Source organism: Arachis ipaensis, chromosome B2 (genome assembly GCF_059453495.1).
Source record: "Arachis ipaensis isolate K30076 ecotype BB chromosome B2, ASM5945349v1, whole genome shotgun sequence".
Lineage (NCBI taxonomy): Eukaryota > Viridiplantae > Streptophyta > Magnoliopsida > Fabales > Fabaceae > Arachis > Arachis ipaensis.
The window spans coordinates 125,294,923-125,367,011 of record NC_142437.1 but is presented as its reverse complement, the minus strand read 5'-3'; the positions used below and the strand labels follow the sequence as shown (position 1 = coordinate 125,367,011).

Genomic DNA, 72,089 nt, shown 5'->3' with positions numbered 1-72,089 from the left:
AATCCTTATAGCTTATTTTTCTTTAGAGGAAAGTATCGTTTTTGTCTCTAATGTTTATTTGTGTTCCTAACATTTAAATCGTTCTATTTGTATCTCTAACGTTTGTAAAAGTGATTCAATGTTATCATGCCGTCAATTACACATCATGAACGCCTTAGTTTGAGTTTTAAAAATCTCTTCTTAAAGTTATAATACAAATGTCTGGGATAGAATCGATGATCTACTCCGAAAAATAGCTCATCAAATGTTATAACTAATTCCTACAACATTTACATAATTCACTTTTCTAGGGACATAATTGAATCTAAACACAAATAGTAGGTATAATATTAAAATCGACCACATCCAAGTGAAACCTAATTGAGAATGAATACATCCAAGTGAGAATAATTGAAAAATATAATATGATTTGTTAGTATAATTGATACTAGGATAACATTGAATCACTTTTGTTCTTGCTGAGTTTAGCCGGTGTATAGCTCGTCCGTCGATGAATGTCTTCAAGCTTTTCGTCGGGATGAGTTATACGTCGGCAAGGAGAGAACAAGGGGGTGGATACCTGCAAAAGACACTCCGACGCTCAAGTTAGTAAGTGTTTAAGAGGTATAAGAATAATTCTATGAATATAGAATGTAAGATATGAAATAGAAGTCATCATATGTTGTATATTATAATAATTCTATGAATATAGAATATATCTAGAATGTCTCTAAAATATTTTTAGAATGCCTAGTGTATATAGAGATTGGTGCCTTTTATAGGCATAGAGTTGATGAATAGAATTGATGATATGACCGTTGATCATTAAGTAGAATAATGGTCATTAAGTCGGTAATGAAGGTGTCAGTTACAGAATGAATGATAATTAAGGTCGAGTTATAACTCATAATGCACAATAAAGACCGAGTTATAAAGTGACGGATCATAGCCCCCAAGCTTTGTCTGCCGATCATATGATCCAGGCTAAGCTTAGAAAATAAAAAGATTTATAACTCGGTTAAAAGATAAGTGAATAATGATATGGTGAGCCCCCAAGCTTAGTCGGGTTATTATGTCGGCACTTATTCAAAAAAATAATTGAATGATAAGAGTCATTCAATCAAGATAGTTGTGTGGGGCATACTTTTTCGTTTAAGAACAATTTTAGCATTTGATTGTATGTGAACTGAAAAGTTCAGAGATAGATATCCATTGACGGAATCGATTGTATGATTCGAGGATATAATGGTTAATTGTCTTTGGAATTTTTCCGACCCACAACAACTTACTGATAAATTTCTCTCTCAAAGCAATTAGTTATTGAATATTTACAATTTACAATGAAGATCTGACATGAATAAGATAAATTGAGAAAATGAATAGGTATAAAGTCGCAACATATATTGAGTAATATATATTGTAAAAGTAAAATAGTTCAAAGTAAAAAAAAATATACCTTGAAGTTGATCATTGTAGAGAAAAAGACGACATATATGAATGTCATACATGCCAAATATAAATATCTGAATTTTGTTTTGTAAGACATGCTTTAATTTGATAATAAAGCAATAAAATAATTAGTCATTTAATGATATAATAAATTTTGTTTAGCTATGAGATATATTTTTGTGCAAAAATAATAAATTTGCATATTTGTAATTATTTTTTGCTTAACTTTCTGCACTAATCATATAGCTAGCAACATAAAATTTAATAGCATAAAGTGAATAGTATGACAGTTATATACAATTGATATACAATTAATTTTGGATGGAATCCAATTTTAAGATTTAAACTCATCATTACTATGTATAAATGAAATCACTAAGCAATAATAATATAGTACATAATGAAATAAAAACGTAATTGACATGGTTGTTGTATGTCATTATTGTATATGACATATATTGAGGTTTAAATATAACTAATAAATCAATAAATATTAGTTACACAAAATATAAATGCAAAAGTATGTTGAATAAAATATATAATTTTACTTGTGTAAGTAGAGAACTTTAAAAAAGAAAGCAAAATTGATAAGTGAGTTTGTGCTCGATTTGATTGAAATCCGAGTTTGTTCTCGGATTGATTGAAAGTCGAGTTTATTCTCGGATTGGTTAATTGATCGATTATAAGATGTGAAATATTATAATACGTAAAAGTGAAGCAATTTGAAGGTATAAAATATAAACCTTATAAAAAGTTACGATAGATTAAAATTTGATAAGAGGTATTAAATAAAATCTTAAACAAGATTGTTGAGATTGGTTCAAAAATTTGAACGTAAATCAAGTTTTATAAACCTAGGGGAGTAGGAATTATTTTACTCGTCCCCACAGATGGCGCCAATTGTTCTTACTGAGTTTAGCCGGTGTATAGCTCGTCCGTCGATGAATGTCTTCAAGCTTTTCGTCGGGATGAGTTATACGTCGGCAAGGAGAGAACAAGGGGGTGGATACCTGCAAAAGACAATCCGACACTCAAGTTAGTAAGTGTTTAAGAGGTATAAGAATAATTCTATGAATATAGAATGTAAGATATGAAATAGAAGTCATCATATGTTGTATATTATAATAATTCTATAAATATAGAATATATCTAGAATGTCTCTAAAATATTTTTAGAATGCCTAGTGTATATAGAGATTGGTGCCTTTTATAGGCATAGAGTTGATGAATAGAATTGATGATATGACCGTTGATCATTAAGTAGAATAATGGTCATTAAGTCGGTAATGAAGGTGTCAATTACAGAATGAATGATAATTAAGATCGAGTTATAACTCATAATGCACAATAAAGACCGAGTTATAAAGTGACGGATCAACTTTTATAAACGTTAAGGATACAAATAGGACGATTTAAACGTTAGGGACACAAATAGGACTTACCCCAAACGTTGGGGACAAAAACAATACTTTACTCTTTCCTTTATATCAAATTCGATACATAAGAATGTAAAAACATTGAATAAAATTCTGTTATAACTCTAACTAAGTCCAATTAAGTATTTTTAAATTTATACGCGCATATTTTATTATTATTACTTCTTTTTCTTCATCTTCTTCTTTTAAAGTTGTGCACTCAGGTTCTTCTTCTCTTCTTCTAACTTATTTTCCTTTATATTAATTTCAATAGATATAAATGTAAAAATATTGAATAAAACTCTACATCCTGCCATAGCTTCTTTTTCTTCCTTGATGCTGCGTCTTCTTCTTCTTTTTTTTCTTTTTCGTTATCATCATCACTAACAACACTAATATTTTGCTAACATTTTTATTGGTTCTAATTTTTTCTAGTGCCATCATTAAATAATTTTGATTCATTTTTTAGTTTATTTAAGGTTCAATTAGATCTAGAAATGAATTCGATGTGTTTTTGTTGATGATTAAATCTTTGTTATTGCTTGTTCAAATTTGAACTAATTTCAGTTTATTTATGAATTAATTGAGGTTCACTTGATGCCGTTGATAAGTATTGACCAAATTTTTTATTCCTTAAGTAATTTCGGTTCCTTTTTTAGTTTAATTGAGGTTCATTTGGATCAAAAAATGAATTCGATGTGTTTTTGTTGATGATTGAATCTTTTTTACTGCTTGTTAAATCTGAACTAATTTCGATTCATTTGTGTGTTAATTGAGGTTCACTTTATGCTATGGATAAGTATTGACCAAATTTTTTAGCAACGAAGAATAAAATTATTCATTATCACTTTATTCAATTGCATTAGATTCTATTTCATTCCATTCAATTTGTCTTAAAAGTCATCCCAACTTTTGGGACAAATTGTTCATCGACAATACACTTGGACTACAAATGAACCGAAATATTATTATAACAATACCATTGTATAATAAGAAATGAATCGAAAATTATACATCCTATAAACTCAGAAACTCCTGTAATTTCAGTACATTTGATTTCATTGTCATACACAATTCAAAACTCTTCTTCCTCCTCCTTATCATCTTTTGCTTCGTCTTCTTCTCCTTTTTCATCTATTTTTCTTCGTCTTCTTCTTCTTATTTCATTTTTTTAAAATTTTTCTTCATTTATTCTCTTGAGAGAAATAAAACTAACAAAAATAGAAAAAAATATCAAACAAAAAAAAGAATAAATTACTACAATAACATAAAAAAGAAGAGGAGAAGAAAAAATAAAAACAAAATGCAGCAATAACATCACCAATAGAAGAAAGAAGAGGAAGCGCATAAAAAATAAACACAAAGTGAAGTGGGGTTTCGTTTGCGTTAGTGAAGCGCGTGTGTACACGCTACGTATAATAAAAAGAATTTTTATTGAATTTAGGCCAATTTGATTAAACTTAATTGCCAAAAATCTTAGATATATAACTGCTCCCAAAAACATTTTATATTAATCATATAATTAACATATTTTACTGAGTTAAAAATATATATCATTTTTAAGCTAAAGTATTTAGTTATCACTATTCCTAGAATTTATCACTAAGATGCTACTTTTTTTTAAAACATATTATTATCAATGTGTGATCATTTTAATATGGTAAGATTATTGTATATAGTATTACGTGAATACTGAATACACACTCAATAGAGCTACGGTAATTCAATAATGACAAAATGGTAACATATTGATAATAATATGTCTTAAAAAGATTTTTTTTGGCCATGTTTTAAAAGATTCAAAAAGTGGATGAACAAGAAAAGAATAATTTGGGCTAACAGACTAGGCCCAGTATATTAAACCCATATTAGTCCAATCGTTTCAAATACCAAGTTCTTCAATCGTGAGTCATGGCAAAAAATAAAAAAAAAATGGGTATTTGTATACACGTATGTTAATTCCTTGAGAAGATGAAGATAAGTTTAAAAAGTTTACTTTAACATGCTTAATCAAAGTAGTTGAGATCATTATGGGCTATGGTAATGAGCTCAATGATGCTATTCTAAAGCGAGTTTATTAAATTTCATGAGAATAAAGCTACGGTTTGGTTGAAAGCATGATGCACTGGTGAAGCTTTGTTGTACATTATGGTGTTCCCGACACTAGAAAGTGCAAAGTCCAGGTTGTCCAGGGTTGCCTAAGATGCAGAGTCCAAAGTGTCGCATATTATATTGATGCTGTGTGTACGGTGTTAATATATAATAAAGATGTAGAGCTTAATCACATATTACAAATGCATCAAAAGAATCGATAAAGATAATGATGGGATTTTTATTGAATAAAGCCATAATGTTAAAGAAGCTTAAATAGGACACATGTTGTATGCTTGAGCTAGTATTATACATACATATGGATATGGATTCTTCCAAGGCCTTCTTCTCCCACTCCTCCTTCAAAGCATCCATAGCCAAGACACTCTTCTTCCGTGCACTCTTCCTTGCCTCTGCTATCTCCTTGCTTTCCTTGCTCCGATTCCTTCCTACTCTCCACTTCCTCTCAGCCTCACTCGCCCCCGAAACACACCTTCAATGTCTCAACCAAAACACTTCTGGCTCTTACTTGTTCCAGAGCAGGGTCTACAACTCCTTCTGGGACTCCTTCAACTGCATCAACCATGCCAACTTCACTACCTCTGCTGTCAATCACCTATTGCGTAACCACTTCTTGAACCGTAAAGCTACCTCCCTCTGCGTTGGACAACCCTCACCAATGCCTGCTGTCTCTGCAATGCGACAACTTGGCTTCACTAGTGTCACCGCTGTCTCCCTAAGGCACAACACACTCGTCTGTCAGCTTCAGTATCAGGACTCTTCCTTTGACTTCGTCTTCACCAAGGATGTGGACAAGGTTTCAGTGCCTGCATTGCTGCTGCTTGAGGTGGAGCGGGTCCTCAAGCCTGGGGGAATCGGCGCACTGCTTGTACGTCCCAATCATTCTCCTTCTTCTTCCTCAGTTTCATCCATGTTGAGATCTTCAAGTGTTGTGGATGTCACTCTTGTCAAGGGCCTTACCCTTGTGGTTTTCAAGAAAAGAAGCTCTTCTGCATTCTTCGATCACCACCTTCAAGGAGACTGTCCAAGTTTGAACTCCACCAAGCCTCTTATAGAGCTCATGGAGCCTCTTGCTGATGAGGAAACATCTCAAGAGCATGAGAAAAGAATCTCATACTTGCCTAAGTTTGTGAACATGTCTAATAGGAAGAGATTGGTGTACATGGACATTGGAGTTGGTGGGGTGCCTAAGAATGTTACTAATTGGTTCTTTCCATCTTACCCCATTGATTTTAGAGATTTCAATGTCTACTTTGTTCACTACAATACTTCCATCTTGTTGTCTCATGTGAAAAGGCCTGGCATAACCTTCGTTTATCATCCGGGGTTGTCCTCGTCCTCCAAGGGTGAAGAGTTTGACTTCCATGCATGGTTCAAAGAGACAGTGCAGGATGCTGATTTTGTGGTGTTGAAGATGAATGCAGGGAATGTTGAAATGAAGTTTCTAAGGGATATGTTTGAAAGTGGAGCCATATGCTTTGTTAATGAATTGTTTCTCAGCTGCTCAGAAAACAAGGAAGAAAAAGGTTGCATGGATATTTACAAGGAACTCAGAGATAGTGGTGTCTATGTTCATCAATGGTGGGAAGCAGATGAGTTGCATCAAGGGTCTAACAAGGTGGTTGATGTTCGGTAATTATTGAGTTTTCAGATTCTGTGTTCATGGTTTATTTGATTACAGAAAGCACTTTAAGTATTTAGTGTTGCCATTGTGTACTACTTTTGCGATTTTTCTTTCTCTTTCCCCTCCCCTCCCACCCCTCCTTTTGGTGGTGCATTATTGTGTAAATACGAATCTAATGTTATGACTTATGAATATCCACGTTACTTTATAAATGGTTTGTGTAACTTACTTGGGTTTTGATGGCAACTGTAAATTTCCTGGATCATGAAATGCGAATAATTCCTGGTACAAATTAATGAAGGTTACTAATCTATTGAAATGCTTATAAATGTTAGGTATTGATGATACTTGTGTAATTTGTGACGAATCAATTTTGACAATAAAATATCGCTATTTACTTTACTCTTCCACTTTGGATATTGTGGTCATGATGAAGCTATTTACCGACAAGGATGTGATGTAGTCGTAAAAGTAGAGAAAACTTAGATTCGAAACAAAGGCTAACTATATTCGAAAAGGGATTAGTCTCCTGAGAAGCAAAAAATAAATGAAATCATAGATACATACATACATATAACAAAATGATGGCATCCAAAGAAATGAGAAAAGCATTCAATTATATTTTTGAAGGGAAGCCAAAATCAAATAAGCATGGTGGAGGCATTAGCTTACAAACTCAGGTGCAATGCCAGCCGCTTGACCATGTCACAGAATATGTCATAAATAGATTCCTTTTTTAGAATTTTTTTTTACCCCCTTTTTGGGGTGATTATTGGGAAAAACCCAGAAAGTAAGGCAAACTATCAAGTATATATATATATAACACAATTTGGAGTTTGGACTGTACAGGAAGCTTGAGTCAACTATCACTGTCTTCATCTTCTTCACTCCTGAGGTTCGGCTTCTGCCCCAACCTTGATCTCCAGAAGCCTCTCAACTGGTTGTCTGCAGATTGGACACCTATTTGTCTGGAACCTCAAAACCTTCGCACATCCACTACACATGCACTACAACAAGGGAAGATTGACCACAGTTGAAATACTGAGGAAAGACAAAACAACTCTGGGAGAGTATGTTTGCTTAGGGGTGGAAATTTTCATAATGAGCTCCATGAGTATGCAAAACATCAATGAAATATATATCACTTTGTAACTTGATACCCATGATATGATATCAAGGACTTTACACATGGAGCTCATCCATGGAAATTGCGTCCCGTTTTCCCCCAAACCGAGCATACACGTAGAGTTGATGAAATTTGCCAAAAACATCATATATCACTTCACAGTAGCTTGATGCTCATGGAATGATATCCATAACTACCACTGGCATCATTCTAGTAATCAAATGATCAAGAGAAAAATTAATCCAAAAAGGGGAGACAGTGAATACCATGTGACGGCAAGGAAGGACAGTTGTATCCCTGGGCTCTGACAGACAAATAACACATTCTTTTCCTGGGTCATTTCCATCCACTTCACTCTCCACTGAATTTCCAATGCCATATATCTCCTGCAGCTCATACCTCAATCCATTCACCCACAAGATCTGCTTGACAACCTTCACCTGGAATTCCCCTTTCTCCTTCTCAAACACTGCTTTTGTTATCTGCGAGTTTGTAATACCTGTTACTGGAGTTTCATTAGGTCCTTCATTTGGAGTTTCATTAGATCCTTCATTTGGAGTTTCATTTGATCCATGCTTTGGAGTCTCATTTGATCCGTCATTTGGAGTCTCATTTGATCCATCATGATCACCCAACATTGCATCTGCCTTAACTACTAGAGGATAGATATCCATCTCTCCCACTTTCAATAACTCGGATTCCTCAAATTGCAAAAAATCAATACCGGTTCCAGCTGGCTGCCTAAACTTCTGGCCAAGACCTTGCTGGAAATGTACAGTCACAGGTGGAAGAGAATCTTCCTTCATTGGAGTAAGAATGCAGCCTTCACCTTCTTTTGCAAAGAAAAGTATGGTAATGCTGTTTTATACAGACAAAAGGAAACAAAAACTAATAAATAACGATAGCAGAAAATATTCAGATCTATAATCTTGAAAGATCGAAGTTGGTTATATGATTGAAGGCATAGGTAAGTCACCTTTCAATCACATTACATAATATACAGTAAGTATATTTAACAAATGTTGATATTATAAGTGAAAGGGTCAAGCACTGAACAGGAATAACTGAGAAGGATGCAAAAAACAATTATAGGATGAGAACAGCATTCTTGAAAACCTAAAGGAAATTCTCAAACAGATGAAAACTTTATTATATTGCCTAATGCCTAGTCTGGGACCAGATTAAAAAATATATCCAAAAAAAAAAAAAAAAGAAAACAAAGTAAGAGCACACAGGGTAGAATTTATAAGCAATGTTGATTATCAAATGAAGATAATCTTCATGTTCGCAATCTTTAGCAGCAACTCACGTTTTTCCCTAATTGCAAAGGATATTGAACCCTAGCAAGCAGCAACATAAATATTTTAGTAGTTTTAGAAAATATAATTAAAAAATAAGCTATAACCAAACTATTAAGCTGTCTACAATCATCAACTTATCGCACATTCGTGCAGATGCCTACTCATATATATGATCATATCAATATTTACATTTGAAGAATGCTGTTTGGACACACCGTTATAGCTTAGATAGAGCAAAATGTTGTATCGACAATAGCAACCCACATTACTCCACATTGGTAAATTGATGTTCTCAATTCTCATTACAATTCGCAAATCAAGTTAACCATCATTCTAATTCAAGGGGTTGAGCTGATAAGATTAACATCTATCAATTGAAGATAAATAAATTAGTCCATTCAAGCCATTTACCATATTAACACTAACAAGCAAGGTGAGTTGATAAAATCCAGTATAAGCTCAACAATCATGATCTTGCCCTATCTTACAACATCAATGATCATTGTAAACATCATATCATATCACAAACATCACCACGAACAACAACCATCAAACCTTGTCTAACTTAATCAATTCAGCTTCATAAAAATCAAGCAATGCCATAATATCCATTCATAGAACATGACTACATACCAACCATTGACATCTATATTTTTCCCCTAAAACAAACATACCTCCCAGAAACGGTGGCGTCAAATGTGAATGAAACAAGGAACTTCCCAGGGTTCTCTTCATCAGCTTCAATCCTCAAAGTTTCCTTCTTGATGTTCACATCATTTTTTATAGTAACCGCCTTCTGGTGCTCCACATACGGCGTCGGAGGCATAGGCGCTGCCGGCGGAGGATACCGCCCCCACATCGGCTCCACCGCCGCGGGCCGGTGGTGGTGGTCATAAGGTGCCGGCAAAGGCACCGGCGGCGGATAATAACCGGGATAGTTATGATATGGAGTCGCAGCAGCAGGGTACACGAACCGATTGGCTGTGATTTCCGGCTGTGGCGTCACCGGCGGCGGAGGAGGAGGTGGAGGATGGATCCTCCGTCCACTTCCGCCACCGCCACCACCGTGTCTTCTGCGGTTGCTGGCACTACTACTTCCTATGTTACCCATATGATCACTCTCAAAAACCCTTTCCCCGTTTTTCTTCTGATAGAGCTACCAATTGAAACTTCGGAGCTGAATTGGAAGAAAAATGAGGTTGGATTGGAAGAATTGAGGGTTAAGCTTATTGGGTATTTGATTTTGATGTGGAGCTTCAAAGGGTGTTTGCTGTTACTGAGAAAATATATGACATAATTTAAGAGAGAACAAAAAAAAAAAAAAACAGAGTAAAGCTTGTTTTTGGAACCCTTTCCCCTGTTTTTTTTTTTTTTTTCTTAAGTACAGTTAAAAAACTGAACTTTGAGCTGAATGAAGAGTAAATTGGGGGTTGAACAAGAGGGTTAAGGGTTAAGGGTTAAGGAAATTGGGTCATTGAATTAGTTGTGGTAATTGAAAGGGTGTTGTTGATCCATGTGAAAATGTAAGGGATGTTGTGAGAGAGTGGTGGAAAAAAAAGAACAGGGGATGGGAAATGATGGTGAGTGGGTATTTTGCATAGAAATGGAAGAACAGAAAGAAAGAAAGAAATTAGAGATTCGTTGTGGTGGGTGTAATTGGGGTTGCGTAAAGCTCCACTCAGCCAGCTTGAGAAACACCATTGATGGAGCAAATGGATGGGATGAAACAAATAAAGTGACCCACTTTTCCTCTCTTTTTCTTCTTTCCCCTACTTTGGTTTTTGTCATTTTCCAATTTTCCTAATATAATACTCTTATTTAATACCATAAATAATTAAGCATGACATGGCTGTGAGAGTTTCAAGATTTTATAAGATTTGAGAGTTATTTACCTGAACAAGTGCATTTTGGCATTTTCTACACGCCATTCCTCTGTAGCCTATTCCAATTGCGGCCTTAATTTGATGATCATTTTAGTTAACATCTCCAACTTTTTTTTTATCAAAATTATACTTTCAAGTTTTTATTCAATTTGAAATGAGTTGTTCTTTCTTTACATATTCCTATCTATTAATTGTTCAGTGCAATATTATTATTTTGAATGGCTAAAATACAGCTCAAACTGACTTGACTGACCCCAACTAATAACTTAATTTAGCTGGTATTCCCACTTCATTATAGTGTTTTCCTTCTTGTAATGCTTACAAATCTGTCTGCTTACTTATTTTGAGCTTCCTTTTTATCAAGCTAAGTTCATAAATCATAATAGGCTCGCAATCTTAGTAAATTATGTATTGAAGGTTGTTACTAATATGCAGCAACATACATTTGGCATGCTACTATATATAGTTTAACAATTGACCTATTATATTGAACTATTTGATTTTGTTCCTCCCTTGATTTTAAGGTGATTCATTATAGCATAAGATGTGACACTTTGGCGACTTGATCACAATTCACAAAGTAGAAAACAATTATGACAATGAAAATCAGTTTCAACGGCAATGATCCCAAATAGAGGGAATTGTAGCAGTTTCTAAAGGTGGAGAATAACTTCGTCTCCTTACCAATTTTAATAAAGAGTAAATTATTATTTTTGTCTCTAATGTTTCGGGTAAGTCTCAATATTATTTCTAACATTTTAATCGTTCTATTTAAATACCCAACATTTTAAAATTAACCCAATATTATCCTGCCGTTAGGGATCTGTTAACAGAATTAACGGCGGACAAAATTGAGACGATTTTGAAACGTTAGGGACTTAAATAAGATGAAAACGTTGGGGACAAAAATGATATATAGAAAATTTTAATTTTATCTTTCAATAATATCAATTTTTTATTGTATATAGTATTCAATTTTTTTTACCATATCTAAGTAAATTACACTTAATCACGTTATTTTCATTCTAAATAAATTTATTTTTTTATAATTTTAAACTTAAAGTAATGTATTTTTTTTATAAATAAATAAATTTTGCACTTTCATTCTAAATCAATAATGTAATGTGATTAGAATAAAAGTGTAAAATTATAAAAAAAAATTATAAGTAATGTGTGATTAAGTAATGAAAGTAAAATTACATTATTTAGAATGAAAGTGTAAAAGTTATTTATTTATAAAAAATAACATTATTTTAAGTGTAAAATTATAAAAAAAAATAATTTATTTAGAATGAAAGTGTAGAATTATAAAAGAAATTATAAGTAATGTGATTAAGCAATGAAAGTAAAATTACATTATTTAGAATGAAAGTGTAAAAGTTATTTATTTATAAAAAGAGTAAAGTATTGTTTTTGTCCTCAACGTTTGGGGTAATTCCCAAAATTGTCCCTAACGTTTCAATCGTCCTATTTAAGTCCCTAACATTTCAAGATTGACTCAATGTTGTCCTGTCGTTAGGGATCCGTTAACAGAATTGATGGCGGGACAAAATTGAGACGATTTTGAAATGTTAGGGACAAAAACGATACATAAAAATAAATTTTAATTTAATTTTATCTTTCAATAATATTAATTTTTTACTGTACATAGTATTCAATTATTTTTTAATTACATCTAAATAAATTATACTTAATCACATTATTTTTATTTTAAAAAATTTTGATATATTAGAGACAAAAGGTATAATATATATTTTATTGTATATATATTATTTTTTTTCTACAAATTTATATACTAGTCATTTTACAAACATTTCATGATAACTAAAAATTTTTAAGAGTAAAATTATAAAAAAAATTAATTTATTTAAAATAAAAGTAATATGATTAAGTGTAATTTACTTAGATGTGATTAAAAAAATAATTGAATACTATGTATAGTAAAAAATTGATATTATTGAAGGATAAAATTAAAATTTATTTCTATATATCATTTTTGTCCCTAACGTTTTCGTCCTATTTAAGTCTCTAACGTTTTAAAATCGTCTCAATTTTGTCCCGCCGTCAATTCTGTTAACGGATTCCTAACGACAAGACAATATTGAGTCAGTTTTGAAACGATAGGGACTTAAATAGGACGATTGAAACTTTAGGGACAATTTTGGGATTTACCCCAAACGTTGGGGACAAAAACGATATTTTACTCTTTATAAGAAAATTACATTACTTTAAGTGTAAAATTATAAACAAATTAATTTATTTAGAATGAAAGTGTAGAATTATAAAAAAAAAATTATAAATAATGTGATTAAGTAATGAAAGTAAAATTACATTATTTAGAATGAAAGTGTAAAATTTATTTATTTATAAAAAATTACATTACTTTAAGAGTAAAATTATAAAAAAATTTAATTTATTTAGAATAAAAGTAATGTGATCAAATGTAATTTACTTAGATGTGATTAAAAAATAATTGAATATTATGTAGAATAAAAAATTGATATTATTGAATGATAAAATTAAAATTTATTTCTATGTATCGTTTTTGTCCCCAACGTTTTTGTCCTATTTAAGTCCCTAACGTTTCAAAATCGTCTCAATTTTGTTCTGCCGCTAATTCTGTTAACAGATCCCTAATGGCAGAACAACATTGAGTCAATTTTAAAACGTTGGGTACTTAAATAGGAGTATAGGACGATTGAAACATCAGGGACAACTTTAAAACTTGCTCCAAGCGTTAGGGACAAAAATAATACTTTAATCTTCAATAAATTAATGGGTTATGTTAGGTAACCAATGACTTTCTTGAACAACATGAACAACTAACAATCAAATAAAACACACTACACCTCCAAATTACCAACCTAAATCTTAATATTAGAATAATCATCCATACACCTAGTGAAATGAACATCCGATATATCTATTGTTCACATTGTTTAGTATTTTCATTGTTTACCTATACTTTTCCTAAATTAATATAAGGAGCAAACTTCCGTTTATTTTTTTACATATTGATATAATTTTGGTATAATAGTCAATTATTAAATTTTATGATATTTTTTAAAATTATGGAAATAGGACAATACACTTTGTTATATTGACAATACGCTTTTTTTATATTGTATATTTTAATTAAAATATATAATATAAAAAAAACATGTTGCCTATTCCCATAATTTTAAAAAACATCATAAAATCTAATAATTGAGTATTATACTAAAATTTTTTCAATATATAAAAAAAATTAGCAACAAACTTCAGCTACCTCCTATGGATAAATAGGGTGATTTTTTTGGTTATGGAAGCTGTGAATGTGTTGTGCGTAGTTATGGATGTTAGAGATGGTAGATCAATTTGTGGGATAATTTTTGCTCCGATTTGATGTTAAGAAATCGGACCCTCCAATTTCATTGTTAAAAATTTTTTGTACGTTTTGCATGAAGGGAATATCTGAAATTTACATAAAGTTTATCGAATCCTCTAAATTTTGCATAAATAATTTTTTTTTATTTTCCCTCAACAACTCGCATGATCTGTGTTGTAGTGAACAAGTCGGACTATCTGATAAGCCTCGCCTCACTCGCACCGTCCAATTTCTTACTTACTAACACCACATGCGGGTAACGGAGTCCTACCACATTCTAACCTTCATAATAAAATTAAAAAGTGGCTTTTCTTCTCTTTTATATACCTTATTATTGCATCTCTCTCTCTAGGAAAAAGTGGGTGGGGGTTTAGGGTGGTGCCATACACGTGTATTCCACCACTACTGCTAGTCTGCTACTATTGCAATAATATACATATAAAGACAAGCTGGTATGCTGATTGTTGAATAGTTAAGCAGCAAATCATTACATATCCTCCTCTTTTAAGATTGCTTGTTCCTATAATCCTATGATTTCGCTCAAAATATGGCCTTAAATCTTCTAAATATCATTATTAATCCAATAAAGATTCCTCTTATCATAGCCTCATAGTTGGCTGGTTTTATGTTTTTCCACTCTCGTTATTTCTAAATGACCAAAATTGCACTGACCTACTACTGTTTACCAACTATCCACTTATATGCATGGCGAAATCCCGACACAAAAATGCCACAAAATATTTATTATTAGAAAAAAAGATAAATCGATTCCTAACTTTTTTATCCACAAACATTTAAGTTTTTAAAGATTTAAAAATATATTTAAGTCCTTAATCTTTTCAAAATCTGGACATATCGATCCCTAAGTTAAATTTGTCCAATTTTAAAAACTATTTCACTTGTGCATTCGTATCAACCAGATCAGTACAACGGGAGTCACGTTTGATTTTCCGTTGAGTCTGATAAATCCAAATAAATATGAGGGATCGACATATCCAGATTTTAAAAAGGTCAGAGACTTAAATATATTTTCAAATTTTCAAAGATTTTAATGTCTGCAGATCAAAAGGTCAAGGATCTATTTGTTTTTTTCTCTTATTATTATTGTTGTTGTATTGCGGAGTGAATATATAGTTAGTATTATTTGTATTATAAATTATAAACAAAGACATTTTATAGAAAAATGGATTTCAATTTGCAGAATTCCTAAACTTTTCGTTCAATGACTAATATTTTTGTAAAATTAGTAACTAAAAATGGAATCAGGGTACAAGGTACTTTATTATTAATTTATTTTTTTTGCCCGGGTGAGAATGTGTTAGTCATCATGTGTTGTTTTGGAGTAAATTGGAGTCCAATTAAATTAAAACATAAGAAAAAGTGACCTATAAGCCCAAATACCTATATATATATATGTTCTTAAACTTTAAAGAGTAATATAATAAATTGTGATATTTCAAAATATAAACTCATATATATAATATATATAAATGAAATGCTCTTTATTAGTAAGAGAAGATATGTATAAAGCTGAAGATTATTCAAGTGATGAATCCTCACACCTGATCTCATGCAAATATCTCATGAAACAATAACCACGTACCGTAGAGATATATAGATGATTCATGAAACCAAACTAAAATGAAATATTGCAACAAAAATAGCCTCTGATCAGTGCAATATATAGAAGATCAGATCATGCCTTTCAACTTTATTACCATTCCGAAATGTCTAATAATAATTAATAACATCATTATTTTCAATGCAAGGCTATTATTATTGTTGGTGACTCGGTTCTATACTTCTATTTACGACGACTACTTTTGCACACAATAATTAGTCGATTACATTGCTTTGTTACGGGTTCTAGCTACCGTCTATATATAAACAATTATATTAGTTTAATATACTTAATTAGCTTGCATTGTAAAATAATATTTCAATACATCCTTTGCCTTGGAAATTAAATAACCCTAATGCGTATGCAGATCATCCAACCATCGATCACTTCTTATATATATGCTTACAAATTAAAATTCAATTCTAGCAAAATTAGCTAATTCATCAGCTGCCCCTATATTATATATATTTTGCATTTGCATATAGGCACATACAATAATATATATTAATATTATACATTAAAATCTCTGAATGAACCTTGAAGATAATATCAACATAGACCTTACGTCGCATCAATTTCTAAGTCAATACACAACCTATGCACCTGTGGAATGGAGCCTAATAATGATTCCAAACCCGAATTTGTTGTCATCACTAATTGCAGAGAAATGAGAGAATAGTCATCTATCTATCAATTGAGAAATGCTAGGGGCAGTAATTTTGTGATTTGTAGCTATCAAATAGTCATTAATGATGATTTTAATAGTATGAGATGAATGTAAAATTTCATTCAATGACTCATTTTTTTTGTTGGTTACATGCTGGCCAAAATTTAACAAAGTTGTTGGCTCCTTAGGCTTTTCCCTATCAATTTTCTCATTATTTTAATTTCTAATTAATAATCATATCCTACTATGTAAAATCTGAAATTTAGGGTACTTATTAGTAACCTAGCTACATGCAGCAGCCTTGACTAATTAGCTTAATCATAGACTTTACTTAGAAAATGATTATTACCTAATTCCGCTCCTTACATAGCCATTGGTATTTAGAAGCAACACAGAATGAATTTATTTGTCTGTTTTGTTCTGTTTTATTTTTTCATTTTTCATTTAATTTAAATGACAGCTGCAATATATAAAGTATGTTAGTATTATGCAAGTCAAAGGTTTGTCACACGTCATATATCAAATATCATAAATGAAAGGTTGAGGGTTGTACAATAATAGTTGAGCAAATGAGAAGTAACCTGAATATGATTATACTTAATAAAACATAATTTACATTAGGAGAAATGTTAGGATTAATATATTTTATTAATTTTAGTCAATAATTTGAATTAATATTTTATTTTTTATATTATTAAATTTTAAAATTTAGAATTTAATACAAAAATATTTTCATTAATTAAAACTAATAAATTTTATTGGTGATGTAATAGTTACTATTACGTTAATATATCTTTTTATAACCTTAATAATAGGTTTTGTTGATGTAAGGAACAAATTAAGTTGACCTGACTGTAGAATATTGGACAAAATTAAAATTGGGTTTACTCAAATTAAGATATCCTCAGATAGACTCAGTTATAAGGATATATAATGGCCGATTAAAACATATTCAATAGTAGTTAAGCCTGAAAGAAAAATATGTTGAATATCTTCCTAAAAATGTGCACATTCTCCATGTGGAAAAGGACGTAATTGGTACATTCACCTATTCGATAATGCGGCTTAGATTGAACTTATATATATATATATATATATATATATATATAGAATCTGATGAACTCTTTCACACTAAACCACTCTGAATCATTTTTATCAAATTAAATCGTCTATCATGGTTAATGGCTGCTAGTGATAATTTGGAGAGGACACGGATGCCGCGCCGTTGACTTAACAACCTAAATAATTGATGATTGACATACACATCCAGCTTTGATGAATTGCCAAAATAAAAATATATATAGCGTTTAGCGTAGGCACATGAAGAAGACAACATTTTGTTATTTCTAGTTAGGGAAGCTTAATGTCTTGGTTATTTTATTTAAAGAAAATGTTTAATAACATAAAAAAATTAGTTAAAAAAATCAAAATTTATCTTATTTATTAATTAATAAATATTAAATAAAATAAATTTTGATTTTTTTTGTGTCTTTAGTATTATTATTTTTTTTAAATAAAAGTATTTTAATTGATAATTGATGTCCTATATCCTTAAAGGTCAACATAAATTTATAACTTTTGTAATATATAGTAAAAACTCACTTGATTTCATATGTGAAGTTAGTTAATAATTAAAAATTATTGGATAATAATTTAGTTAAATAGGGCAAATTATTTAATAATTTTTAATTATTAATTTTATATAAATACAATTGTATACAAATTTTCATACTAATATATATGGTGAATATTCTAATAAAAATTTTATAATTATTTTTATATAAAGATGTTTTTTTATTATTGAATGGTAAATTGTAAAATTTAATTTTAGCATATTATAAAATTATTATCTTTATCTAAAAGTATTGTTATTCCCTTCAACTCTTTTTTTTTCATAAATTGTGTTTTTAAAATACAGCTAAATAAATATCTTTAAAAAAGATATTTTTAATATATTTATTAGAGTAAGTACCATATATATATATATATATATATATATATATATATATATATATATATATATATTCGGTTATCATTATTATTGTTAATGAAAAATAATATTAAATAATTTATTATTATATAATAATAAATAATGTATAAAAGTTCATTTCTATATGTACAATGATACATGAAAATTCATATGCAATTATTTTTGTATATATAAAAATTAATAGTTAAGTATTATTAATTAGATAATAATTTACTTAAATATATTAAATTATTTACTGTTTCTCAATAATTAATTTCACATCAAAATAATTATATTTGAGTCTTTGTTTACATTAATACACCAGTAAAGATTTAATTTGATTATACTACAAAATTTACATATATTTGTGGGTGTTTTTTAAATAAAATTTTTAAAAACTTTCGTAATATATTTTATCTATCACATTTTAATAAACTTTCACAAAATAACTAACAATAAAATTTCACTATTATCTACACATATTTTATCATTATCATTATTTTTTCTACTACTATTAATATTAATACCATCAACATTATTATTATCTTATTTTATTTTTTATACGATATTCTTTTTTATTTTATTATTGTAATTATTTTGTTTTCTTACAATATCTCTTCCGACAATAATACTCCTCCAGTTAACCACCATCTTTTGAAAGAATTCTTTAAAAATAAATACTTGATTCATATATGGTTTATGGTATTTAAAATTTTCATAAGGTTGTCAAATTTGCGAGCCTAAGTAAATTTGTGGAGTTGACCTAGACTCGACTCGTAGACTCGTACAAATTTACCTGTTATACATTTTTTATAATATATATATATATATACTTGTTGTAACTTGTAATTGTAGTTTTCACGTTGAAATTGTTAGGTTTGAATGTCTATATCTGAGTAAATATATATATATATATATATATATTTACTCAGATATAGACATTCAAACCTAACAATTTCAACGTGAAAACTACAATTACAAGTTACAACAAATATTCTAGAGTCTAGATCACACATTTAAATCCTTCACAAGTATGTATCTAGTTCAACATAAAACACACAGTCACACAATCAAAGCTTCATAAGACACAACCAAAACATAAAAGAAAACAACAAAGTAACAATTAAATGTTCTAATAAAGTCTAAAACTCAAATCCTTCAATATCTTCATCTTTCATGGCATCAACATCATCATCTTCACCATCTTCATCAGAAACATCATTTCTTTCAGGCTCAGGTTTAACACGGCCAACAAAATCATCATCATCATTCACATGTTCATCTTCTTCCTCTATTAAATTTTGTTGTGGATCCCTAAAAATCAACAACCCAGATAACAAATTCAGATTCAGATTATCCACTAACTAAATTCATAACTAACACTAACTAAACTAATACAGTAACACTAACATTTCAGACTTCAGAGTTTCAGTCAGAATCAGATATTCAGACACATTAACAAAAAAACCACTAACTAAGTAAGTATTAAGTAACAGTTTAAACCAGACAACCAGTAAATCACAGTACCACACATTTTAACCATGAAGCATGAAGCATGAAGCAGCATCAATTTACTAACTTATTAAAGCATGAAGTAGCATCAGTTTAATTTTTTTTCGAACATATCAAATCTCATTAACTAATTCTGTGCATGATTTAAACTAAACTAAAAAGATTTTAAAAAGTTAATATCAGAAGTTCAGAACAAAAAATGCAGAATTCATACCAAAATTGTTAATATTTGAATTTGTTTAAAAAACTTACCTTAGAGAACAGGACAGAATTGAAGCAGATCGGCAGTGAAGAATAAGGGCGACAAACAGGGGAGGGGAGGCAAACGCAGTGAAGCAGAACAGGGGCGAGTGCGACAGCCGACAAACGCAGAACAGGGGCGAGTGCGACGGTCGACGAACGTAGAACAGGGGAGGTGAACAGCGTACCGTGAATCGTCGAGTACTCCGACGTGGGTGGTGGGCTGGTGTCGACGAGGAACCTTCACTGCGTGGTGGTGGGCTATGCGACTCTGCGTGGCCTCTGCGTGGGATGAGGGATGAGGGATGAGGCGAGGCGACAAGCGAGGGATGAGGGATCCGTCCGGGCGTCTGGCCTCTGCGTGGCGGCGCAAACAATGGTGCCGGTGGATGGTGGTGATTCAGCGATGTTGGAGAAGAATAAGAGAGTGAGGGCTTGGTGGAGTGTGAGGGTTTCAAATTAGGGTTACTGGGTCTAGGTTAGTGGCTAGTTGTAGGTTTTTTTTTTTGGGTCCAAAACGACGCCGTTTTGGCGAAAATGGGCACCAATTCAAATTCGCTGACTCGCTAGCAAACTCGTGAATTTGAGCGATTCTGTCCGAGTCAACTTGATTCCACTATCTAAACTTGTAAACTTTACGAGTTAACTTGCGAGTTTGACAACCATGATTTCCATAAAATCAATTTTAATTATTATTTGATAAATTTTTAAACTGAAAATTTGCATTATCTTATAATAATCATATTAAGGGACCAAAGTATTATCTTTTTACTCTTAATATATTAATGCTAAAAGAATTAAAAGAAAGAATGTATTAGTATGGAATTAAACTTTTAAAGAAGTTCCTCAAAGTGTAATATAATAGAAAAAATTTAGTAAGAAATTGAAAAGATTATTGTTAGAGAATCAATATAATTTATTATATTTTATTATTAATTAATTATTAATTTTAAAAATGTGAGTTAAAAATATATTGTTGAATTTTAAAACAAAAAAAATAGATTAATAATTAAAAATCATAATAAAAAATAATAAATTTTGCTGATAGTTGAATTTTTTTGAAAATAAATATGTATATAAATTAAATAAAACATTGTATAATCCTACTACTACTGGATCTTTTTATATTGAGAAAAAATCCCATTATGTCCTTATAACGAGGTTATTAATAAAAAAAAATATTTTTTTCGCTCTTGAATTTTATTTTTATGAAAAAAATTTTTTAATTTTTTTTATATTAATAGAATAAATTTATATAATATATTAAATTATTGATTTATTTTTTAAAAATTAATTAGGATTAACAAATTTTTTTTTTAGAAATTTTGTTATTTTTTAGTGAATAATTATTAGTTTTTTAATTGTTTTTTTTTTGTGAAGAATCGAAATGGGTATTTTTTTTTATATTTAGTTTAACACGTCAGAAACTTCCAAATTAAAAGGAAATGGTCACAAGTGTCGAATTGCATGAATAAAGAAAGAAATGGATGAGTGAAGAATGTGTCAGAGGATTTATGAATTGGATGACTGCCTAATTTATTTGGCCGTCTCTTCATTCACTTAAACACCATCCTTCCATCCCATTTAATTTCTTCTTCGTCTCCACACCCAACACCAACAGTAGACATGAAGAACCCTTTTTCTACTCTTTTTGCTTGTTTCTCTGCGTCTTCCAATCAACAAAACAACAACAACGGTATCTATGTATCATAATAATGCGACTTTATATATATAATTTTTTGATGATATGTCAAGTTACTTACAGTAGCTAGAGAGTGCATGCAGAGGGTGAGAATGATGTTATTGATGAGGACGATGATGGAGCCTTTCGTGTCTTCACTTATAACCAACTGAAAACAGCCACTCGCAATTTTCAAACCTCAGACAAGGTTGGAGAAGGAGGCTTTGGTACTGTCTACAAGGTTACATTATATTCTTCAACTAATAATAACTCTGAATGAACAAGAACAATTTTTTTTTTTTTTTTCATTTTAATTAAGCAAAGAGTTGTTTTGACTTTTGACTTTTGACTTTTGAAGGGAAGGCTTGCGGATGGGAGTCTGGTGGCTGTGAAAGTGGTTTCGATTGAGGTGGAATCGATGCGAGGAGAGAGTGAATTCGTGGCGGAATTGGCTTCCCTTGCAAATATCAGGCACCAAAATCTTGTTAGACTGAGAGGGTGTTGCGTGGAAGGAGCTCATAGATATTTGGTGTATGAATACATGGACAACAATAGTCTTTACCACACCTGTTTGCGTTCGGAGGAAGGGAGGATGAGATTCAAGTGGGAAGCAAGGAAGGAAGTTTCCACAGGTGTGGCTCACGGCCTTACCTATCTCCATCAACACCTTAGGCCTCACGTTGTTCATAGAGACATCAAAGCCAGTAACATACTCCTTGATACTCATTTTATGCCTAAGATTTCTGACTTTGGCTTAGCTAAACTTTTAAGAGACGAAACGTCTTATATTAGTACTAAAGTAGCAGGGACATTGTAAGTCACTAGTAACACTAACCATCAACATAACTTTTTCATATCTAACATCCTTTTAACTTCTTTCCTTTTCTTCTTATGCAGGGGTTATCTTGCACCAGAATATGCTAGTTCTGGACGATTCACAAGAAAATCAGATGTTTATAGTTTTGGAGTTTTGCTTTTACAAATTGTTACTGGTCTACCAGTTGTGGATGCCTATCAAGATACTGATCGTTTCATCGTACAGAAGGTATACTCTATTTTACATCATTTAATAATTAAAACTTAATAAGAATGCTATGTCATTCAAATAATAGGGATAAAACAAGCAAGCATCTGATTGAATAAACAAATTAAATTGTGTACATGATGTACACCCACTTTTCAGATTAATATATGATGTCAAATAGGATTAACTTGTTTCACTAGCTGCTCAAAGTGAAAAAGGTGTATATAATTTGTAGGCATGGAAAGCATATGAAGAGAACAACCTAATAAGGATGGTGGATCCTATGCTTAATGTGAACTTTTCGGTGGAAGAGGTGATTAGATTCTTGAAGGTGGGTTTGCTTTGCGTGCAAGAAACAGCAAAGCTGAGGCCAAGAATGTTAGAGGTTGTGGAGATGTTGACCAACAACAATACTGACATGAATGACATTCGCATTTCCAAACCTGGCTTTGTTGCTGATCTTAGGAACATTAGAATCAAGAAACAAGAAGGAGCAATGCACTCATCAAAGGAATCAACAAGTTACAGTGGAGCAACCTTTGCTGCAAGTCCAAGCTCCATTTTGACTACTATGATGAATGTTGGTCGTTAGTTTGGTCACCCCTAACATTCTTTGATCAAGTCTTCTTTGTTCTTCTTTTTTTTTTCTGCGAGTGTTCATTCTCTTTTTAGTCATGTATAGTAAGATTGTTTTACAGGAAATGAGAATTTTTCTTTTTCTTTGTATCCAAAATAATAAGGCTATTCCAATATACACTTTTTGTGTCTTTTGGTTTGATCGTGTAATATAAGTAGTCCATTGGTTTCTTCCAAGTTCTTTGTTCAATTGCTTCCGATTGGTGGACCAAAACAATGTGGCTGTTTGAGCATAGACTTGCTGGCCTTTTTATTTTCCCTCTCTCTCCAATTTGCAATAAAATAACTTTGTATAGTGTGATGATTTTCTAATTAGTAGGATCACATGGATGGCTTTCACATCACACAATTCTACGATGCATTTGATAAAACGGATAGATTTTTACTTGGTTTAGGAAAATCCATGAGACCATGACCTGAGTTAGGATATTAGTTTTGACTATTAAATATTCCATATTCATAGTTTGGTATTATTCAGTTGGTTTCTGAGAGACTACAATACAATTGCCAAGTCTGACCAACCTGGGCATGTGTTCAACGTTTAAGTTAAACCAAGTTTCTGTTCACATGACAAAGTCATTTTAGTCAAGGTCAATACTCAATAGGGTCTATTCATAGTACGCTATTTTCTAATTCCAATTTCAACTTTTTTATTGATAGATGATCTTTTTCTTTTTTAGTTGTTCTTAAAAAAAATCATTTTATTTGATTTGTGGACAAAGAAAAATGAAGTTTTGGTAATGCTCTGCCCAATAGCTAGAAATCAAGAATAAGAAAATCATAGTTTAACAGCCCTGTTACAAAGTACATAACAAAACTAATGGCAGTGCTAGAAGCATAAGAGTAGTGAGAATATCTGAATATGAATAGCTAAATAACCAGAGACTAATGCTTTCATGATAGAACAAAATTGCACATTTATTGAATCACTAAAAGGCTGACCAAAGGAAAAGTTTCACTGATATACATATATGACAGTGTCTTTAGGCTCCTATTACAGGAAAATTTTCCATATCATGATATACATGTAAAACAATTTGGTATGGTGCAATAATGCCATGTTGTTCACTTTGTGAAGATTATGATAAATGAATAAGGGGCAAGCAAAATCTACAGCAAGCTGAAGGCAAGTTTAATTTACAATTGCAGAATTGATATGAGAAATGTTTTTTCTGAAATGAAAAGGATGAGCATGGAGAGCAAGATTGATTACTTTCTATAAAATTAATCCGTCCTTGACGATTTGCTCCAACCAAGATGCTATATCCGGCAGAGGCGGACGGTCTGCCGGATTGTGTCTGACAGAAAGCTCAGCTATATCTGCAAGCCTAAGCAAAGGCTCAACGTTTCTGGGCAGAGGCGTGCAGCGATCGAGTATAGCAGCCGCCTTGCCCTGTTTGATCAAAGGCACTGCCCACTCTATTATGTCCGGAGGATTGAAATCTGGGTCACAAGCTTTCCTGCCACTTAGAATCTCAAGCAACACAATTCCAAAATTATAAACATCAGTTTCCAAGTCCCCACGAAGGTCCTTGTCAGTGGAAGTGATGAGTCCGAAATCCGAAATGCGAGCCCCCCAGTCTGAATCCAAGAGAATGTTTGAGGTGTTGAGATCCCTGTGGGGGATGGGAGGTGAAAGCTCCCTGTGAAGGTACTCGAGGCCCTTGGCAGCCTGCATAGCAATCTTCAACCTGAGGGTCCAATTAAGAGGAGAAAGGCCACCGTGGAGATGATCATAAAGTGTTCCATGAGGCATATACTCGTAAACAAGCAACCTTTCCCCCATCTCCGCGCAATAACCAACCAGGTTAACGATATTACAATGTCTAATCTTACACAAGATTTCAAGCTCCATCTCGAAATCGCGGTTGTTGGTGTGTATGATTGTGGCTGCATTAGCCCTCTTCACAGCAACCACTCTGCCGTCTGCCAAAGCAGCCTTGTAAACAAACCCATAACTCCCCCTTCCAAGCTCATTGAACTCTTTGAATCCATTTGTAGCATCTTTCAGCTCCGAAAGCCGGAAAACCTGAGGCACCCCTGGACACGAAGCAATTGAAGGAGTCGAGTTAAGGCCATTCAAATCGCCATCATCCTCCTGCTCCATCTTCCCCATGCAAGACTTGTTGGATTGCTTCTTTGTCCCCTTCCTCCTCCGCCCTCGCGCCACCAAGCCACAAACCAAAATCAGCAGGACTCCCAAGGCAGAAGATCCAATTATGAGGACCCAGCGAAGCAAATGGTGCAAGTGCAACCCTGAAGTTGGGTGGATCCCACAAACACCCCAGCAAGAGCTATTCTGGCAAAGAGAACAAGGAGTGCACACCCTGTCATTGCTCAAACCACAAGGACTAGACAAGAAGAAACCCCGAGAGCAATTAGAGCCACAAGGTGAACATATCCTCAAATCCTGCCTCACACACAAGCTGCTCAAATCAGGCTCATTGAGAACGCTCACATTGAAAGCAAACTCCCCAACACCGCAAGACCCCTTTTGACAAAGCCCAGGGCTTGAGAGCTCCAAGGGAGAGTCAAAATTGGGTTTTGATGCGTTCACCACCCAACAATCAAGCAAAAGATCATCTTCTCTGATCCCACAAGTTGTGTAATCCGAAGAAGCAATGGCCAAAAAGCCATAACCTTTTGGAACCACGGACGAATCTGAGGCACCCCAACACTCCACAACATGACTGTCTTTTCTGATCCCACAGAAATGCTTCGAACCTGCAGACAGAGAAACTACCTGAACCCGTCCCGCTGATTCAAGATCCCAATATGAACTCGCCTCGCCCCAGCATTTCAACTCGCCAGAAGAGTTTGAAACTCCGCAAATCGCGTTTCTTCCTGAAGCCAAAACAGAGAAGCTATCGGAAACGTTGGAAACTTGGAGACTCTTCGAATTTGGACCCCAGCAGACGAGGCCTCCGTCTCTAACGCTCCCGCAAGCGAAATCCTCGCCGGAAACCACGTCGTTCAGCTCCAGGTTGCTAACGGATTGGTCGTAGAACGCAAGGCTCTGCTTGGCGTAGAACGTGTTGTTCCGCGTCTGAGCGACTTCCCAGCAATCCACGCTGCCGGAAGCTCGATCGGCGAAGTAGGATCCTCTGACGGCGCAGACGTGGGACTTTCCGGCGGCAATGCGGGAGTACGCGGTGTTCCGGTACGCTGGCGGCACCAGAACGGGATCACCTGCAGGTTTTCCGGCGCCCCAGCAAAAAGCCTGTGAGGTATTCGCTAAAATGCCGCAGAAAAAACCTTCGCCCCCGGAAAGCCCTGACATGGCAGGAACGCTGGTGAAATAAGGTAGTGAAGAAGAAGAAGACGATGATGATGAATTGGATTGTGATGGAGCTTGTGAAGTTACGTTGTTTCCGAAGCATAGAATGTTTTGATTGCCGCTAGCGTCGATGGCGCAGAAGAGCTCGTCTTTCCCGAAGGATGCAGAGATTGGTCCCATGGTTCCAAAGGCAGTTGCAGAAATGAAGAATAAGAACAAAAAATGGAGAAAGATTGAAACTTGGAGCATGGTTGAGATGGGGTTTGATTCATGGAAGACACGAACACAAAAAGAGTGTTGTTTCTTCTGTCTCTGATTGTAAAGTGATGATGGTGGTAGTGACAAATGAAGATGAAGCAACGTGGGTTTCAGTTTAATTATTTTTTTCAATTTGCTATTTTTACCGCGAGAGAGAGAGTGTGTGTCCCTATATGGACCGTTACAAGCTGAATGTACCCAACTGGTTTAGTTACTGTCAACTTCCCTTTCTTGCTAATAATTGTGTCTTATTAGCTTTGGTTCCTGTTTTTGTCCACGCTTCAGATTCTGTCTCCCAAGTATTATTATTAGCGCACATAGATCCTCTTTCGAAACAGTAAAAATTGTAAAGTACATGCACGTAACATGATTCCCCATCTTCATGATTTGATGCTCATTAAGGAAAAAGTAACTTACTGCACAAGAAATCAATATCTTTTGTTCCTCAACATTTCAGTTTTTACCATTCACTTAGCTTAGCCACTGTTTTTTTTTTTTTCCATCTAATTGCTAATATTTTATAACATTACAATAACCAAATTACTTGAGTCAGTTAACTAGCTAGTTGAAAATTTTACTTGTTGGTAGATGGCACAAGTTTAGTGAATAGTGAATCAAAGGCTTAAAATATTGTTTTGTGAAGAAGAAGAAGAAAGGAAATGAATGGGTAGGTTGTAGAAAGTGGGCCAAGTATCTAAAAGAGATTTTATCAACAAGCAGAAGATGGGGTCCTTCCTGACCAGTAAACGGCAAACAAAGTAGCCTCTCCTCTGCCCTCTCTATGCTGTCCACTGCACCATGCATCAACTTCCAATTCTGTATTTCATTTTTTTTTTTTAAATATGATATAAGATTCACATGATCTCCAAGTTTAATCTAATTAATAATACTAAAAGAGTTGGTAATGAGATAAATTAAATTACTTATAATGTCATTCAAGTGGGATTATTGGTAGAGACTACTATAAAGTGTGGGTCTTTGCAGCTTTTTAAAAGGATAAAAGGGGATTGCACCTTCTTCATCTTTTGATTCTTTAGTGACTTCTGATGTAAGTGAATTATGTGCCACTTTTTGCTTAATTGTGCACTTCAAATCTTCAATGCCTTTCTCTCTTTCGGCAATGAACCACGTATCAGGAATTACAAGTTGAATTAAGATATTGCATTCATAATATGGTCAAGTAGCATTCATTATTGTATTTAATTATATATATTTTACTGTTTTATAGTACTCATAGTCATAGTACTTTACTTTGTAGTTATAATATAATTACTCATCTATGTCTATATATTATTTAAGTTAGGTTTGACTAATTATTAGGTATAACAATAATAAAGTATTTGCAGAAACTATTAAATAATAACGAGAATTGTATATGTTCAATAAATAAATAAATCAACGACATCTGACAGCTGTAAGAAGTTTTTATATACACTAATAACATATGACATTAATGTAGTAAAGGAGCTACGTATTAATAATTCTAACAAAGAAGGCATAGGAAAATTGAAAGGAGATTCTAGCTTCTTGTTTAATTCACTTCTCTTCTCACCTTCGAAGTTCGGAGCTGCGTGGAAATTGAAAGTTTATATGAAGAGGAGCATCGTGTAGGTTCATTCATTCTTCCATTCGCCAATGAAAAGCCACCACATATATACATAGATGCATATTATTCCGATCCTCGCACCTTCTTTTACTTCAGTTATTTATGTGATTTTGGAAAGTACTTTATTTGTCCTATGAACACTTTCGTGTATTCAGAAACTTCATATACACATACAAGAGAAAGAATACATCACCTTAATTAATTAGGTGTTATATTTTATTTTTTTCAGAGTAATGCTAGAGGACCAGCAACTTTTGTGATTAGTAGCCATCAAATAACCATCAATGATGATTTAATGGTGTGAGATTAGTGTGAGATTTCATCCAATGGTTCACATTTTTCTACTGGTTACATGCTGGCCAAAATTTAATAAAATTGCTGCCCCCTAGACTTTTACATTAATAAATATTCCCATGCAATTTATTATTATCTCATTATTCTTGGAGGGTTCATACTAGCTATTTATTTTTGGAAAATGTTGAATAACCAAAATAAATTAATAAAAAATAGTTAGAACTTGATCTTCACAGCATTATCATTTATTTTTCCTCCTCAAATATTATTGTGTACCTTGTCAATCGATAACCAACAAAATATTATAACTATTTCCACTACAAGTACATCCAATATCATCACATGGCCGGTGCGTTACATAAAATATTTGCAATTTGTCCTTATCAAATATTAAGTAACTGTGTATATATTAATTTTGTTAAATTAATAGAAACGTAGAATTATGCTGATATATAAACTCATATCAAACCAAATCCATGATCATATAGCTTAAGTATGTTGCATTAGTAGATCGAGAAGAAGAAATTAAACAAGAGCGTAGCATAGGGATCTGATTGTGATTGGTGAGGTGTGTGGTGTGTGGGTGATTGGAATGACCTAGAAATTCTAAACAGCTGATTGGATCACGTGGATGCCTAGTCAGATCTGTCTGGCCTTTTCTCTCTTCATTATATATTTATATTTGAGAGTTGGATGGTTGGTTCCTTCCTCGATGGGTGTGGGTGTGGGGTACAGACACCGTTCCCTGAATGCATGTGCAGTGTACCATACATGCACCATGCATGCTCCATTGTTCCATCTTAGTCAAACCCAAATATGAAGGGTCCCCCCCCTGCTCTATGTATGCTTGTCTCTTTTAATTTCTCTATGTACCAATAAAACATACAACAACTTCAATTCCTTCCAAAATTGTATAAAGATCTCCAACACCTCCATACATATAACAACAACAATAATCTACATAGCTAGTGCCTACTTGTAACCTTATTATTATTATTTCACAACTATATACTATATATTGATCTTCATGATCCTGGATCTTATTTATTTACTTAATTTATAAGAGAGTGTCTCAGATTCTCTTTGCCAACATATTTTCACACTCCTTCTTTCATTTGCTTGTCCATTGAGAATGACCATTGCCAATGGACAAAAATGAAATCACCATGCATGCACTAAGCCACCGACCTCTGTGTATGTGACCCATCAATATATATATATATAATATTTCAACTTTGTTACATCTATATTAAAATCAACTACTAAAATCAGATATTAATATAAAATATATGTTAAAATATAAAATATATATTAAAAATGAGTTAAACAACACATATTTATATATATAAATACATAACCAGTGACTGATTTTGGTATACAAATAGATTTTTTATATAATTTATATATATGATACATAGATCATGCTACATATATATATAAGCCACCCCTTAACTACTCTTATCAATATATATATGTTATATCATACGATATAATCTGACTCCAATCAGAAAATGATTCAAACAACAACAACAACAACAACAAAGCCTTGTCCCACTAAGTGGGGTCGGCTACATGAATCAAACGACGCCATTGTGCTCTGTCATGTATCATGTCTACAGAGAGACCGTTTACGTGTAGATCTCGTTTGACCACCTCATGGATGGTCTTCTTAGGTCTTCCTCTGCCTTTCGCCCTTTGTCCATCTTCCATCTCATCCACCCTCCTGACTGGATGTTCTATCGGTCTTCTTCCCACATGTCCAAACCACCTGAGACGCGATTCAACCATCTTTTCCACAATGGGTGCTACTCCAACTCTCTCCCTTATATCTTCATTCCTTATTTTATCTAATCGCGTATGACCACTCATCCATCTCAACATCTTCATCTCTGCCACACTCAACTTATGTTCGTGCTCCCCTTTAGCCGCCCAACACTCCGTACCATACAGCATAGCCGGTCTTATAGCGGTGCGATAGAATTTACCTTTAAGTTTTAAAGGCACTTTTTTGTCGCATATAAAACCAGATGCACTCCGCCATTTTGACCAACCTGCTTGGATCCTATGATTTACATCCTGTTCAATCTCTCCATTATCCTGTATGATGCACCCAAGATACTTAAAACTTTTAACTTTTCGCAGGATGTTTTCTCCAATCTTCACCTCTATATTGGAGTTTTCCCTTCTCAGACTGAACTTACATTCCATATATTCCGTCTTGCTGCGGCTTATGCGCAGACCATACACTTCTAGAGCTTCTCTCCATAACTCCAACTTCTTATTTAGGTCTTCCCTTGACTCTCCCATAAGGACGATATCATCGGCAAAAAGCATGCACCATGGCACAGGCTCTTGGATGTGCTCTGTGAGTACTTCCAAGACTAATGTGAAAAGGTATGGACTTAAGGATGATCCCTGGTGTAATCCTATACCAATAGGGAATTCCTCTGTCACACCACCTTGAGTCTTCACACTAGTTGTGGCCCCCTCATACATGTCTTTAATTGCCCGAATATACGCGATCCTTACTCTCCTCTTTTCTAAAACCTTCCATAAGACCTCCCTTGGTACCCTATCATACGCTTTTTCCAAATCAATAAACACCATGTGTAGATCCCTTTTATTACTACGATACCTCTCCATCATCCTTCTTAATAGGTATATCGCTTCAGTGGTAGATCTGCCTGGCATAAATCCAAATTGGTTCTCTGTTACTTGTGTCTCTTTTCTCAACCTCCGTTCTATCACCCTTTCCCATAACTTCATAGTATGACTCATAAGCTTAATCCCTCTATAGTTTCCGCAACTTTGTATATCCCCCTTATTCTTGTAGATAGGTACCAAGGTGCTCTTTCTCCACTCATCAGGCATCTTCTTTGACCTTAAAATCTCATTAAAAAGCTTGGTTAACCAGTTGATGCCTTTTCCTCCAAGACCCTTCCAAACCTCAATCGGGATATTATCAGGTCCTACTGCCCTGCCATTTTTCATCTGCTTTAGAGCCTCTTTTACCTCGAAGTCTCGAATCCTTCGATAGTAGTTAAAGTTTTGATCTTCTTCCCTTGTGCATAATCGACCAAGGCTCGGAAGAGTCTTCTGTCCCTCATTAAATAACTCGTAGAAGTAGCTTTTCCACCTTTCATTAATCTTCTCCTCTTGAGCCAACACCTCTCCATCCTTATCCTTTATGCACTTAACCTGATCCAAATCTCTCGTTCTTCTTTCCCGACTCTTTGCGATTCTATATATACCTTTTTCTCCTTCTTTCGTGCCCAAAGACTGGTAGAGACCCTCATATGCTCTTGTTCTTGCTTCACTTACAGCCACTTTTGTCTCTTTCTTAGCCGCCTTATATTTTTCCCAGTTATCTGCATTGCGGCATAAAGACCACTCTTTAAAGCATTCCCTCTTTATCTTTATCTTTTCTTGTATACTCGCATTCCACCACCAGGACTCCTTGTCTCTTGGTCCTATTCCTTTAGATTCACCAAAACTTTCTTTTGCTGTTCCTCTAATAACTTCTGCCATCTCCCTCCACATCTCTTCCGCGCTTCCATTCCCATCCCACTTTGCCTCTTCTCCTACCCGTCTTAGGAAGCTTCTTTGTTCCTCCCCTTTCATCCGCCACCACCTCGTTCTTGGGTTCTTCGTATGATGTCTTTTCCTCAACTTTTGCTCAACGCGAAAATCCATGACGAGCACCCTATGTTGTGTTGTCAAACTCTCTCCCGGGATAATTTTACAGTTAATGCAAAATTTCCGGTCGACTCTCCTCAACAAGAAGAAGTCGATTTGAGAGCTTGTCATGCCACTCTTATAGGTTATAAGATGTTCGTCTCTCTTTTTAAAACATGTATTTGCAATGAGAAGATCAAAAGTTGAGGAAAAGTCCAAAATAGTTTTACCCTCGGCATTGATCACCCCGAAACCATGGCCTCCGTGAATACTCCCATATCCAGTCACTTCTCTCCCAACATGGCCATTTAAATCTCCTCCTAAGAAAATCTTATCTCCCAAAGGTATGCCTTGAACCAAACTCTCTAGATCCTCCCAAAACCTTATCTTGTGTTGTTCATCCGAACCCACTTGCGGTGCATAGGCGCTAATCACATGGAAAGCACCTCCCTCCACCACAAGTTTGATAGAGATGATCCGATCTCCCACCCTCTTGACATCCACTACGTCTTTCTTCCACTGCTTATCCACAATTATTCCAACCCCATTCCTATTCTTCACCTTTCCTGTATACCAAAGTTTGAAACCAGAAGTATCCAACTCCCTAGCCTTTGCACCAACCCATTTCGTTTCTTGTAGGCACATAATGTTAATCTTCCTCCTTGTCATGGTGTCCACCATCTCCATGGACTTTCCTGTTAGAGTGCCTATGTTCCATGTCCCAAATCTCAACCTTCTGTCGCTTCGACCTTTACCTTTTCCTTTGTGAACTAGCTTATTTACCCTCGTCCGTTCACGAAAACGCGAGAACCCTTGCTCATTTAACACTACATCCGGGCACCGATGCAGCGGCTCTTGCTTCGACACCGTACTCGAGCCATACGGCGCGTTGCTTCCGGGCAACGACCTAGCTTTAGCGCAATAATGTCTTTGATTCATGTCATGGGGGTTCGGCTATATTTTTATGTTGGTTGCCGAAGACCTAACACAACCCTCCTCCTTTATCCGGGCTTGGGACCGGCTATGTACCGCAAGTGTAACATAGGCGGAGTTCAGAAAATGATTCGTGTTCGCTTAATTATTTTACATTTTTTATTATTTGTTTAGGATTTTCTTTATATATATATATCATAAAATGGAGTATAAATCACACTTTGTTTTATAATAACAAATATCAAATAAATATACACGAAAAAAAGAGGTTATTTTATTGTTCCACCACCTTATAAACCTATCGTTGAGTTGGTGAAAAGAAAGGATCGGAGGGCCCATAAATATTTGCAATTTGCTAAGTTGATTTGATGGAATTGATAGGTAGTCTAAGGAGTCGTCGTCTTGTTTGCACTGTTGCACATGCCTTGTCGTTTCTCTTAAGGTGTATGAAACTAAATATATATGGACTTAATTACCTTAGCCTTGGTATTTTTCGCATGTTATTCTATTGGTCTTTCATCAAGCAAGGGAATCGCTATTTGCTTCAAATTAAAGGTGGAAAAATATTTGTTGTGGATGTGGAACATGTAGGGTCTCAATGAAGTGAAGGGCAAAATATAGTGTCTCATCAGCATTCAGCAATGGAGGACAAGAGAATTATTCCCATTGGATACCCAAATGTGGATGCCAGTTATGGTTATATACAAGCACATACATAATTAGGCAACAAAGATAGATTAAATATCAACAATATAGTGATAGAATAAAGCTACTAACGAATTGAGCTATGTTACTAACTTTTGCACATTGATCATGTGTCAGATAATAACGATTAAAGTAACAATTAGGTCAGATGTCTTTCTATTAGTTCATCAACTAAAATTTAATGGTGGTGCTTATATGTATTATTAATTATTTTGAAGTGTCTATCTATTAAAAATAGTCATGTAGATAACAATTTTTTGAACAAAACTTCACTTATTTTGATAGGATTTTTGATAAATAGATAGTAGTTAATAAATGATATATGAAAACTCAAAAGATAATATATGTTTTACTGTCTAAAACTACATTGTTTTCCTGCTTATGTGACAGTAACGAGACATACACTATTGTAAATAACGAAATACATAAACAACTTCATTTCATTTCACACTATTCATTGACAGAAGCACATACATATTCACCGTTTACTATTTTAGAGGACTTAATTGATATTTTTTTCTTCTTCAAGAATTAATTATCATCTTCGAACATCTACTTATTACTTTATTCTAACTATAGGCTATTACAACATAACATATAAATAAAGGCTACAAGTGCTAGAAAAAAAAAACAATCCAAATATTTTCTAGTATGAAAGATATTGACCATACCTATATGAATGTTTTTAAGTTTATCAAATATTGGATGCGATTACACATACATGTATGTAATCAAATTTTAAAGCATGAATGGTTCCTTGTGATCAACAAGTGAAGAAGGGACTGAGAGCTAAAATGGAACAACAAAGTGATCTACGGTGCGCATGTGATATATACAAAAGGTGACAAATTAAGCTAATAATTAATTCCTTGTGTATAGCTACTTACGATCTGCATGTGATAATGTCTTCCTTTCCTTGTACTACATTTTTATGGATTTTTTTATATTAAATTAGATTTAAAAAAATTGTAACTAAGATTTTAAGAATATGCTTTGTTGGCCAATGAGTAATAGCTCAAATGATATAGTCTCCACATACTCAATTAAGAGGTTGCGGGTTCGAGTCTCCTATCTTTGGTAAAAAAAAAAAAGAATATGCTTTGTTGATGATGTTTTTTATTTTTTATTTTTTTCTATTATTAAAACAACCTTCACTATTCATTAAAACATTTTTCACCGTAGTATATTACAAGAGACCGAGATGATTTTCAGAGTTGGATAAACGAAAGTAAACCATAATTGCTTTTGTCAAGGTTCGTGAAATGAAACTATTGGTCATTCGATTGCAAGTCTTCTAAATTTTTAAAATCTCCGGTTGGTCTAAGATATAGTAGATAAATAGTGAGTGAGAGGAATTTATAGTCTCTCAATGGGAATAAAACATGGGTTTTAGTTAAACCGTCTAAAGACAAGAAAATTGTTGGCTGCAACCGGGTCTTCAAAAAAAAGGAGTTTTCTACGGGGAGATGAAAGAGCCAAGTATAAGGCTCGCTTAGTTGCAAAAGAATACAGTCAGGTACCAGGTGTAGATTTTAATGAGGTTTTTTCACCTGTAGTAAAACACTGTTCCATTCGGGTTCTGCTCGCATTGGTAAAACTGGTTGACAATAAATCTTAATAGTCTCTGTGAATACTATTCTATCACTTCTTTTGACAATATGGACTTCCTTCCTCTGTTCAAGGTTTCAAGCTTAGGTTTAAGGTTATTTTCCAACAGAAATATTAGTTTTACACTTTTACTTGATATACACTAACATAACTTGCCCTTTTACACAATGTTATATTCGACAACAAAAGTTGGCAAGTTCATACATTCTGAACTTTTTATTTTAACCAACTTGAAATCATCTTTCTTGAGTACATCGCAAAAGGGTACCAAACCATACCAAGTATTGCAATCAAAACAAGAATATTGTAAGGAACAGACTCCAGAGTATCTAGAACAGACAACAAACTCAAGATAATAATCAACATAATTTAAGACACCGCAACAACAATACATAATCATCAAGATCCTAATTTTGCACGGTTGTTACATACTTGAGAAGCATGGCTACAACATCATCAGAAATTCTTGCGGCCTCTGTTTTCAGGTGATGGATTTTCCCTTCAGTTTCATGTTCAAGCCTCTTCACATTAGCACCAGAATCTCCAGTGCTCTGTATTGGATGGAAAGCATATGCACATAAGATAAAGAAAAAAAAAAACATCATAAAATGGAATAAAATAAAACGATAATATCAAATATAATAGAAAACTTACATCTGATACTTTTTGTTGAAACTCACGTTCCAGTTGAGCTCTGTATTCTGCAACCTCCTTGTCTGCCTCTTCTTTGGCTTGTTTCAACCTTGCCAATTTTTCTAGCATTGGAAGAGCAGAGTAACACATTGATTAGTAGACAACAACAGAGTTGGTTGTGATAAATCATACAAATTATAATATAAAAATCTAAACATCAATAAGGGTGCAAAAGGATTAGTATAGCAAGAACTTGTTCTGCCATTTAATCCGTGCCCAACGTTAAAAACAATAAATTTACCCTTTTTGATAAAAATGAATAAATCAACACAAAAGAATAAAAGGTAAAGAAAAACTAGTTTACATAGATGACTTAGTTTAAGAGAGAGAGAGTGGGATAATAGTAACAAATGCAAAAATCAATGGGAAAAAATGGTTAATAGTACCATTTTTAGCAGCATTTACAATCCTTTGTGCTTCTTGTTCAGCAGCCAACAATTGTTGAATTCCACCTTGACCCCTGTTTGATGCCATTCTGGAATGAAAGAAATGAGTAAGTATAGACAAATGACTAACTATTTTAAAGAAACTAGCTGAAAGTAACCAGAGTAAATCCTTTGGCAACATAAATTAGAAGATAAGCATTAAGCAAACAAATCCCCCTCTGTTGTACCTTAGAAATAGAATAGACACCCTAAACAACAACAAAGACTATATTTATTTTTTAAAATCAGCAAATTATAACCATTATACTGATTGTATCCATTTAAATTTAAGATAGAACGTGGATAAAAGATAATAACAAATAAAATAATAAATTTATCAAAGGGGGTAAAATGTACTCAGTGAATACTATAATTATGGATATTAATTAAGCCTTAAAAAATTTATAAAAAACAAATCAACACAAACATAATGAAATTAAGATTAAAATTCAACTAAATATATGAAGTTAAAATTTCAAACAGACAAATTAAGAGAATTGAAAGCTTAATTTATCTCAAATAAGCAGAACTAAAATGACTTGTAATGATCAATCAAACACTAACACAAAACAAGTAAACCACCCACGCCATATCAGAAACTATAATCTAAGCCAAGAAAATTAAATAAATATGATAAATTTGCAGGCTATTATAAAAAATGATAAATCAGATCCATAATTTAACAAACTTATGAACGCGAGACCATCGACGAACGCTACGGCATGAATCACTACTTTGCGTAACCGCGCGCAATCTATTTTTACTTGGTAACAATAATATCTCTTGGATTTAATCAACACTATATAAATGTAGAAGATCGTAGAGATCTAAATCTAATTCAGGAGGTCAAGTTGAGTACTTGTATTTTCCAAAAAAATGCCATAGAGAAATAAAAAAAAAACGAAAATACGTTGACGGAGAAAGGAGTCAAGGGCGAGTAAGAATGAGAAGAAACGACATGGCACGGAGTAGAGTAGCGATGGCAGAAAAATACGCAGATCTGATCTAAAATAAATATATATGGCGAAAACGGAGAAATCGAGATAGGAAGGTACCTATTTGAGAGTGATCAGCAAGATTCACGATTCAGATATACAGATCAACAAGAATGTGAAATCAGATCAGACGCAAAAATGCTTCCTTTAACTTCCTTTTACTCCTAATTCTGCAAATTTTTTTCTCCCATTCTGTTTTTGCGTATTAAATCTTCTAACTCATACTTCGTCTGAGCAAGAGGACATTCCAGTAACTTCACTTTTATTATATTTATTTATTTTTGTTATTTTCTTCCCTCAATTATTGTCTCCCTAAACAAAATAATGATTATTCTCTTGATCTAGATCCTTCGTATTGTTTTTTTTTTTTATTTAAATTAAGAATGAGACTCGAATTTGAGATATGTAGGTAAGAACAATATTATTTGAACTATTATTTACTTATAAATAAAATAATAAATTTATTAAAAAAGATAAACTAACAAAAATGCATTTTAATAATTTTATTGTTGACAAAAATACACTCAAATTTTGTTATCGAAAAATATTTTTAAATAATTTAAAAATGCAACAAAAATATGCAATATTAAAGATGTATTCTCAAAAAATACTTTAGAGATTAAATTGTAATGCAATTTTTTACAAATATGATCAGAAAAATGAAATATTTTATTCTTAAAATTTAGTGATTTTTTGTTAAGTATATTTTTTGTGATTTTTTTTGTCAAGAACTAATACTTTTAAAAAATAAAATAAAAATATGGAAATCGAATTTTTATCTCAATTTTTGTGTGTATTTTGTATACAATTTATCTAAATATTCTTATAAAATTTTGAATCAAATGCATAAGCGGTTTGTCAAATATAAAAGTCGTTTACCACTTACAAAAAAAAATAAGATTCTTTTTGAGCATTTTTACAACATTTTTAAATTATTTGAGAATATTTTTGTCGATAATAAATTTTGGGTGTTTTTTATCAATAAAATTATTCGAGTACATTTTTTGTAGTTTACCGTAATAAAATTTTGATAAATTTATTATTTTATTTATTATTATCTTTTACCCACGTTCTACCTTAAATTTAAATGGATAAAATATAAATTACAAATAAAATTTTTAGTTTTTTATTTAACAAAGGTCTCTCATTTTTTATACCATAAAGATAATATATTCTTAATTTATTTTTAGTTATACGCTTTTGAGTAAAATTTCGATGATTAGTAATTGATTGTAATTGTTTGTTTGATTAATTAAAAATGATATTTTCTTTGTACAATGTTCAGCAAAATAAATAACATATAATAGGATTTTATGGTTAAAATTTTGTGAGGATATTGTTATTATTGTCCAATGTCTCAAATTTTACTCGTAAATTGTAATGGTAATTTATAGACATTCTATTGTTTACTTATATTTATACAAGTACAATCTATAGTTCATTTTACCATGAAAAGTTGAATGCAATAATTCTATTGAAAGTATATAGGTTTTCTAAGGTTTATTCATATATAATGATGAAATTAGGTTATGTAATTAAGGTTACAAATATTCCATTATATGCTGTATTATTGCATTAGTCATTAGGTATATATGGATTGATTATTCAAGCACAAAAAAAGGTAATGAAAAATTTCTCATAATTAAGTAATTAATTGCAGAGTGTCATCATATATCCCCTCTCTTGTTATTAAACAAATTTTGATACTGCTTACGCTTCTGATTGATGTTCTTCTTGTACACAAATCCTCCCAATCCAACCAAACAAACAGCTCCAATCAAAATCCCACACGTTACCACATTTTTGTTCTCAACATGGTACCCTTCTTGATGGAAACTCTCGTTGGTTATTTCCCCTGCATCATCTTCAGCTGTGTAATTGAATGGCAACACTTGAGGCCGTGGTGAAACAACAGCATCATCATCATCATTATCATCAGAGTAAGGTGTAGTGTCTTCAATATCCCCAGATGACTTGAATCCTGTAGGACTAGGACTAGGAGCTGAAGCAGAAGAATCATATAAGTTTTGATCAATATCCTCATCATCATTATTAGGAGCCTCTATGTCAACACTAAGTTCAATTGAAGGCAAAGGAGAAACAGAAGGCTTTTGAATATCATAATAAGATGGAGACATGTTTTCTTGATCAAATTCATCGTGTAGTGCTTGTGGTGAGGGAAGTGTTGTTGCTATAAGCACAAACACAATTACTAGTTTCTTATTAGCCATGCTCACTAATATTATATTTAAAAAAAAAAGGTGGTTTATTTCTAATATCTTTGTGTGATGAATTGAAAGACTTCAGAATTCTCAGATGTAGGTTCAGAATCATTTGTAGTCCTATATAAAGCTCCTTATTATCAAGGTGATCATGCATGTAACTCTCAGGTTGAAATGGAAATTTGCATGCAGAAATTCATGGGAAATCTTGAATTATATTCTCTTTCAAGATTCAATATTAATGTAACCATCGAATAGTGGTATATTCAATTCAATTTCAAGTCTCTCGTTTTCATCCATTAATATATAATAATATAGTGTTATTCAATATTTAATGGCTAGAAATTGAAGGGGCTGCTGGTTGGGTAGATTAGTGACATCACTATTCCCTATTAGAAGAAGTTGGAGAGAAAATATTATTCACCGACCCGGTTAATAATAAGAGACATTTTAGTATTTATCTTTTTTTTTTTTTGGTATTGAGACATTTTAGTATTTGAGTGAACTCACGAATTAGTTAGTTAGTTAGTTTTTGTTACTACTGTAATTGTACTCTGAAGGGTTATTTATAAAAGAGTTATGCTACGTGTACACTAAAATCAGCCATTAAAATTAACTATTAGTATAAAATACATATTAGAATATAAATACATATTAAAAATAAATTAAATTATACATATATTTATACACAAATATATTGGCGGCTGATTTTAGTGGTTAATTTTAGTATACAAATAATATTTTTATTTATAAAAATATCGTATACACGAGGAAGAGGATGAGATAAATCATTAAAAGGTTGGGGACCGGGTTTGGGGTGGGTGGGGCTTATAGGGTTTGGGTTCTGCTTGTAGGGCTTAGCCCATGTTAAAAAAATTCATAAAAATGAGACAATATGATGAGGGCATCGGCCTATAGAGTCTCATAGCCTACAGGCTAAAGATATGAAAAAGCATTTTTCAGGTTTATTTTCTAAAGGATGAGGCCTTGTGTATTTTCTTGGTTAATGGATGAGGCTTGTTTTATTCTTTTGCTTTCAGCAGAGCACAAAACATGTTTGGGACACAATTTTACACTTCGTGGGCTGGGAGCTAAAGAACCAGAAGCTTTGTTGCCCATTTTTGTGGTTTGGAGGCTTGGTTTGAGTGACATATTATGTGCCTCCCAAATAATCACATCCGGATTCAAATCCCACTAGTGGAGAAAAAGAACTCATGTAGTGTAGTGTCCAGTGTGTGTGAATGTGTTAAGTTGTAAAAGACCAGAGGTTTTAAGACCATAATATCCTTGATTAATTAGCCTAATTTTGCTGGGGATGACATTCCTATTTATCAGAATATAAACAACAATGAAACTGAAAAACAAATACAAAATCATCTCCAACCAGCCCAATAGCAACAATAAAGTCCAACAAATCAAATGATGCTTTACTCTTGACCAAAAAAAGTGATGCTTTACTCAATCTTTTATTTATTTATTTTCTATTCTCTCCATATCTTCTAGAATTGGTTAGTTTGGTGAATCATCATTCTGTTAGAATAGAAATTATTTTAGAAAATTTGGCAAGATTTAACGATCTTTGCTATTGCAATGTAGAATTACATGTGTATATATATATATTGACAATGTTTGTACAGTAAACAACCAAAAAATACAATCATAATTTTTACTCAAAATTTTTTTATTTTTTTGTTCTGTTATTATTAACTGTAAGAGTACTCGCTCCACCCCTACCTAATTGGGGCCAATACTTACTCGTCTTGCTCCCGGGCGAGTTCTCTTATAGAGCAGGGAGGTTCGAATTCTTAATATTAATTACGAAGATGAAAAATATAGAGTTTGTCCAAAAAATAAAAAATAAAAAAACTATTGTGTGTAATTAATATTATTCAATTTCAAGAGAAATTTTCCTTCAAGTTTTAGGAAATTTATTTCCAATTATTTTCCATATATGATTAATTGATTATTGTTGAGTTGGGACATGGAGATTGGAATAATGAGATCTAGCCACACAATAGAGAAGAATACAGTAATAATTATTCATCAGATTACAAAAGGAAATCAAAACAAAATCTTTATTTGAACACCACAACTTGACAAATTCAAAAACTCTAATGTCGATTGTTGTGGAAGTGGAACTCCATCCATTCTTCTTTGTGCAACTTTACATAGAGTGGACCAATTCTTCATCAATATCATCATCATCAAATTCTTCAGCATCTTCTTCTGCAATAGTTTCCAATCGAGGAAAAAGTGAAACTTTCCTCACAGGAATCACTGGAGAGGGCGCAAACTCCACAACACACGACGCCAAGAACAAGTACTTGATTTCATTTGCCATGTCACTTTTATGATATGTACTAGCTTGGACAGAAGTACGTGCTACAATAGAGATAGAATGAAGGTGTTTGATGAAATTTGATGTTGTATGTTCTCTTTAATTTGCTGCTATGCTAGTAGGCTTGTCTTTCCCCTTTATATATAAGGGTGTTGTTATCATAATGAATAATAATTATTATTATTATTTATTACTAGTAAATTAGGCACTATCAGTCAAGTGTTCTAAGTGGGAAACGCACGTGAAAAGTATTTGTATTCTTGTGATTGTAGTGCAGACATACTTAGCTTCTTGGAAATGATGGCCAATTGAGACATATTACATCAACAACACCTACCAAGAAGATGCAAGATCACAAATTTTAATGTCTAGATGCACTTAACATTTCCATTGGTAATATGCCAAAACGTGTTTCTTGTGATAAGGTAGAGGTACCTTATGATAGTGTACCTGTATGATTTATAATAGAATAATCTTTATTTTGTTTTATGTTCAACACTACTCATCCTAACGTTTTGGGTAAGAATCACATTTTAACATCCAACTTTTGTTCTTTTGCTTTTAGAGTTAAAGAATACTTAAAAGAGTGCAAGTTATTCTACTTTTAAATGTATAATAATTATTATTATGAGCACTTTTTTTGTAACTATATATTATGCCTCCATACTTTTTCTTTATAATTAGATCGGACGTGCATGATGCATGTGTGAATTAGTTTAATTTAAATTCATATTCTATATTAAAAATCTTGAATTTGTTGATGTCCAAATAAGAAGAGTCCACATGAAATGTATGGTGAGAATTAAAAGAGACTAGGAAATGCACGATTTACATTACATGATATATGATGGTTGCTTAAGATGATAGTGCATTGCAGTATGTACCTAAGGTAGCGTTTGGTGGAGAGACAGAGACGGAAAGACTGAAACTGAGAGACAGAGACTAAGAAACAAAGATTGAAATAAATCTCAGTATTCTGTTTGGTACAAAATTGGAGACAGAAATTAAAACAAAAATGAAACTCTAATTTAATTTGCACAAAGGATAAAATTTGAATTAATTAATTGAAATAAGGGTATTTTAGGTATAAAATGTTATTAAAGTTTCAGTTTCCATCTCTAAAAATTTTAGTCCCCTATGTCCTCACTTTTTCAAGGTACTGAAATACTGAAATTTTAGAGACAGAACAGAAATTTTAGTACCAGTCTCTGAACCAACAAACATGATACGGAGTCTCAGTCTCTCAGTTTCTGTCTCAGTATCTCAAAACAAACGCTACCTAATCAACAAAAATCAGTAGAGATTCGAAGACAGATTTGGTACCATATAGTGCAAGATCTCTCGAGTGTGAACCCCATTAAACAATTGAAGAATATATCCAGAGACGACAACACACAAAATTGCCACTGACAGTTACTATGTTCACGCGATTCAAGTCTACATCAAAATTGTTTCATTTGTCTCTCTTTTTTTTTATTTTTTTTTTAACTATGCATACTAGCGGATAAATAAATAGAGACGAAGATTGAATTTTGTTAAAACCACAGGAAAAACTGCAGTTTCATTTCATAAATAATGAGCAACAGCAACTATGTTCTGCCGAATGATGGATTACAAAGAAAGAGAAAAAACTAGATAATATTTACAAAATTAATTGATGACATGGAATTGAAGCTTCTCACGGATGGAAGAAGAGTAGAGAGTTATTATTGGATTGCTACTTGAATTCATTTATATAGCTTGCTTTGATGACGGTCATATCCCTCAGCAGCTTCTTCTTCAGCAATTGTCTCCAACCTGGGCGAATTCGATGGCTTCGTTGGGAAGATCACCGGTGCCGGAGCAACCTCCATCCAACAACTTAGGTTTCTGATTCCCTTTGCCATTACTTTCTCTCCTCCTCCTATGCTTAGCTTAGAAAGAAGAGAGACTTTGGCCTATATATATATATGTTTCTTTTTTAACTACTTCTTTACTAATTCATTAAGGAACCAAACTCGGTTATTGTTATGTTCCAAGCAACTTCTGCTGTCTCAATATATATATACCTATGTTCACCAAATGGACACGTGTCACGCGGTTAACATATTGGAGACATATTCTTAGGAAGGTTCCCAATAAAAATGGAACCGACGGTGAGGTAATTAAGGTGTGCAAATTCACATTAATTATTGGTGGCCCGTGATAATCGTAGGCCAATTCAATTATTGCTTGTTGGAAAGGTCAACCATACACACATGCAATTCCTTCATTTTCTCTCCTCCACTCATCATCTTCAAAATGGAAATAAGAGACACATTCTAGATGTTTGCTACAAATATGATGACCAAATTCCATCTGTTGCATTACATCACATGTGTTTATGAGACTACCAAATACATTCATTCTCATTCATTTTGGGCATACATTATAGGCAACTACTCAAATGAAAATGGTAAAAATATCTTTTTATAAAGACGATTTGTTTAAAAGTGTGATTTATTTATTTAGCCACATTTTAAATAAAGACAACACTTTTATAAATATCAAAATCTAACTATCCAATACATCATCTAAAGATAAAAAATAAAATATTTTCACATAAAGACAATTATAAAATCTTTATTGTAGTATCCACCTATATTATATTCTCCAACTTCACCATCATACTTGATTGTTAAGTAATCTAGTTATATTACTGAATTGATGATGACCTTTCTGTTAAGGTCTCACACTAAGAAAATTTGAAAATCTTCCAGATGAAATACTAAGGTTCAATTAAGTAAAGTTTTGGTTGTTCAAAAGTTTACGTAACTATATTTGATAAATTAAAATAAAAATAATTTTCAATAAGTACAAATTATAAAATTTGGTTTTAAAATTTATCACACATGAAGTGAAATATATGTGCTATCCAAAAGGCAAGCATCTCTATAAAAAAAATTACTAAATCAGACCTACACTACATTAATTTTTATAAATTATTTTAAAAAATAAAAATTTTACCAAATTGTACCTGGCTAATATAATAAGTTAATAACTACCTAGCAAAACTAATACCACGTTATCACTTTCCTTGTCCAAGTGACGGGGTTTTTTTTTTGTCCAAGTGACGGGTTTAAACCGAAAGAGTCCCGATTTAGAAAGTTTACTTTTTTTGCACAGATAAGCCCATTTTATATGGACTGAAATTGTATCTTGCAGTGGGCCCATAAACTAGCCTAAAATACTTCAGCCTAGAGAATAATAAACGTATGTTCATGTCCAAAAACCAAAAAGAAATGTTCAATACCAAAAATAAAAAAGTTGAGTGGATTTTGGTGAAAACAGGTTAAGAACAAACCAACTTGGATTGGTCGAGTGATAAGCTCACTCGTCCACTTGCATGCAGCAACCTATTGGCCAGCGACAAACCCTTAAATAGAGCTCAGTATCGCAACGGATTAGTCATTAACCTGTCGGGTTGGGATACCGTGGAAACAAAAAAAAAAACATGTTGCAAAAATCTCTTAAGCCATTCATGCACATCATACAATGAATTTCTCCGTCAAACTTCGGAGCTAATAATTAAATGCATTTGTTATTCTAAAACTTAATTAAACTTATTAGTACATTGTAGGTGTTATTATTGAGTGTCTAGTTAGTCACCAAAAAAAAAAAAAAAAATTGAGTGTCTAGTTAGTACCACTATTAACTTCTTCTTTTTAAGGTCACTAATAATGCACCTATTAAATTAAAAGTGTTGATTTCTTTATTTGTTTAATAAAAACTATTCCTTTAATATTTTCTAGCTTCTATCCTTTCCGATCCCTCACATACAAAACTCGAACCCAAAATCTTAAGGAAAACAAATACAAAATCATCTGTACAAACTACGAGTTCAAAAAATAAATCGAATATATTCAACATAAGTGTTCTCCCTCATTTTTGTCGATTGTGAAAATAGTTCACATATCCCCCCCCCCTCCCTTAATTCTCTCTCAAAATATTCAACTTAACTTGTATATAAAAGAATAATTGCGAAGTTGACATTTTTGTCGGTGAGTATTTTTTTAAGAGAAATTGTTAAATAAGATTATTATTATTATTATTATATAGAAATGACAATAGACAAAAGAGAAATAATGGCAACAACCATTTCTTGGAGTTTTTCTTGTTGCTATCTTGGATGAAACAAAATGATATATACGACTTACGTATTTTATACTCAAATGCAAAATAATAATGTTACAAGATCTAACTGGATAATTAAATTTTACAAGATTCCAATTGTTTTAAAAGATTTTTTTTCTCTTTTTTCGTACCACAATAATATTCTCTCTGTCAATTTAAAATTTCAAGTACATTCATAACTCAACTAATTTAATTACATATTTCAAAAAAAATTTTAAATATATTCAGTGTTTCAGTAATTTGTAACCGTTGATCTTAATTATAAAAAATATATATAATATATAAATAAAATCAATAATTAAAAATTATTAGAGAAAAGGACAAATAGATCATTGACCTTTTGATTCGCAAACATTTAAGTTCTCGAGAATTTGAAAATACATTTAAGTTTCTGACATTTTCAAAATCTAGACATATTGATCCCTCATGTTCATTTGGGTCTGTCAGACTCAACGGAAAAATCAAATGTGACTCCCGTTGTACTTGATACGGATGCACACATGAAAAAGTTTTTAAAATTGAACAAATTAGACTCAGGGATCGATATATCCAGATTTTGAAGAGTTCAGGGACTTAAATGTATTTTTAAATCTTCAGAGACTTAAATGTTCGCCGACTAAAAAGCCAGGGATCAATTTGTCATTTTCTCAAATTATTAAATACCAGTATACCGATATACTTACAAACTTTTCACATATTTATATATAGTTTGTGCAACAATACATTGAACTGAATGAAATTTATAGCACAAAACTCTCATGTTTCTTGAAAAAATGGAACTAATTAGTATTGGTAGGTGGTGATTGAGTCTAGGTGCAATGCATTATTGTTTAATTTGGCAACTTCCGAGTGAGATGCATGGTCCTGCATCAGACAAATTGTTCCTCCTTTTTCCGAACAAAACAACAAAATCTAAGAAGGGGTTTGTGTGGTAGTAATCTTCTTCTGTATTGGAGAGACAAAAATCTACGATATATGATCAATATCCTTTTATTCTTACCTAATTCGATATGTTGCTAGGAGATATATATGCATGTGCGCATGCATGCCTTTTATCTAATTTATTCACTTCTACTCTACTTTCACTCATTGTTTATAACTAATAGATAGATAAATAAAAATAGAAATAATGTTCGTAACTTATATTTTGGCGAGTGAATCTTAGCTTAAAGCTTAAATATCATTATTTGTATCGTTATTATTATTAGAAACCATAATATTATATTTAATACTAGCTAGTTCGTAAAGTGACATTGGTTATCTAGAAGCTTATTCTTGCACCCGGCTGTAATAATTAACTATGCATATAGGCTCTTACTTTTGAAACACATGTTTTACATGTTTGATTTCTCGATATATATCGGTGAAGATGGAAATGATATGATCATACATTATTAGGCTCTTATTTATTATTATTTTTTTCAAGTATTAATTTAATGGGATAAAGTAGTTAGCGAAGAAATAACCGGTGATGGTGAACGAAGTCCAACATATGATATTATATCGAATGGAAAAGTATAGGTAAATAATGAGAATACTAAATAATGTAAATAACGGATACGTTGGATATTCAATTTAATAGGTATTTAAATGATTATATTCATATTTTTAATTGGATGATTATTTCTTTTGATTCAATTTACTATGCACAGGTAATAATGATTAGATGTTCAATTTATTAGATGTGCAGAATTATAATATTAAAATTTAAGAGATAATTTTGAGTATAGTGTATTTTTACTCTAATTAAGACAATTTTAAAATCCATTATTCATATTGTTCGCAAAATCATTATCTACCTAACATAACTTATACCTTATTATTGTGCCCTTCATCATTCTACTTCGTCCCTATTTTCAATTAATCCATCAACCTCTTCGCCTTTCTTTTAATTTTCCATCAAAATGGCTTTGATAATTTTCTCCTAAACAAACAAACAATAACAAAAAATCTCAAAAATTTGAATATATTAAACAAAAAAAATTCATAACATAATCATAAACTAAGATTTTTAACATTTTACACACAAAAAAATTAAAAAAAACTTATCAACAAATAAGGATGGAAAGATCTAGTTATTAGCTGCTAGCAACAACATAAAATAAAAAACAAACAAAAAAACTCAAATAAAAAAAATATATAAAAAAAAGTCATAAATCTTGTACACAAGTGTTTTAAAACCTAAACCACCTTTCAAATGCTCTAAATCTCGTCTTCATCCCACTCTTCTTCTTATATTTTTCTTTTTCTTCTTCTATTTTGGATTTCATCCGCTACTGTGTAACAATTAAAAGTGGTAGTTATGGAGTTTTTTTTTTTTTTTTTATCTATGAGCTATAAAGGTAAAAGAGTAGAGAGAAAAAAAGAAAATTTAGATTTTAGATAGAGGGAAAAAAAAAACAGTGAATATATATTGTGAGAAGAAGTGTGAAATTTTTATATATAGAAATTAAAGAAAAAAATGAGATTAGATAAGAGAATAGATTTAGACCCATTTAATAATAAGACACTATTAATATAATGCACTTTCTTGCACTTCACGAGATATAATGTAAATTTTTTGGGTTATACTACGTGTACACTAAAATCTGTCATTAAAGTCAGTCATCAGTATAAAACACATGTTAGAATATAAAATACACATTGAAAATAAATCAAACTACACATGTATTTATACACAAATATATTGATGACTAATTTTAGTGTACAAATAGCATTTTCCAAATTTTTTACATGATGCCAAAAATAATTTTCTATACCATGGCAAAATATCCTCTTATTCCATGTATTTAAAATGAGTTATGTTATGTATACACTAAAATTAGCTATTGAAGTCCGCTATCAGTATAAAATATATATTAAAATATAAATATATATTAAAAATAAATTAAATTATATATATTTATATATAAATATATTAATAATTTATTTTAATAGTTGATTTTGGTGTAGTATTTTTTATTTAGAATATACCAATACTAATTTCGTATCAAAATATTTCTCTTGAGATATTATTTTGAGTACTATACTAATACTAATAGTATCTAATAACCGGTCATTATTTTCTCTGAATACCTAACTTTTGGAGGTTTCACACTAATATCAAGGTAATGTCAATAGCATAATTGGTCAAGTTCGTGTAAGCTGCAAAAGTCTTTGGTGACGTGTCAAAGATGTGGAACGTTTTAGTTTGATGATCATTGAAGTGTTATTGGTGGAACCCACAGCATGTCTTGGTTAACCCCTCAATAATAACTTGTATTATCCAAATGTGAAACGCAACATTATTGGATGTCCTTCAAATCTATAGATCTAGTTTTCTTTTTCTTTTCTTTCTTTTTTTTTTTTTTTTTGTCTCTGATCTGTAGAAAATAATGAATACCTATAAGCCTTTGTTTCTGTTATAAAAGAAGATGTTGCATTCCAATATGGTGAAATTCTTTTTGATGAGTGTTAGATATATATATTTATGTTTTTTTATTAGTTTAATTTTTTTAAAAATTAATTTTATAATAATAATATTATAATTTTTATTTTTAAAAGATTTAGAATTTCAATTTTTATTTAGTCCAAAAAATTTTTAGCATAAGATAAATTAAAAAAAAAAATATATATATATATATATATATATATACAAAAAATTTATGCAAAGTAAAATATATTTTTACGTGAAAGAATAGGTTAGAGATTTAATCATTTATATATCTCTTTCTATAAGTTTAAATTTTTAGAAAAAATAATTTTATGACAAAAATAAAAGCGAAAAAACTATTTTTAGTTTTTAAAATCATCTTTATCGATCCTTAATCATTACTTGTAACAAAAATTAAATTTAATCAACATTATAGTAGACCAGTTATTACTTAATATGTGATAGTTAATTAGTTATATAGTAAGGGATTAGACATAAAAATAAATAAAAATTAGCTATATATTAAAGATATATTTTTAAAATATAATAACTTTTTTAAGTTTTGTATATATTTAATAAATTTAAAATATACAAAAATTAATAATTTTTAATAAAATATTTTTTAATATTCTTGAAATATAGTCTTAGAGTCCATGTTAGCAAAATTAAAAAAAAAAAAAAGAGATCTAGCTAAGCTAACCCATTATATTAAGAAATTAATTTCAAATGAATTTATGAGAATATATATAGTAGTACTGAATATGAGAAGACATCATAGTTAATGACAATAATCATACATAAATGCAAGCAAAGGTATTTTGTCTTATGTCTTTGCTCAAAGCCTCAAACTAACAGCATTTAAGAATCTCTAGTTCTATTACTACTTTCTGTGGTCGAACAGAGAAACACCCACATTGGTCCACGTGTATGTGTGTTTTCATGAATTGGATAACTTTGCCCTTATCCGAAGAGATGAAATCGTTGAACAATTTTAAATAAGTAAGGGTGGATTACTGATTTGCCTACGTGTTATTTGGTGGATTGTCCTTCCTGCTGTCTCTAATAAGAAAGAAAGAAAGAAAGAAAACAATTATCAAACATAATCCAAATTAAGAATTGAGGTTTGAGGTTTGAGAATAAAACAATAATAATATAAAAGATAGACATTACTTTATTTGTACAAAGAGACAGTAAAATATATTATCATCTTCAAATAATTTTCCTTTTAAAGCACTTGTAGGTAAGTGTTTAATTATTAGCAGAAAGGTATATTTTTTAGGTATTTTTTATTTTTTTTCAAAGAATATGATAACTAAGATTAGAGAAATAATAGTAAGAGAAAAGAACAAATAGGTTCTTGACCTTCTGTCTCGTGGATATTTTTGTTCTTGATCATTGAAAAATACTTTTAAGTCACTTACCTTCACAAAACCAGACGGATCAATCATTGACGGAGACATTTGGACGGATCAGTCTCTGACGGAGGCATTTGGACGGAGGGACTGATCCGTCAAATTTTGTAAAGATCAAAGACTTAAAAGTATTTTTCAATGGTCAGAAACGAAAATGTTTGAAGGACAAAAAGTCAGGATCTATTTGTCATTTTCTCTAATAATAATAAACAAAAGGAAAAATGATAATATTTTTCATACATTTCATGTTAGGACATACATAACGATTTCCCTTCTATTAAATATAGGAATAGGGTGTTAGCTAGCTTTATCCATATCAAGTATGAGATGTAACTATGTAACTATATATGTAAGGTAGTTGTATTTTACGTTGTCACTTGGTAAATGTTGTAGAAATTTTGATTCGTGAATTATTATTTTATACAGATTAAGATTCATGGTAATGATTCAAAGAATAATAATTTTGATAACTAAATATTTTGTAAATATAAAACAAGATATCATTTATTTATAGATAACGAATAAATTAAAAAACAATCAAGTAATAAAATACATAATATATAATTACCTATTTGGTTCTTAAAAAAGCTTGTTTAGCATAAAATTAGGCGCTATTAGCGAGGATACGGTACAATACCCGGATTTAGATTAAAATAAAAATAAAAGAATGTTTATCCATAAATACTGAGAAAAACAATATAAATATATGCAGCGAGCAGTGAATGAAGACTTGGAACCGGAAAACATACACAGCAACAACCAACTAATCAACTTTAGAGAGAGAGAGAGAGAGAGAGTGATTGAATTGAATGGCGTCTAGGAAGAGCTTTCTTTCGAAGCAAAGTTACATGTTTCAACCAACAAGGAGCACCTCAAATTCGTGTTCACAGGGTGATGCCATGTTGGAGTTTGATGAAGCTGATTTGTGGAACAACATCTCCGTTGCAAGTAACAACAAGAAGGGCTTCTCTTCATCGTCATCATCATCATCATCATCTGCATCTGGTTTGAAGAGATGTCCTTCTAGGAAGGTTGTTCATCATGATCATGATGTAGCTGCAGCTACCTCGTTGCCGGTGAACATACCTGACTGGTCAAAGATTCTAAAGCAGGAATACAAGGAGCATAGGAAATGGGAGAGCGATGATGATGATGATTATGAAGATGATGATGATGAGGACGATGATTATAAAGGAGGAGGAGTTAGGGTTCCCCCACACGAGTATCTGGCAAAGACAAGAGGGGCCTCTCTCTCTGTTCATGAAGGCATTGGAAGGACCCTCAAAGGTAGAGACTTGCGTAGTGTCAGGAATGCTATTTGGAAGAAAGTTGGCTTTGAAGATTAATTAACTTCTAATCATTATTATAGTCTCATTAATTAATTACATCTTCTTCTTCTTCTAATCAGAGATCACAGTATAGAAGAGACTTGGATAGATCCGATTCCAGAATTTTGTATTTTGGGGGAAAATTTTGGATAAGGTTATATTATTATTAGTTTAATTTAATTATTACTTAATTAGCCTCTGTTATCGGCCAGCTAATTAATTAACTATACTTGTTGTTGCATCATGTTCTACAAAGATAGATCCATGTGTGTCATTATTGTTCCTTGTTCTGCTTTAATTGTATGGGGAATTTTCTATTGTTGCCTTGCATTGTAATGTTAAGTATTGATTACGATTAATTAAGGAGAATAATCCCTTCTCCTTCATTTGGGTGTCTCACAGTTTTTAAGGACCCTCTTGCTTGTAATCCACTATTATTCTAATGCAACTTTAATTATGAATGATTTTTCATTTATGCTGCTTATTATTGTATTATCATTATGAAAAGAGTACTATTAGAAAATCAATGGACTATTTGTATAATGTGTACAATGGACATTGATTTTTGGATTCATCAAAGATCGAACTCTTGACTTTTCGGATTTAGAGCTCTAATACAATGTCATGATATTGTTCATCCCAAAAATTTAAGCTAATTAAAAAAAGTAACACTAATAGTTATATGTTTAATACCTTCTAAACCTCTATTATACACATTATACAAATATTCCATTGACTCTTTGTACTTTTCCTTATGAAAAAATTGAATTGAAAATGATTAAAATGGAAGACGAGAAAGCAATTAAAAGCAAGAAGAGGACAAGGCATATTTAATGGTGGTTTATGAGTTAGGATAGGTTGGTTGAATAATGGAAATAATATAAGAGGAAATTAAATAAGGAATGGTGGAGGCAGATCGGTGGGTGTGAAATCTGAAATCTACGGCTGTGTGTGAGTTTTTGATGGTTAACTTATTAAAATTGTATGTACCAGTTTGGTGAGAAAGGTATTGCTTAGCTACAACATCACTGACTTTTGAGTTTTCAGTAACATTATTCATGCATATATCAATAACACTATACTCAACTTTTTCCCATACCCATAAAGGACACCACTTACTTTATTCTATCTTATTTTTCTCTTTGCTAAAGTACCTTACATAATCACATCAAAAACCACTCACGTTATTTCCTCTAATTTCTCTCATATTTTCATCACTCACATTCACATTCACATTATTGCCAAGTTACTGACACTAGCACCCCCTTTTTCAAAGTCCTAGATGAAACTCGATAACTTACTTAATTAGCTTGAATACATTATTGTACTGATTTTCTTTTATCTAAAATTAAAGAAAATTCCCTTCAAAATGAGGAGTCATACATTCAGATAAAAGGATAAGACCAAAAACACTAAACTCATTTTCCATGTAGCAACAATATTTATTATATTATTTTATAATTCAATCGAATTGAAAGAGAAATGAAATTTATTCGGGATGGTGATATACTGATGATAGATCTTTTTTTTTAACCCGCAAGTCTCATACTATAATGAATTGTATTGGAAATGTCGACGTGAGATTTAATTTGGACCGCGTAACTATAAACCCTTTCATAAATTAAGAGGGTTAGACTACACCATATAACGATATATCAATCCTCGATATTTTATTGGGAAACTATATAAATATATGTTTCAATCGCTTTCCTAGCTAAACGTACCATCATATCACCATATCTTAACAAATAATTAAATTTTTATGTTACATATTAATGCAAAAGGAAAAAAAAAAAATAAAAATTAAACAAGGTAGTGCGATGTTGTTGAAACCAAAAAAATATAATAAAAAAAATCTTATAATCGATTAATTTATTCTTACTTGAGTTGGTCTTCTAATGATTATTTTTTAATACACTTAAATAAATATGGATGTTCGCAATTTCATTTTATATATACTACAATTTATAGATAATAACAAATTCTTAGATAAAACTTTAATTAGCAACAAATTTATTCTTATTCTACTAAATTAGGTGGTACGTAAAAAAGCACCAACAGTTAGTTAGAATTCATTAAATTATAAAAAACAATTTAAGTATATTAATATATTAGTATTTAGTAAATTTTATATAACTATTAATTTTAATTATATATATTATATATATATTTTTTTTATAATTAAGATCGACAATTAAAAATGACCGAAACACCAACAGATTAGTATAGTTGAAAATTTTCCTAACCTATATGCAAACTATTAATAAATTATAGTACTTAAGTTAATGCTGAAGGATAATGATGTAGGACCGGAAGTAAATAAAAGAGGACAATGTTGAAAAATTAAAGATGAAGGACTAGAAAGTTCTGTACTGTACCGAATGGGCGAATGGAAATTAGACAAGTGAGGAAAGATTATTTAGCAGCATTTAAAGGAATCACAATTGAACATTATTATCCATAATATTATTCTTTTCTGTTTTTAAATAAGTATTTTTTTTATTTTTATCTAAAAATAATTCAAAATTTACTAGAATTATAAACGGTAAAAAATAAATTATAAACTACTTTTTAGACTACTACAATAATAATTTTCTATTTATATATTTACTTAATTTATTATTTTTATCACTTATTTATTTCAAAATTGTTAGAGGAATATTTAAAAGTTAATAAGATTACATTAATTTACTAAATAAATATGTATTTATAAAATAAGAAATGAAACTTAAAAAAAAAACTTTATTGAGAACGAATTAAATAATGAAAAATAATTTTAATTTTAATTAAAAATACAAAAAATATAAAATGTAATGTAAATATTCTTCTTAAATAATAAATAATCATCAAATAAATAAATAATCATCTTATAGAGGATTATTCCAAATTCCTAGACCACCACTACAAACCAAACAAGAGGCGCAGTCGCTTGATTTGATAGATATGTCATATGCGTGTTTCTTATGGATACGTTGATATGGCTTAATTAATTAATTAATTAGCTACTCCTTGTTCCCCCAACTTTGGTCGAGTAGTGAATTAAATATAAGTGATTAGACACAAAAAATGTATTAATGGCTAAATTATTTTATATTTTTAATTATTATTATTTTTATATAAGTAGCTAGTCTCCTAAAATATATATCATTGTGCTTAATGATTTTTTTTTCTTGAATTATTAATTTCTATAGTTGAACAGTAGTAAACTTTGTTAGTTTGTGTAATTATCAGAGGGTTTAACTTGTTTGTTTTAATTTAGTAACACTAATATAAAGTGATTTTACTATAAGGTTTCTTTGCTGCGTTGAAAATGATAACGAACGATCCTTTGCACTAAAAGCTGGCATTTGAGAGTCTTATTTGAACTCCCATGCAAACAAACAACATATATACGAAACATTGTAGATAGAAATGTATTTAAACTATCTATCTATGTAATATGGATCGCATGATTATCCACGTTCACAACAATGGACCAAGAATTTGAAATTTGGCATAAGCAAAGCTATGGAAAAGGAAGTTAATTAATTAATATATAGTATGTACTCACTATTACATCTTGCTTTATGGGAGGATAGATATAAGTCTAGTCTAGTTTTGTGTCAAATATATATATATATATATATTGGGCACTTAGCTACCACCATACCACACAGTTAAGTTTAGGACAAGTTTGTTAGCCTTCGTTATTCTGTGTTGTTGGATCTTATCTACCCACTATCAAACTGTGATTATCGCTGAAACGAATCTAATTTCGGTCAAGCTAAGTGTGTGTAACGTGTTGCCTAGAATGGGTTCTCCCAAACTTATATTCATGCAATGATTATTCACCTCGTCCTCGTTTCCATTCGGTATTATAATTAATAATTAATTCATTCATGTTGAGAATTAGATCACATCAATTATTATATCCTCTAGTTTTGGGCATTATCCCTAACTACAACTTTCCCTGTTCATGCATGGCTGGTTGGACAGAATAAGAGAATATACCTTTTATTTAGCCATTATTTTGCTTTTTGGGTGGACACAGAATATATCTTTTGTATTATTAATCAACAGAAAATTCTCAGTGTTGGTATATTTTGGTTTTCTATTTGAATATCTGGTTTTGGATAAGATTCGTGAACAAAAAGCAAGTATATATATATACATGATGATAGTAACATTCATTAGTAAATGGCAAATTAAGGAGCTAAACCTGTGCATCTCCCTATGCTATGCTCTCTAGAACATACATGTGTTCTTCATTACATATATAAAATTAATTACTTGGCGCTACATTTTGACTTTACGTTACTTGATATTCCTTATTATTATTATTATTTATCAAAGACTTAATTGGTTCTTTCAAAGTTGGTATTTCGTCTTACTATATGCCAAAATATGACTGATTCAAGTAATTAGAAGGAACGAGGGTAGTTAAGTTTTTGGTTAGTTTTTTTTTTTTTTTCGGTAGATTAGATAACCATTAATCCTAAGTACCCCAATGGATTAGGCAACTCTCAATTCTAGGTACACACCCACACACTTCTTACATACTTACCAATTTTTTTCTTCTCGGTTGCAGCTGGTAAGACTCGAACCCGAGATCTTTAAAATGGGAAGGGGTGAAATGACGTGTGAGCTATGGCTCATTGGCAAGTTATTGGTTAGGTTTGAATGGGGCAGGGAGGCGTGATTTGATTGGGCTTCCTAGAATGGGTCCAATAAGGCCCAATAGAAAAAGAAAGAAAATGTAGGTGAGTGAGTGGTGTGGTGTTTGACAAGGTTGGTTCTTGTTAGGAGTTGGGACCTCAAAATGTGAAATCAATAAGAAACCCTCTCTCTCTCTCTCTCACACACACACTCACTTCTGCACTCCTTTTCAGAAGAAAGAGTGTGTGATATGGTTGTGGTAAGAATGAAGAGAAGAAGAATCATAGCAAGCTTGGGTTTTCTAATGCTAATGGGTGTCGCTGTCTATTTCAGGCTTTGGGCCATTCACTACAGCATCTCCTCTGATGACTCTGAGCTCCTAAGGTTACCTTCCAACCCCTTTCTCATGATTTAAGATTCCTGGCACTTTGATTGTAATTTGTGGTTCTAGTTTGACAGAGCAGATAGGTGATCATAATATCCCCTTGTTTTTCTTGCCAATTGATGATTTTTGCAGGCGACAGTTTGACATTGCTAACAGGGAAGCAATGGACGAATCTGCCGAATGGAGGCTAAGGTATGACCAGGCTGTAGATAGGGAAAACAAGTGTTTGCAGGAGCTTCAACGGGTATGCTATCTTCCTCTTCACTTCATTCAACATTAACATTTTCAACCATGTATGCATCTCTATGCAGTAGCTTAAACTTTTGTAATGATTCTCTACTTGTGTATGTGGCAGATTAAGGGTACTAATAATAAATTCAAGATCCTGCAAAAGGTATGCCTATGAATCAAGTTTCATTATAAGGCTTAGTTGTTGTTGTGATATCAAGTTTGTTGTACTTGAGTGTTCTAACATTGACATTCAACCTATCAGGAGAATGCAATCTTGCTTGAAAGGCTGGAAACATTGAAACGAGAAGTTGAAGACCAAAAGCTCAAATGTAATTCAAGAAAGCATTCATGATGTGAAGCAACTTGTCCTCAACTCAAGTTGTTTATTTTCAACCACTGCTGTCTAGCTATATACACTTTATAGAGGATTTCTGGTCTAACGTTTTCACCTTAGACTCACCAAACAAGCATCCACCAAATGAAAAATATACATGAACCATATACTAATCTTCACACTTTGTTATCATCATCTCATTCTCCTCTGGATTATGCGTTATAGTTTTACATTGTTTTATTTACCTCAGAGAAGAAATAGCAACATTTTGTATGCTTCATATGTGTTAGGAAACGAGCGAAAGCATAACAAGAAAATTGACACAAATGATGTAATGCATGTGTTTCCAAATTGATTAGAATGTTAAAAATTTGATGTGTTAGTCAGTCGGCTTATGACCAGAAATTATTAACCTTTTAGAATTTCTGAATAAGAGAAAATATTGTGATATTTTACTATTAAGTATTATTAACATATGTATCACAAGAATGTTCAACCAATGGTGCAAATTCATAATTGATTTTGTCAAGTGAATTTTACCATTGAGAGAATCTCAATTTTATCTATAAACCAAACCCTCTGGGATATATGATGTACTATTTTTTTTTTTTTTCCGGGAGGAGGGGAGGGGGTATCTTCGTTTTTGTTAAGTGCAGGGACTTCTTCTTCTCTCTAAAAGGACATGGTGTAGGGGCCTTTTATTTCTGGACATCATGTAGGGCGTTACATTGATTCCAAATCAATAATTAGGCATCCAGTTGTCAATCTAATGGGCCACTTATTAGGTTCTTGTTTGACACTGCCACAAATTGAAAAAAAAAAAAAGAACTCTCATTATCTTGTGTAATTCAGCAAATAATCTTTCAAATAATGTATTAGACAACATTTTTTTTTCTGTAGATATCTAAGTTTCGAGAGATTCATGTCCCCAATAAAACCTTCAAGAATTGATTAGAATTGTGTTTAATACGAAAACACAAGTGAAACTCTATTAGAAACAGAAAGTTCATGCTTCTATCTATGTATACTTAAATTTGTTACATTAATAAACGCGAGTTACCTTGAGGATCTTTTCTTGCTCTTGAATTGCTCCAAAATCACTGCTCCTCATTTTTCTTAAAAGATATTATTTAAAAAAAGCCCAATAGGCTGAGTGATTGTTGGGGTTCCCTTGAAAAAAGAAGAAAAATGGAACACAAGTGGAATAGAGTTATAGTGGTAAAGTCTCTATCAAGTGTAGCTTGTGAGTGATTGGAAATGGGACCCACCCGCACGAGGCTGTGATGGAGACACGTCATCCGAATCTATGTCGTGTTTGGATGACCCCTTCAAGCCCTTTTACTTTGGTTAAAAACTTGTATAACCTTCTCACACGGTTTTCCCTGATAATGACTTCTTCCTCCTGTGCCTCTTGCTTTTATGGGCCCCACTTTAAAATTAAAAAAGTAAAAAGAAGAAAAGAAAATTAGAAAAACTAACCCGTCATCTCTCTCTTAAATTTATAAAGCTACTTATTAATTTTTCTTTTCTTAAAATGATCGTTTTCAAAATTTTAATATATTAAATGCGTTAAAATGTTTGATAAATACTTATTACTTCTTTTTCTTCAAAAACTTTATACAAACAAATACCTTAAAATACACTTGTTAGAAAAAAAAAAGATTCAATGAAATCGTTATTGACAATTTGTGTAAGATAGTGGAGGTAACATGTTTATAGATGCATCTTGTGAACACACATGATGAACATTATTTTAATTGAATAATGGACTACATATATATATGATGAAGTATATGTATATCTTATCCATCCCGACATACGAGACACTAGGGTGGCACCAGATAATTCAATATCTAAAATATATCCAACGAGTGGTAGTGGTTAATCAGCAGAAAATTGATAATTTTGTTGTTCAAATATGTCAGTTTTTAAAACAGAGCTAATAATATATTAGAAAATTTTTTAAATGTATCGAAATATGAATATTTTAATAATTTTGACGACTAATTTTAATTAATATATATTATATATTTTTTTATAATTAAATTTAACGGTTAAAATTATTGAACATATTAAGCTTAAGTTAGTAAAAGAATTAAATTTTAATCGATAAATTCTGTACTATAATTTTATTCTGTATAATAAAAAATTTAAGAAAAAGGACCAGACCTTTAATTCTTTTGAGTCTTTTTTTTATAGTATTTAAAGAATTTCTTATACTGCAGTACTAGTCAGTCATAGTATATATAGTGAAGAAGACTATTTTACTTTGCGTTTTTTCCGGTACACTAATTAATAAAATTGATGAAGTAGCAATTAATGCAGCCAATACGCTGAATTACTCATGTTATGATCGTCTACATCCTAAGTCTTCCTGTTCCTTTATCTGGCTTAGCATCAGATCGAATGACTCTATAAAATTATGTCGCTACTTACACATAGTTCAAGTAATGTAGGAGATATCTCTATTTTTTTCTTGAAGAATTTCTCATACAATCGGTTCTTTTTCCCTAATTTTACATATCAGTGTAGTTAATACACTTGAAATTCTTCCCATATATTATCCTTAAATTCAATTTTCATTTTGTATCATAAAGGGTGACAATAGTGTTTACCGCTGACCATTATGGCAAAAGATGGAACAACTCAAAAGAAATGGGTGGTCCATTTGGTATAGTCGAACTGTAAAATTTTCCTTTTTCTCCATTTTCGTACGGAAAAAACGAGTGATATATTATTATATATTGTTTGAAGAACAGAGTCAACGGACTCGTATATACTATCATGAGAAATCAACTTGTTTTTTAAATTTTATAATGAAAATATGAATATAAATGGTTTTTATTAATTATTTGATTTAATTAATTTATGTCTACTTCTCCTCCTCTCCCATATCAACAGAAAGTTAGAATCCCTACAGGAAATTAAAGAGGTATGTATGTGTAAATGTGAACAACAATATTATTAAGAGATGGTAAAGATAATAGTAGACATACATGAAGGAAGCAATTGTACATTGAATGCAAATGAAGCACATATATACTTGGATCCATCAAATTCAAAACAACTAGGGTCCATTTAATTACTTCCTTTTAATATTTCCTTTTTGTTTTTTACTTTTATCTTCTTAATATTCTTATTTATTTCATTTGGAAATTGACGTTTCCTTGACGAAATCGTAAAGCCATGTTAAGTTCAGGTTATAACCAGGCCATGGAGATTTATGTTTGTTTAATATGATGGAAAAGCATGCCATATTTGGTGGCAAAATGGTGGGTCCTGAAAACAAGACTAGTCCAACCTGAATGAATGAAGAAATACTATTAATGCTGAAGAGGAAACTCTTCTTCTCACCTTTCCTCTTATTTAATTTCCTCCATCCATCCATCTCTATTCTTCTTCTACACAAATCACTTTTCATACACTAATAAATTATTCTAAATATCTTCACTTCGATATCAAAGTATAATTTATATGTATGAGTGTGTGATGTTGTAGGCACATTCATATAATAATTATTGAGGCAATTAACGAAGAGATGTCGTTGATGATACGGTTTCTTCATAAGCTAGCTGTGTCACATGATCCAATTCAAGATCTATTTGTTTTGTAGGGATCCTTGTGTTTCGGATTGTGTCTTCTCAGTTTCCTAGAGTTGTATTGTATACACTTAATGCTTTGAACATGGAAGCTTCAACCTAGCTAGCTTAGCTTGGTTCCATGGAATTTTGTTTTCTTTTTTGGGTGACATGTGATGATGAATAAATACGATGACAAACAAGGTTGGACATGTCCAAACATCCCACTTCTACTCATGTATGCTTCTAGCTAAGCTCCAACTAAAATTTAGAAAAATGTACAAACTGGGTTTTGATGCTTTTATCTAAATTTATATATAATCAAATAAAAAATACAACGCACACAACTAGTCATTCATTACTTTCCTTCTATACGCATAAATGAAAAAAAAAATCACGTGCAAGCAATAAATTTGAATGATGTATAACTAGAATAAACTCTTCTACGCATTGAAAAAGTAAAATGTGTATTAACCTCTATTAATAATAAGGGAAACATTTCAAGTGCACCGGGAAGTACCGGTGCACCAGTTGTTTTAATCATTGATTTCAATTAATATATATTATATATATTATTTATAATTCAGATCAACGGTTAAAACAACTGAAGCACCGGTCTTGAAATATTTCCAATAATAAGTTGCATTAGAGATGTGGTAATGGAACTCCTTACTTTTTAATATTAACTCTTTTAGATTAATTTTTTTTAATTAACGTCACTCAAAAAAACCCTCATGTAATTGTAAGGTATATTTTCTAATATAAATAATGCTAGAGAATTAATTTTTTTCCAATTACTATTAAATATAATTTTAAAATTAATTAATTTATTTTAAATTGTAAATTTTTAAATTTTATAAATATTAACTGATTAATTAATTTTTATAAATTATATTGTAATAATGTTATGAATTTGAATGTAGTGAGAGAAGAAAACAGCCCGGCAGCCAACCCGCCGCAACACATGCGTAAGGGCACCGTCGATGATGTCAGCCGCACGTGAAGCAACCCACTTTTTTTTATTTTTTATTATTATTATTATTATTAGGTATTACCAAACAAGTCTTTAACTTTACCTTTACTTTACCATGCATGGCCCCACGTTCTCACGTGTGGCTTGTTAAATATTATCTTATCTTATTTCATTTGTTTTGTTGTGTCTTGTGTCATTGTGTAGTGAGTCAAACTGGAATAATGTGTCTCTCTTCTCTTCTGCTTCTTCTTGTTAGTCCACATAATTAATTAATAATATTTCTGTTTCTTATATTAGTTACCAAATAGCATTATTTTATGCTTGTCACGCTCCGAATCTAACCCATTATTGACTTTGTGTTTGACAACTCCCTCTGCCTTTTACAATCCCGATATCACCACCCATGCTTTGCTATCATATGTGCTTTTGTTTCCTTTTCTTATTTCTTTCATTAAAACTATTAATTATATAATCCATCCATACTTTGCGGCATCACCATGGGACCTGTGTTTCGTTGAATTTTCTTCTGGATTTTTATATATTATTGTTGGTTACAAATTACCAGTAATATCATCTAATAATCTATTTGTAAGGTATTACTAATTTGGTAAAAAGATGTTCATTAACATTCCTAACTCAAATTTCCATGAGTGATTCTTTAGATGAAAAAGAGAGGACAAGACACTAAAAATATCTTTTTTTTAAAGATGTTTACATATGTCATGTTATTATTGGATATTCTTATTAAAACTGGTTAATAATTTATTTTTTATTATAAATCAGAACAAAATCGGTTTATTATAGCAACAATAATAAATTTAATTGTCTGCATTATAATTATTAGACCCGATTTGATCCGATCCAATTATACCATTTAAATCGAATATCTTTAAATTTTTTGATAAAAAGACAATTATATCCCTGACTTTTTGTTTTTCGGACATTTAAATCCCTAAAAATTTAAAATACAATTAAATTCCTAAAAAAATTGAATTTATTGTTATTGTTATAAAAAAATATTTTATTCTAATTTGTTAAAAAAATAAAAAATAATTGATTCATTAATACGTCAAATAATAATGCGACACGTAAATGTCTTTACAAAAAGACATTTTACGCATCTTTATGAGAGCATTCCCTTAAAAAATAGAGAAAGAAATTGTTTGAATAAAATTATGATAATTTTACCCCATAGAATGACAGTTGTAAGCATAGTTTTTCAAATAAATTTAAATGGTGTTAGGTTTGTATTCCAACAAAAATCTCAATTTAGATGTTAATGTTAGGAACCTTGGGTGGAGGCATGCACGTTTATCTGTGATTGATTAAATTCCATGTGGCAAGTGATTAGTTGATGAGAATGATGGATCATGATCCCTGTGATAAAACTTCTCATTAAGTCAACTCTACCTATGTACATATGTTTCTCTAACCCGTGATTACCCACCCGGCCCCTTCAACTAACTAAATATTTTCCTTTTTCTCTCTTAAGGGTTTACTTCTTCTTCCCTTCAATTTATGCTTTAATTTTCCGGGTCAACCAAGCTAACATTATTATTTTGGGAAGATTATTAATCTCTGTGTGTCTCATGAACTGAAACTTGTTCACATTTGTTCACCTCATTTTTCTTGGGTTTACTTATGTGCTAAGCTAGTATATTATATTAATAAATGCATAAGAAGGTTGAAAGACCTTGCTTCTAGTTTTTGCATTTTTAACAAGGAGCAAAATAAATACACATTATTAAACTTACCATATTGCCAGTCATTAATATTTGAATTTGACTTGAAAGTGAAGTTCCTAACAAAACCATGCACCAATTTTCCACCAACCAAACCAGAACAGAAAGACCCCCCCAATTGATTATTCTGTTGACAAGAGTTATTATGTTTACATACATTTTGGGGCTAAGGGCCAAATTTAATGCAACATGAAACTGTTTTATATGTATGAGATGGCAGCAACAAGACAAAAATGTAAAAATATCTTGAGGTTAATTGCAGAACAACAACAGAGTCACTTTCTCTTTTTTCAATTTAAGTGTTTGCAATTGATACACAATACAATAATACAGACCAATCTATTTATATCAGGCTCTCTACCCTTTCAACAAAATTTAGAACAACAAAGATGTGCCAAGTCAAAATTGAGAAGCAAGAAGGAATAAAGGATCAAGAGTTATGATCACTGCAATAAAATCTCAAAATCCAAAATACAAAATATATCTCCAAGACAGATCAAAGATTGAGAAAGAATTATCTTGAAGAGTATGATATTCAAAAATCAGATCCTTCCTTCCAATTCTTAAGGAAGGGGTAAAAAGGGTCATAAATGGGAATATAGAGGATTTGATAAACCAACTATACAATTGAAAAGGGTAAAAAAGAATTGGTTTTATTTTTTCTTCAACTACACTCCTACATTGTCACTGCTGGAATCCATTAGAATAGTCAATCTCTTTGTTGTTCTTGAGAAATCACTGCAACAATAACATAAAGGACAATGAGATAAACATGTCAAGCCTTAAGTTGGATTTCAATTTTGCATTTCAAGGGGGTCTTACCTGAATGGTTCATCTCCAAGGTGTTTGACTGCACCATTTATGTCTCGGTAGAGCACATGACTTAGCATCTCGGATTTTTCGATGCCAAACATGTCTGCTAGCTTTCTGTGCAGTTCATCGTACGAAGCAAGCAACGAGAGGTCCAATGTCCGACCTACATCTTCCGATTCCATAAAAACTTTGCAGTGACCGGTCTCCAAACCGGCCTCGGTTTCTTGACGGTGATCCCTATACCACGGGAACCTCTCACAAGAGGAGCGTTCTGGTAGGCCTTGGTGATGCAGAGCAGAACCAGAACCATCAGAAAAATTATTGAGTTTATCAGCATTTCCATCAGATGAACTATTTCCGGTAAGAACAGGGGAGACAGCATCACCAGAGCTGCTGAGAGAGAGCTGCTGCTCCGTGAGAATCTTTTGGCCAAAAAGCACAAGCTGTGGTGTCTTCCCTTCATCTGGTTTCTTTGAGGATTGGACAGAACTCGCCATAGATAACAAGCAAGAGACACTTTCACTGGTGCTGGGTTTTTGCAATAGTAAGTTATTGGGGACCCTGATTGGTGTAGCAGCGTGATCAAGAGACGGGAAACCAGCCGAATATAGACCTGACTGCAGTTTACTGAGGTGGAGATCTGATAAGGATATACCATAATGACCATGCCTGGCTCCCTGCATGCCAGCAGGAGTAGTTTCGGGTAGACAACCATAGGGGTTACTCGGACCTAGAAGGTTGCTGGAAAATGTTGGCACATGAATTTGGCCATCAAGGGGAAAATCCGGGTGTTGGGGCAATCTTAATTTCTTCCGCGGTGGTGAGAAAGGCGAAAGATGAAGGGCAGGCATGTTTGATACTAATTCAACAAGCCATGGACTCACTCTTCTCACATTTTGAAGTAAATCTGGTTCGTCCCATGTAACCTATCAACATATTCGTAAGAGAGTTACAAACTTCATTGATTAGGAATCATGCATTGTATGATTGAATTGCGCAATGTGCAAATATATATTTATAGTTTCTACCAAATTCAGCATATTTCAGAACTATGTAATGTTCTGTTCTAGTTTAATATACTACTAAGCGTATGTTTGTTACCTGAAGAAGCCTCCAAGGTGAGTTAGGCCATCCAAGGGGATCAGCAACCTGAACTGAAGATATGGTACCCATAAACCAGCTAATTCGCGACGAGTCCTCGGTTTCAAAGGCCATCTTGAACCTTATTCCAGAGCACCACCTAATCTGCAGTGCAGCTTCAACCAGTGAGGCCTTCACACAGAACTCGGGCGTACTCGCGCGAGGGTAGTAAACGACCTCAAAAGGTTGCTTGTTGGCAGCAAGAGTAGCAGCTTCAATGACTGCTTCAGGCCGCACTTTTCCCTTCCCCATCATTCTCGTGCCAGTGTCCAATCCATTTCTCAAGAGCCTCATATCATCCTCCTTCAGAAACCCTGGAAATCCACCATAAGGCATTGGACAATTTCCACCCGCCGGATTCCAACCTGAAGAAGCCTCAGGCCCGCCTCCCAGACCCTTCTTTGCTCGCCGAATCCCAACACACAGTTCCCCATTGTCCGCCCTCAAAAACACAATTGAGTCCCCAGCCACAAGCTTCTTGTGATTCACAAAAGTACTCCAACCGGTAGTTAGGAGGTGCCGCCTCGGCGTGCCCCTATAAATGTGCCTAAACTTCCACGTCTCGCCGTGAACATCTTTTGCAAGTATGCTCTGTACCGGAGGGTCGGCCGAGTAGTCCAGCCGCGGGAAAATGGTCTCGGCACAATACCTAGGAACCGAAAACCCCCCACCGTTGTTGGCATCGGATTGAGTCAAGGTCTTTGCAAATGAAGCAGGCTTATCCTGAGCCTCAGGTTCATGGATTCCACCTCCTCCAACAACACCAGCATCATTTCCATAATCAGCATCATTGCCACTGACAGGAAGAAGCCTAAGCTTGGCATAGACCTCATCAGTCTCAGGATCAGCCATGTACTTCACAGCACCAACCCTGCATGGAACCATAGGTGGAACCACTTTGGGGCAGGTCCTAAAGTTCACAGGACCACATGCATGCTCAGCATGGCCCTGAGGGAAGTAATAGACCTTTGTGTTCACCTGTGGCATCTGCACCATGCCACCTGCACAGGCATGCCATAGCTGAGGGTCCAGACACTTCTCCACTGCTTCTCTTGTTTTCTCCTTTGACTCCATAAACGTTATCATCCTCAGATTAGCTTTTTCACTGCATCAAATTCTCACACTTTCATCAATTTTCCTTAATTGACCCACACTATTCGATATTCTTCACAAGCAATTATCGGGTGTAATGGGGAAAAAAAAAAGAAGAGAAAAATTAATTACCTGAAAAAGCATATATGATCACAATTCACAGCAAAGCTGAAACCAGAAGAAAAGCAAAAAATAAATTAACAAATAAAGTAAAATAAAAATCAGTGCCAATTACAAAATCAGGAAAACCTCAGAAAGTGGATGCAAACTATGAATACCATCCAATTTTGCTGACGGAAGAATTCAGACTCCAGAAGCTTCCTTCTCTATTTTGCTGTCAATTAAACCAAACTTCTTTTGTCTATCCACAACTTTGAAACAATTGGGGGAGTCGAAAAGGGTAGCTTTCATGGAAGAACGAGAGCCATGTGAAAGTCCATGGAAGAGAAACAACACTTGAGACACACAATTTTTTTTTCTTTCTTTTCTCTGTGGAGGATGCTTGAAAAGGAGAATTTTGAAGGAAGAGTTGAAATTGGAAGAGGCAGTGTTTAAGTTTACAATTGAAACATTGCCAAAAGCGTAAAAAAAAAAGCTCAAGATCCAGGGAAAAACATAGTGTGTCCTGTCTGTGAGGTAGACAGTGAAGAGGAAAGAGAATATAAGAGAAGCAACAAAAGAATCTGTAACTGAATTGCAGAAGAATCTCCGCAACAAGATCTCTTCAAAGCTCCAAAATTTAAGCACAAAAAAGCTCACCCCAGAAGAAAAGGAAGAGAAGAAAAGAGAAAAAAATTAATAAAAAAAGAAGACAGAATTGTTATTTATTGTGTGTTTAGAAAAGAGAGTAGTTGGTGTTGAAGGATTGAAAGGGATGGAAGAAGGTGATGACGAAGTGTATGGCAGACATGGATGGTTGGAAGCAGAGAGAGAGAGAGAGAGAGAGAGAGAGAGAGATGATAAAAAGGCCAAAGTGAGAGACCCACACTTCTTAACGCAGCAGAGGAGACAGCAGAGGGGGCCTTTTCTTTTCTCTGTCTATGTTTTTTTTGTAGAATATTTCATTTCATCTTAAAGTTAATTCATTTTCTAATATTTTCACTTTTTTAGATTACATTACATTTTAGTCTCACTTCTATGTTCACCAAATAATAATAATAATTCATCTGTGTACCTGCTAGGATTACTAAGCAACCCATTTTATAGTTTCAAAATCTGTATTATTAAAATTTTAGCTCAATCTAAAACATTAGTAATGCACGAGTAGTATTTTGATATAAATATTAATATAAGTAAATTATTAATAAATAGTAATATTTTAATACTTTTATAATAAAATCTTAATATTTTGATTAATGAATATTTTTCCATTTGAGGGGAGGACCGAAAATGTTTCCACAAACATGGCTTATGATTCTCCACGCAATTCAAATTACCTATGTACAGTAACAGTAACTCTCACAACAGTGTTGGGTAAATCTGGTAAGTACTTCCAAGTTTCAAGATTCCTAGGTTCTCAAACTATCAGATTCTCTCGCCTTTTAATATTTTTAGGTACGAGGTTTACGCTAACATTTACTATTCCTCACAAAATTCAAAATTCATATATTTTCTTTTTTAGAATAAAAGAAATTTTGATATTTTAATATATTTTTTTGGATACACTAATTAACTAAATTAGTTTGGATCCAACAATTTTATGACAAAATTCATTTTTCTTCAGCAATAATTTATTATTATAATAATAAAGCAAATAATTTTCAAATAATATTAAATAAAAATTGTATACTCCATATAATAGGAAATGGATCTTCTTCAATTTTTTCAACACTTGAAAAAATACAGTGTGATTTCTCATCATTAACTTTATAAATGGAATCAAAATTAAATATAAGAAAAAAAGATAATAAAAAATAAAAAAATCACAATTGACACCATCCAGTATTTTTTACTGGAGAGGATCCACTCCCCATATAACAAGGTAAAATCACTTATATATTGAATATTGATATATTATTATTATTATTATTATTTTACACACATCACATATAAATGATGTTTCGGTTGTTGGTAATGGGTCCACGCTTTCCGTGTAGATAGTGGGTCAAAGTTTTGTGTTATGGTCTCATTAATGTACAAATTTGATATCTAACATATTACATTACTTGTATAAAAAAAACTAATTATTAATCTGTTATCAATATAAAATATATATTTAAATATAAAAATATGCATTAAATTATATAAAACAATATATATATATATATATATATATTAAAGTATTTTTGTTTCTTAACAAACGTGTTATTAAAAAGAAACAATGATAATAATAAAGAGAAATAATAAGGGATAAGTACTATTTTGGTCTCTCATATTAAGGGTCAGAATCGAAATCGTCGCCAACATAATTTTCGATTTATAATTATACTTAACGTTTTTTTTCGTATTAAAATCGTCCTTTTAACTTTTTTTGGACAAAAATATCCTCACCACTACCAATACAATTCCCTCCTCCACCAGCACCACCACTACAACTACCACCAGCACCAGCACTAGCACCACCACCACCAACAACACCAACACCACAACCACAACCACAACCACAACCACCACCAACCACCACCACCACCACCAAGACCATCACCAAGAAAGCAGAAAACAATACCAAACAGAAACAACACCAAACAGAAACAACACCAAACAGAAACAGAAAACAAGAAAGCAGAATCAAGACGTGAGGCGGAGGCGGCGAGGCGTGAAGCAGCAGAAGCGAGGCGGAGGTGGCGAGGTGAGGCGGCGACGCGGAGGCGGCGAGGCGGACTCCAACGGCAGTGGCTCGCCGTCCCCCTCCCACCTTTCCCCTTCCCCCTCCTCCTCCCCCTCTCCCCTTCCCCCCACCCCCACCCCCACCTCCACCCCGCGTCCTTTCCCCCTTCTCCCTTCCCCCTTCCCCCTTCGCGCCGCCGTGCCCCTCCCCCCTTTCCCCTTCCCCCTCCTCCTCCCCCTCCCCCTTCCCCCCACCCCCACCCTGCGTCCTTTCTCCCTTCCCCCTTCGCCGCCGTCGTCCCCCTCCCCCTTTTCCCCTTTCCCCCACCCCGAACCCGCGTCCCCTTCATTTTCTTCCTCTTCTTTTCCGGCTTCTTCTACTTCCCCTCCTCCCTCTCTTCGCCGTCGGCGCCGTCCCTCCGCCGTCCCCCCATCCCCCCCCCCTTCCCCTTCCCCCTTCCCCCTCCCCTTCCCCTTCGTATACCCTTTCCCCCCCCCCCCAACCAACGTGTTTTTTTTTTAATTTTATAATTTTGTTTATTATAGAGGTAGTTTAAGAATAAATTAAAAAATTTTATTAGAAAGGACGATTCTAAATTTAAATACGACTTTAAAGATTATTTTAAATCAAAATATACACGAGAGACGATTTCGATTCTGACCCTCAATGTGAGGGACTAAAATCGTACTTATCCCAAATAATAAATATACCAATTTTTAAATATATATAAAAATATTTATTAAAAATATTTTGTTCTAGTATTATAAATATTGACTTTTTCTTTAAGGAAGTAATTAAGAGTTCTTTTATTAAGGGCAAAAAGTTACTTTTTTCAACTTTTGACTTATAGAAAGTTACATTAATGTGTTTTGTACAATTTTTTTAGATAAACTTTTAAATTTTCAAAAAGTTATTTAAGAGCTTTTAAAGAAGTTAAAAAATGTGACTTCTCCTATTTTCAAAAGTTATTTTATCACTCCTATTTAATGCACAACTTTAAAACAATGACTTCTATAATAACTTTCCAAATTCAAAATAACTTATTTAAAAGTTAATATTAATAAAAGTCCTTATATTTTAAGCTCCTTTTTCAAAAGAACTTATTTAAGAAGTTTAGCCAAACTGGCCCTAAATATATTAGATAAGAGAAAAAAAATTGAGAATTTTGATTTTTTTTTTCAATATATTCTAGTGCAATAAAAAGGTTAATTTTTTTGGATATTGGATAAAAATGGGTATAATCTTTTAATATTGGAAGTTATGGTGTTTTACAAAATTTTGGAGGCTATAGAATTCGCAGGGTGCGAATTGTCAAATTATTTTTTTTTTTTAATTTATAAAGACAATACATAGACTGCGTATTGTATTATTTTAATATTAAATTACAATACACGGTCTGCATATTGACAATACACAATCTGCGTATTGTCAGTACAATACGTGTTTTGCGTATTGTACTTG

General features: G+C 32.3%; 8 protein-coding genes across 8 annotated transcripts; 4 read left to right on the top strand and 4 right to left on the bottom strand.

Annotated features, from left to right (window-relative positions):
* The first annotated feature begins 5,233 nt into the window (after positions 1–5,233).
* Positions 5,234–6,816, top strand: LOC107628089 (uncharacterized). Its single transcript, XM_088505288.1, has one exon. The coding sequence runs from the start codon at positions 5,253–5,255 to the stop codon at positions 6,588–6,590; it is 1,338 nt and encodes a 445-aa protein (XP_088361414.1). The 5' UTR covers positions 5,234–5,252; the 3' UTR covers positions 6,591–6,816.
* A 362-nt stretch (positions 6,817–7,178) lies between these two features.
* LOC107626498 (putative E3 ubiquitin-protein ligase LUL2) lies at positions 7,179–10,847 on the bottom strand. Its single transcript, XM_016329390.3, has 3 exons — positions 9,680–10,847; positions 7,971–8,562; positions 7,179–7,585 (listed from the first exon to the last, which is right to left on the bottom strand). The coding sequence occupies exons 1-3, from the start codon at positions 10,114–10,116 to the stop codon at positions 7,463–7,465; spliced, it is 1,152 nt and encodes a 383-aa protein (XP_016184876.1). The 5' UTR covers positions 10,117–10,847; the 3' UTR covers positions 7,179–7,462.
* A 10,904-nt stretch (positions 10,848–21,751) lies between these two features.
* On the top strand, positions 21,752–23,782 carry LOC107628632 (putative serine/threonine-protein kinase). The gene is made up of 5 exons (XM_016331262.3): positions 21,752–21,960; positions 22,050–22,186; positions 22,304–22,758; positions 22,843–22,990; positions 23,205–23,782. The coding sequence occupies exons 1-5, from the start codon at positions 21,891–21,893 to the stop codon at positions 23,559–23,561; spliced, it is 1,167 nt and encodes a 388-aa protein (XP_016186748.1). The 5' UTR covers positions 21,752–21,890; the 3' UTR covers positions 23,562–23,782.
* Positions 23,783–24,497: 715 nt separating this feature from the next.
* On the bottom strand, positions 24,498–27,333 carry CCR1 (CRINKLY4 related 1). Its single transcript, XM_016329389.3, has one exon. It carries the CDS (start codon positions 27,129–27,131, stop codon positions 24,822–24,824), a length of 2,310 nt encoding a protein of 769 aa, XP_016184875.3. The 5' UTR covers positions 27,132–27,333; the 3' UTR covers positions 24,498–24,821.
* Positions 27,334–36,136: 8,803 nt separating this feature from the next.
* On the bottom strand, positions 36,137–38,318 carry LOC107626496 (V-type proton ATPase subunit G). Its single transcript, XM_016329388.3, has 4 exons — positions 38,135–38,318; positions 37,041–37,129; positions 36,616–36,716; positions 36,137–36,512 (listed from the first exon to the last, which is right to left on the bottom strand). Exons 2-4 carry the CDS (start codon positions 37,126–37,128, stop codon positions 36,369–36,371), a joined length of 333 nt encoding a protein of 110 aa, XP_016184874.1. The 5' UTR covers position 37,129; positions 38,135–38,318; the 3' UTR covers positions 36,137–36,368.
* A 13,958-nt stretch (positions 38,319–52,276) lies between these two features.
* Positions 52,277–53,409, top strand: LOC107626494 (protein S40-4). The gene has a single exon (XM_016329387.3). The coding sequence runs from the start codon at positions 52,420–52,422 to the stop codon at positions 52,954–52,956; it is 537 nt and encodes a 178-aa protein (XP_016184873.1). The 5' UTR covers positions 52,277–52,419; the 3' UTR covers positions 52,957–53,409.
* A 4,285-nt stretch (positions 53,410–57,694) lies between these two features.
* LOC107628631 (acyl-CoA-binding domain protein) lies at positions 57,695–58,928 on the top strand. Its single transcript, XM_088505149.1, has 4 exons — positions 57,695–57,957; positions 58,091–58,202; positions 58,314–58,352; positions 58,452–58,928. The coding sequence occupies exons 1-4, from the start codon at positions 57,824–57,826 to the stop codon at positions 58,539–58,541; spliced, it is 375 nt and encodes a 124-aa protein (XP_088361275.1). The 5' UTR covers positions 57,695–57,823; the 3' UTR covers positions 58,542–58,928.
* Positions 58,929–65,236: 6,308 nt separating this feature from the next.
* LOC107626493 (auxin response factor 18) lies at positions 65,237–68,937 on the bottom strand. Its single transcript, XM_016329386.3, has 5 exons — positions 68,140–68,937; positions 67,994–68,029; positions 66,731–67,874; positions 65,639–66,555; positions 65,237–65,554 (listed from the first exon to the last, which is right to left on the bottom strand). Exons 3-5 carry the CDS (start codon positions 67,853–67,855, stop codon positions 65,485–65,487), a joined length of 2,112 nt encoding a protein of 703 aa, XP_016184872.1. The 5' UTR covers positions 67,856–67,874; positions 67,994–68,029; positions 68,140–68,937; the 3' UTR covers positions 65,237–65,484.
* Positions 68,938–72,089: the final 3,152 nt, after the last annotated feature.

Excerpts from the sequence above, each read along its gene's own strand:
- CCR1 (XM_016329389.3), bottom strand. The coding sequence starts at position 27,131 with ATGCTCCAAGTTTCAATCTTTCTCCATTTTTTGTTCTTATTCTTCATT.
- LOC107628089 (XM_088505288.1), top strand. The coding sequence starts at position 5,253 with ATGGATATGGATTCTTCCAAGGCCTTCTTCTCCCACTCCTCCTTCAAA.
- LOC107628631 (XM_088505149.1), top strand. The coding sequence starts at position 57,824 with ATGGTTGTGGTAAGAATGAAGAGAAGAAGAATCATAGCAAGCTTGGGT. Across the intron at positions 57,958-58,090 it reads GATGACTCTGAGCTCCTAAG|GCGACAGTTTGACATTGCTA; the intron begins GTTACCTTCCAA and ends TGATTTTTGCAG. Across the intron at positions 58,203-58,313 it reads GTTTGCAGGAGCTTCAACGG|ATTAAGGGTACTAATAATAA; the intron begins GTATGCTATCTT and ends TGTATGTGGCAG.
- LOC107626496 (XM_016329388.3), bottom strand. The coding sequence starts at position 37,128 with ATGGCATCAAACAGGGGTCAAGGTGGAATTCAACAATTGTTGGCTGCT. Across the intron at positions 36,717-37,040 it reads TGTAAATGCTGCTAAAAATG|AAAAATTGGCAAGGTTGAAA; the intron begins GTACTATTAACC and ends TTCCAATGCTAG. Across the intron at positions 36,513-36,615 it reads TTCAACAAAAAGTATCAGAT|AGCACTGGAGATTCTGGTGC; the intron begins GTAAGTTTTCTA and ends CATCCAATACAG.
- LOC107626493 (XM_016329386.3), bottom strand. The coding sequence starts at position 67,855 with ATGATAACGTTTATGGAGTCAAAGGAGAAAACAAGAGAAGCAGTGGAG. Across the intron at positions 66,556-66,730 it reads CACCTTGGAGGCTTCTTCAG|GTTACATGGGACGAACCAGA; the intron begins GTAACAAACATA and ends ATATGTTGATAG. Across the intron at positions 65,555-65,638 it reads CTTGGAGATGAACCATTCAG|TGATTTCTCAAGAACAACAA; the intron begins GTAAGACCCCCT and ends TTATTGTTGCAG.
- LOC107626494 (XM_016329387.3), top strand. The coding sequence starts at position 52,420 with ATGGCGTCTAGGAAGAGCTTTCTTTCGAAGCAAAGTTACATGTTTCAA.
- LOC107628632 (XM_016331262.3), top strand. The coding sequence starts at position 21,891 with ATGAAGAACCCTTTTTCTACTCTTTTTGCTTGTTTCTCTGCGTCTTCC. Across the intron at positions 21,961-22,049 it reads TCAACAAAACAACAACAACG|AGGGTGAGAATGATGTTATT; the intron begins GTATCTATGTAT and ends GAGTGCATGCAG. Across the intron at positions 22,187-22,303 it reads GCTTTGGTACTGTCTACAAG|GGAAGGCTTGCGGATGGGAG; the intron begins GTTACATTATAT and ends TGACTTTTGAAG.
- LOC107626498 (XM_016329390.3), bottom strand. The coding sequence starts at position 10,116 with ATGGGTAACATAGGAAGTAGTAGTGCCAGCAACCGCAGAAGACACGGT. Across the intron at positions 8,563-9,679 it reads GACGCCACCGTTTCTGGGAG|CATTACCATACTTTTCTTTG; the intron begins GTATGTTTGTTT and ends TGTATAAAACAG. Across the intron at positions 7,586-7,970 it reads TCCTTCCTTGCCGTCACATG|TGCATGTGTAGTGGATGTGC; the intron begins GTATTCACTGTC and ends CCCTTGTTGTAG.